The 72,089-nt window shown below is 40.4% G+C and overlaps 1 protein-coding gene across 2 annotated transcripts; it reads left to right on the top strand.

Annotated features, from left to right (window-relative positions):
• Positions 1–55,226: 55,226 nt before the first annotated feature.
• Zswim2 (zinc finger SWIM-type containing 2) lies at positions 55,227–71,761 on the top strand. 2 transcript variants are annotated; one of them, XM_048426257.3, is made up of 9 exons: positions 55,227–55,430; positions 56,564–56,640; positions 58,276–58,316; positions 63,355–63,565; positions 65,012–65,263; positions 66,953–67,037; positions 68,823–68,932; positions 69,806–69,959; positions 70,850–71,761. In XM_048426257.3, exons 1-9 carry the CDS (start codon positions 55,266–55,268, stop codon positions 71,636–71,638), a joined length of 1,884 nt encoding a protein of 627 aa, XP_048282214.3. In that variant the 5' UTR covers positions 55,227–55,265; the 3' UTR covers positions 71,639–71,761. The 2 variants fall into 2 exon arrangements, with proteins under 2 accessions (XP_048282214.3, XP_085537024.2); XM_085680898.2 differs by lacking the exon at positions 69,806–69,959 and having other exon boundaries at positions 70,850–71,061.
• The last annotated feature ends 328 nt before the right edge of the window (positions 71,762–72,089 follow it).

Below are 72,089 nucleotides of genomic sequence, written 5' to 3'. Positions count from 1 at the left end.
AGTCCATGACTGTAAGTGCTGAAACATTAGCTGAGAGGATTAAAACCATTGAATGTGAAAATTGGACTTTATCAAAAGGGTATGATAGATTAATTGACAGGATTTCCATACAAGAAGGCACAGTACATGCCATGAGGATTATGTCCAAGGAGGATATGGTATCTCTAATGGACAAGTTCCACGCCTTAGAATTATCAATGAAGGTGATAGTGTCCAGGGAGGAAATGGTGTCTCTGACGGACAAGCTCCATACATTAGAATGAAGGCTTTGGAGCATAATACTGTACAGGAGATTCAGGATTTACAGAAGGCAATGGTGAGCAGATTTAATAAGATTGAGGAAATCATAGACTCTTATGAACAAGGAGCAAAAGGTAAAAAGGCAACATTTACCTCCGAAAACTCTGAGTCTACACAGAGTTATACCTGCCTTTCCAGTAATAACATCAGAAAAGATAACTGGCTCCAAAAACCCTAAGGTCATTAAAGAACATACATGGGAGTCTATACGTATGAATGATCTGAAAGAATTTAAACAAGCAATTGTGAATTATGGACTACATTCGTCCTTTGTTAGAGAGATGTTAAAATCCTGGGCTCTCAGCAGCAGGGCAACTCCTCAAGATTGGAATCAGCTGACCTCAGCTGTCCTGGAGAACGGACCTTTATGGCATTTCAAATGCCTATTCAAGCAAGAGGCCAGACTTTTACAACAACAAGAATCAGCAAAAGGAATTGAGGTTTCTCTAGATCAAATTCTAGGTGAAGGACTTTACTCTGATCCTCAGGAACAAGCTCTTTATGATGAAAATATTTTATCCATATGTGCCACAGCAGCTCTAAGGGCCTGGGACAGGGTTCAAGACTCAGGTCAGAGAGTAGAATCATGTATCAGGGTAAAACAGGGTCAGAGAGAATCCTTTAGTGACTTTTTACAAAGACTAACTAAGGCTGTACAAATAGGGATACCTGATCCAGAAGCAAGAAGTATAGTAATTGAGTCTTTGGCTTATGAGAATGCCAATGTAGAATGCAAAAGGATCCTGGGGCCTTTAAAGATCAGATCAGCGCCTTTGGATGAATGGGTTTTACATACAATGAATGTTGATACATTTGATTATGGCAATGAAATATGAGTGTAAGAAGCAATTTCCAAAGGTAAAAGGAGACATCAGATTACAAAATGCTTTCATTGTGGCAAAATGGGGCACATGAAAATGGACTGCAGACAATGGAATTCCAGGGATAATGCCTCTTCTAAGAATAACAGGAATAGGAGGACTCAGCCTTCATGTTTATGTAGGAGATGTGGAAAGGGCAGGCATTGGACGAATGAGTGTAGATCAACAAGAGATAAACAGGGCAACCCGTTGCCATCGGAAAGCTCAATGGGGGTCTCGCGAAGGCCCCCATGGCAAATGTGGTCCAGTCATTTCCGATCACTGTAGAGAACATATCTCTTCAGGGAAATTAGAATGCCCCATGCCTGCTGTTAAAAGCAATAATGGCCTGAAGGATGAGTTAAATGTGGTGAATGAATCAAGAAATCTAAGAGGACAAAGTAAATGAATTTTCTGGCAGACTTCTATAAATGAACAAAGACCAAAGCTAAGAGTGTGTGTAAATGGCAAATTTATTACTGGCTTACTGGACACAGGTGCTGATGTAAGTATCATTACTCCAGAATCTTGGCATCTGCATTGGCCTCTTCAGGAGGTAGATATTTAGTTCCTAGGAATTGGAACTCTATCTCGAGTAAGACAAAGCATGAGATGGGTCAATTGTATAGGTCCAGATGGACAAATAGGAAAACTAAGGCCATATGTAGCCAATATTGCAGTGAATTTATGGGGCCGTGACCTATTGCAGCAATGGAATACCCAAATTAACATTCCTGCTGCTTCTAGAGCCTATATTCCTGAGGAAAATACTACAAGATATTACAGATGGCAGAAACCAGCCATTAGAACTATACAAGAACACAACACAATTGATGGCCCTTCAGAGGTACCAACAGCCATGCCTCTACAATGGTTGACTGAGAAACCAATATGGACTAAACAATGGCCTTTAGCTGAGGAAAAGTTACAGGCTTTAGAACAGCTGGTACAAGAGCAATTAGATGCTGGACATATAGAAGAATCTACCAGCCCTTGGAATTCTCCTGTATTTGTTGTTAAGAAAAAATCTGGTAGATGGAGAATAGTGGCAGATCTTAGAGCTATCAACAAGGTCATTCAACCAATGGGCCCTCTGCAATCTGGAATTCCTCTGCCCTCCCTGTTACCAAAGGGATGGCCTCTTATAGTTATTGATCTGAAAGATTGTTTCTTCACTATACCTTTACAAGAAAAAGATAGAGAAAAGTTTGCCTTCACAGTGCCTACTTATAATAACTCTCAGCCTGCAAGGAGGTACCAGTGGACCGTCCTCCCATAGGGAATGTTAAACTCTCCCACCCTGTGCCAATATTTTGTAAGCCAACCACTAAAAATTATACGCAAATGATTTCCTAAGTCCATAATATTCCACTATATGGATGACATCCTGATCTCTGATCAAAACAAAGATACCTTAGAAAGGCTGTTTGAAGAAGTAAAAATAGTGTTACCTAAATGGGGATTGCAAATTGCTCCTGAAAAAATTCAGAGAGAAGATTCTGTTAATTATTTAGGTTATAAAATAAGTTTACAAAGAATTAAGACACAAAAGGCACAAATCAGGAGAGACCAGTTACAAACTCTTAATGACTTTCAAAAATTATTAGGAGACATCTCCAGTCTATGACCGGCTGTTGGGATAACACCTGATCTAATAATTCATTTAAACAAAACCTTGGATGGTGATAAAGACTTAAACAGTTTCAGAGAATTAACAGCTGAATCAGAAAAAGAACTGACAATGGTTGAAGAAAAATTACAGGAGGCTCATATGGACAGGGTAAATCCAAAGCTTAGTTGTATTCTTGTTATATTGCCTTCCAGAATTTCTCCTACAGGAATTTTGATGCAAAGAGACGATATTATCTTGGAATGGATCTTTTTTGCCACACAAACCAAGTAAAAAATTAAAAACGTATGTGGAAAAAGTCTCTGAATTGATTATAAAAGGAAAATTGAGACTTCATCAATTAGCAGGTATAGACCCAGCAGAAATTATAGTGCCTTTCACTGCTGATGAGATAAAAAAAAGTTGTGGGAAGACAATGAACCATGGCAAAGAGCTTGTGCTAATTTTTTGGGAGAAATCAATAACAATTACCCAAAAAGCAAGAGACTTAATTTTATAAAGAGGACTTCTTGGATCCTTCCTCGAATTGTCCGTGATGCTCCAATAACTGGAGCCTGTACATTTTATACTGATGCTAATAAATCAGGAAAAGCAGGTTACAAATCAGAAGAATTGAGTAAAGTGGAACAAAGTCCTTATGATTCTGTCCAGAAGGCAGAATTATATGCCATTTTTATGGTACTTAGGGATTGTAAAGAACCTCTTAATATAATTACTGACTCACAATATGCAGAAAGAGTTATCTTGCATATTGAAACTGCTGAATTTATACCTGATGATACAGCACTGACCTCATTGTTTATCCAGGTACAAGACATGATCAGGAACAGGCTTTGCTCTATGTATATAACACACATCTGATCCCATACAGGTCTGCCAGGTCCTCTAACACAAGGTAATGCAGATATTGATCACTTATTGATTGGTAGTGTGCTGCAGGCATCTGAATTTCATTAAAAACATCATGTCAATAGCAAAGGCTTGAAAAAAGAGTTTTCCATTACATGGCAACAAGCTAAGGAGATTGTAAAGAAATGCCCTACTTGCTCCTTTTATAACCAAACACCATTGCCTGCAGGGACTAATCCAAAGGGTATTAAAAGGAATGAAATTTGGCAGATGGATGTGTTTCACTTTCCAGAATTTGGCAAATTAAAATATGTAATCACACTATTGACACATACTCGGGTTTCCAATGGGGAACTGCTTTAAGCTCATAAAAAGCTGATTCAGTAATCACTCATTTATTAGAAGTTATGGCCATCATGGGTATACCTACACAGATAAAGACGGATAATGGTCCAGCTTATGTTTCTAGGAAAATGAAACGATTTTTTGCTTATTATAATATTAAGCATGTTACAGGTATACCATACAACCCTACAGGTCAAGCAGTTATAGAAAGATCAAATCGAATTATAAAAGATATGTTGAACAAACAGAAAGGGGTGGAAAATACCCGCAGGAATAGGTTACATAATGCTTTATTAACCTTGAATTTTCTCAGCGCTAATGAGAAGGGGACAACAGCTGCAGAAAGACATTGGATATTGGAAAAGTCTGCTGAATTAAATCAGCCAATTTATTTCAGGGATGTGCTGACCTCACAGTGGAAGCCAGGAGATGTGCTGCATTGGGGAAGGAGTTTTGCTCTTGTTTCCACAGGAGAGGAAAAATTGTGGATACCATCTAAATTAATAAAGGTTCGGTTTGAAGAGGAGAAGCTTCTTGGAAGAGATAAATGATAACTCACTTACAAGGATAATAATTACACCAAAGGTAAGAGAAATATAAAGGTTGGGGGCAGGGTTCTCTTCTTGTCTCCACAGGAGAAGACTCATTTTCAAAGGATCCAAGGGACCCTGGATAATTGAATATAGAAACCGCCTACGACCAAAAGAGGATCAACAATGGATCCAAATAGTTTAGGTAAGTATTACTATTTTTTAATATGTACTAATGTGCATTTATTTATAAATATGTAGAGCTGGTTTTGGAGTTGGACAATGGCTCAGTCCCTCTTCATTTCCAAGCCTGTTGATAAGAGATATCCCAGAGTTTCTGTCTCATGTCAAGAGCCAAGATACGGGACAGAATAACTACAATTGATTAATTTTCTTTGCCTTTCCCCACATCTGTTTCTATCTTTATTAATATATAAATAAAGATAATATATATATATTTATGTTTGTATATGTCTTCGTAGATAATGTTTAACTTTCCCATAACAAACAATAAATTTTCTTGCAGTAATCTTTAAAGCTTCTAGGATGAAGATGGGGCCCCACAACACCAACTCCACCTGGTTACTATGATGTCATAATGTTGATAGCGCTATTTTTTAGACCTGCTTTTTGGTACCAGCTACACAAAACAGTTCCGGATGATGCACAATATTTGACAACACTCTGGCCAGACCTCCTCAACTTATTCAGAGACTATTTACAGCTCTCTCACACCAAATGTTTATATGGGAATTTTACCATCAATTATTTTCACAGGACCCCCCTAAGAGAAACGTCGCCCCCGTGACAGCTGGAAGCAATTTTAGAGGACGACGTCCCCTCTCCCAGTAGAATTTGCCCTTAGGTTTAAGGACATCATTTAGGGATTGGTTATAATTGATATAGGGATGAGGGAATGGGGGAGGTATTTTATAAACTCAGGGGTGTTTATCAAAAAAAAAGGGGGGGACTGATTGGTGATGGGATAATAATATATTGGTATTTATGAGTTATTGTTTTTAGAAAATTGTATTGGTGTTGATTTTTGTACATTGATATATTGAATATTGTATGTATGTTTCTACCTCTCTTTGTATTGATATATATACATATATTTACATACCTTTGATTAAGATATTTATGCAATTTGATTGGAATAATAATAATATATTGGTATTTGTGAGTTATTGGTTTTAGAAAATTGTATCGGTGTTGATTTTTGTACATTGATATATTGAATGTTGGATGTGAGTATGTTTCTACCTCTAGTTGTATTAATATATATACATATATTTACATTCCTACCTCTGATTAAGATATTTATGTACATTGTTTACATTTGGAGGTCATTGTCCTCACTCATTGCACAGTTGTTCATTCTCTTAGTCTTCAAGTTAGATAGATAGAAATCAATAGTCATATATGTTTATTATATTTATATTTAGGCTAATCAGGTTATTTAGGTGCATAGAGATTATACTTAGTATAGATAGTATAATCTTCAACCTCTTCGAAGAGCTGTGGAAAATGGCCTTTAATCTAACTCATAGTTCTATAGTAGTGAGACACAATCGCTCCTGGCATCACCGCTCTACTTCCGAGAGAACGTTGAGCATCAAAGACACTCCACCTGGAGCTTGTCTTCTTCCTGGCAGAACTGGCCTTTGGGCAAAGAAAAAGCCCATACCTCAACCACTGACAGAATTACAGAATATCCGTAAATGGATAAAAGCAGGATTGTCTTATCTTGCCAAGACAGGGTGAGAGAGTCCTAAAAGGTTTCTTGCCTTTGAAAAATGGCATGTCAGTTACATCAGGCCTTAGCCAAAGTTGGTTGACTCAACATTGCATACAAGACTTTGGGTGATTGCCCAGGTATTCAGTTGTCTCTTCCATTCGTTGCACATTTCGGAAGTTTCCCGCCTGTACTTCCGGGCTGCTTGAGTAAAATTATTTTCCTTCTCAGATCTTTGATGGAGTTGAAGATTAGACAGTTGTAGTTACCATCTACATTATTTAGACTCCCTGAGATGGAATGTTTAGCAGAACTTTTGTTATAGGTTTCTTGCTTAACATTGTTTGTTGTTTGTAACTTTATATTTATTATTTGCTTCTATTGTATATAGTTGTATTTGGTTTGGTTCTGTCTTATTTTAGAAAAAAGGGGGAGATAATAGGGGAGTTCAGCCAATCATATTCTGTTTTCGGGGCAATCCGCTCTCAGGCAAAAGCCTGCCTATAAACCTAGCAAGCGCGCTCCACTAGCTCTTCTTTTTCGCCTGGCTCCTGCGTCCAGATGGATCGTTTGGATTCTGGTGTAAGCTGTTGTAAGTCTTACTTCTGTTTATTAAAGCTGTATATTTTGTATCAAGATAGTCTGGGGACTTTTCTTTACCAATCGCCCTGCAGCTTCACTGTTTCTCTTGCAGCTTGTAGGATTCCCTGCTGAGAACAGGGCCATCTTTCCTGAAAGTTCAGTTTGGAATTTGGGGCTCATAGTTTTAACATTCTGTTTGTCCTAGCTAGACAGTAGCCACCAGTACTTTCTACAGCAGCTTCCCGTTGGATTTGGCATGAGTTGGTCCCTAGCATTTTCCTAGGAAAAATCCCAACCCATTAGCTTACTTAATTGACTGCAGTTCTTCACTTTTAAAGATTTTTACCGCCTGGATCCCCTTAATGTTTCTAGACTGATTTTGAATTTATGAAAATCATGGTGTTCACTGGTTAAGATGTGACATCATTCTTTTAGAATCAAGTTTGAGCATGACTTCCTTATCATTTTGTAAAAAGGAAGAGTTAACTAGAAAATTCATAATAAGACCACAGTAACCATACTATCTTCATAGTCTAACAATTGACTTAGTCAATGTTTGTATATTTTTTTTTTATTTTAGGCTGGTTAAGAATATCCATTCTTATTTGGATCTAGGGAGTTAAGTCCAGTGTTCCAATATGTGTCTCTGTCTTTATCTCCATCCAACGCCAGATGAAGGTTCTATGGTGATATGCAAAATATTCATCAGTATGGTTATGGGCCAAGGCCAGTTCAGGCACCCTCTCCTCTGCTGCCCAGGGAAGAATCTGGGGATCTCTTCTTGGGCCTGAGAACCCCTCCAGAAACAAGTCTCTTGCCAACCCTAAAATGGCTCCCTTAGTTGAGATATATACTTGCCTACTCCCATATCCATCCTTCCTCCCCCCATCTCTTTCCCCCATGCCATCCCCAATCCTCCCCCTCTCCCTTCTCTCTAACCATCTCTCCTTACTTCCACCCCCCCACACACCCCCATGCACCGAAGTTTGCCTTGCAATCTTGACTACTTCCTATATCCAGGAGGATAACTATATGATTTTCTTCAGGTTCACCTTCTTATTTAGCTTCTCTAGGATCACGAATTATAGGCTCAAAGACCTTTAACTATGGCTAGGGGAGGAGAGGGAGTGGGGGGAATGGGAGGGTATGGGGAGGAGGGGAGGAAGTGGAAATTTTTATAAACAAACAAAAAATAATAAAAAAAAGTTAGAAAAAAATAAAAAATAAAAGAATATCCATTCTTTTGCTGGAGATATAGCCCATTTAGTAGAGTACATGCTTAGCATGCTAGAGGCCTTGGTTTGATCTCCAACACTGCATTAAAAAAAAGGATGGTCAGAATCAACTAACATGGGCTCCTAAGGGCCCACAGAGATGGAACCATGGAGCCTGTATGGGACTGACATAGGCTCTCAGTATATGTGTAAAAGTTGTGTTGCATGTTCTTGTGGGAGTCCTAATAGTGGGAGCAGGGGCTGCCTCTGACTCTTTACCTGCTCTGGAGACTCTTTTCCTCATAGTGGGTTCTCTTGTCCAGCCTTCATATGATGAAATGTTCTTAGTCTTACTGCAACTTAATATGCCATGTTCAGTTGATAACCATGGGAGGCCTGCCATTTTCTGGAGAGAAATGGAATAGGAGTGGGTGGAGGATAGAGAAGAGGTGGGGAGGATTGGGAGGAGAGGAGGGAAGGGAAACTGTGGTTGGGATGTAAATTATCATCATCATCATTATAAAGAAAATGAACAAACCAAAAATAAGTGTGGTGGCATATGCTTGCAATCTCCACATGTAGTTGGCAGGAATATCAGTAGCTCAGGGTAATTCATGAACATATGCTCTTTGAGATCAGTTCAAGTTCTAGCCTGTCATAAAAAAGAATGTATGGATATATACTCTTAAGGGGTTGTGAATTTATCTCAGTCTGTGGTTCAGTGCTTGCCTAGCAGGAAAAATGCCTCATATTTGGTTCTTTATACATAAGAGAGAGAGAGAGAGAGAGAGAGAGAGAGAGAGAGAGAGAGAGAGAATACCTCCACCCAAAAAAAGAACATGCATCATTTACTCTGTAGAGCTGAGGAAATACAAGTGAATTCATTTAAAACAAATTGGAATGAATGAAAACTATTTGTGTAATTAAGATTGCATTTTTATTTGGAGTCTGTCACATATATGCTATTATTACTTGTTATTTGGTAGCTGGCTCAAAGTTACTCCACATCAAGGTCCTTGTGATTTTGCAGTCACTCAACAGGAAATCATGTGCTTAAAGAATTGTTCTCTTTGCCATTAATGTAGGGATGTGTCCTCTGGGAACAGCCCAGGAGTGTAACTGGCCCTACACAATTAGTGGAAAAAGATAAGACAAGAAATGTTTTTGTTAATAAAACATTTTTATACTAATAATTTAGATCAAAATAACTCGAGTTATTTCTGCCTTATGTCAAAATCATATAAAGAGATTGAAAGGTTTTTTTTTATTCAAGAAGGGTCCATATTCAGCTATTACCCCAAAGTGAACTTTAATGCTGTCAGAAATGAATTATTGTTCTATAATTGACATGTTCATGGTATTTTAAGAGTCACTGTTAACAGTGAAAATGTAGCCTGGGTTTGGAGTTGAGTAACTGCCTCCACATATCTTTGTCAATATATTCAGTAAGTATAAATAACTAAGAAATTATTGTTAGTCCTTCAAATAGACCACAGGACAGTCACCATGGTTCTTTCTAGTATTTATGAAAGGCTCATTCTTGAGAGTACTTAATCCAAATCTCTGCTTCCTGAATGTGAATGGATATTACATCACTGTGATATGTGCTTAGATTGTCCAGCATGAGTGTTCAACCTGCTGCTGGATGAAAGATGCAACCTCGTTGGACTGAAGATAGCTAACATGCACCCAACACCAAATCACAAACTTCTTTAAAACATGAACATTTGCATTCTTTTGGTAGCACAGTTGCAGGTTCTTTAGTGTGAACTGTTTAGATAACAAAGTGTTGTAATGTCAAAGATTGAACACACCTGAAGGACTTCCCCAGAACTTGAGCTGCAGGAAAGAGGCCTTCTTATTGGCATTTCGTTTTTATTTTAATAAATAAAGTTTGCCTGAGGATCAGAAAAGTAAAACAGGCACACTGGCCAGTCTTACAGACCACATAAAAACAACACACACTCTCAATTCCAGTAGTTACACTAGCTTGCCATAGAAACCAGGTGGTAGTGGTGTACACCCTCGATCCCAGAACTAGACAGGATTATAAAATGGGAAGAGACAACTCTCAGGCACAGTCTCTCATTCTGAGGTTTCCTGGAGGCAGGATCATCATTTTTGGGCTGAGGTTAGGGTAAGAGCCAGTGGCTGGCTGTTTTGCTTTTCTGACCTTCAGGTTGAGCCCCAATATCTGTCTCTGAGTTTTTATTAATCGTGTTTCAGCCTTCCAGATCCTATCAATCAGAAGCAAAGAGGCTGTTTGTGATTCACCTACTAATGTATACACTCTTTTTCTGAAATTGGAAAAAAAAAAGGAATTCGTGAATATTCTTTTGCCTTTATTGTTTTCTACAGTTCATGAGAGAATGTCTGCTGTATCTCTGGTATACATGTCTGAGAGACGAAGAAAGGACTTGATAAACATTGATTTACATAAAATTACATTACACATTTGAGAAACCAATGGCTAGAGGGGGGAAATAGCTTGCCTAATGTAGAGTAGCTAGCTTCATTAATGCGTAAGCCAAAATGGGCTGTCAAACAGAAGTGAGTCGTACTGTGTCCAGCCCTGTCTGCACCATCAAATTGTGGAGACACCAGCAGGAAAATGACAGTTACTCCAGTAACTGATCACAAATATGTAATGTATAGATTCAGAACTTCATGTTTGTATGTTCTTGTATATGAAAGTGGTTCTTACTCTACACCCATCAATCATCCTCGCTGTAGCCTTTGATTACCTCAGCCACTAAGGAGAGCTAATTCAGAGTCAGCTGTGTTACTGTTTTTTCAGGGTTGCAGACAGAAGGAGCCACTCAAGGTGGAGGGCTGAACAATTGTGATGGCAAAGTACAGGATGGATGCATGTTCGGCTAGAGTGACGGGGAGCACACACAGAAGGAAGCAGAAGAGTTGACAGAGATTTCTGTCTCGCCTGGTCCCACGGCCATTCAGTCCCAAAGAAACATGCAGAGGCCTACATGAATTATAAACTCACTGACCTATTAGCTCAGGCTTCTTATTAACTCTTATATCCTGCATTAACCCATAATTATTATCTGTGTTATCCACATGGTTTGATATTTTTTATCAGCAAGGCATTCTCATCTTGTGTACTCTGTGTCTGGGTGATGACTGCAGACTGAGCCTTTCCTCTTTCCAGAATTCTCCTGTTCTGGTCACCCCTTCTATACTTCCTTTCTAGCTACTGGCCAATTGGTGTTTTATTAAACCAATACAAGTGACAAATCTTTACAGGGTACAAGATAATTGTTCCATAGCACAGAAGCCATTCCAACAGCTTCTATGTCTGAACACTTACTTCCAACAGGTGTCATTCTTTTTTCCCACCTTTTTCTATTTTTATTTTTTTAAAAGAAAACAATCTTTTTTTTTCATTTTACAGACCAATCTCAGTTCCCACTCCCTTCCCTCCTCCCATTCTTTCCACCTTCTCCCCCATCCTACCCCACCCATCCTCTCTTCAGGGATAATAAGGCACATTGCTTTGAGGAAGGTTCAAGACCCTCTCTACTATATCTAGGCTGAGCAAGGAATCCATTCAAAGAGAATAGGTTCCCCAAAAGCCACTGCCAGTGGCCCCACAGTCTGCTCTAGCCATACAACTGTCACCCACATTCAGAGGGTCTAGTTTGGTCCTATGCTGGTTCCTTCCCTGTCCAACAGGAGTTGGTGAGCTCCCATTAGTTCAGGAACACTGTCTCAGTGGGTGTGCCCGTCATGAACTTGACTTCTTTGCTTGTATTCTTACACCTCCCACTCTTCAACCGGACTTTGGGAGCTCAGGACACTGCTCTGCTGTGGATCTCTGCCTCTGTTTCCATCAGTTGCTGGATAAAGGTTCTATAGTGATGTTTAAGATATTCCACAGTCTGACTACAGGGCAAGGCCATCCTCAGGATTCAGGCATCCTCTTCACTATTGCTTAGGGTTTTATCTGGGGTCATCCTTATGGATTCCTGGGAATTTCTCTACTGCCAGGTTTCTTGCCAGCCCCATAATGGCTCCTTTAATCAAACTGATGCTTTCCTAGCTCTCCATTTCTGTCATTCCCCATCTCTACTATCCCGTTCTCTCAAGTTCTACTCCCCCTCCCATTCTCCCCTCCTTCTCCCTTCTGCCCTCTCTTCTTCCCCTACTCCCATGCTCCCAGTTTTGTTAGATCTTGTCTAATTCCCCATCCCAGGGAGATCTATATATGTTTCTTGTGGAGGGCCGCAACCACATTCTCCATTACAGGATGGTGCTGGCATCCGGTTTTACCGCCAGGTGAACAAGATAATGAGCATGTAATTGGTAATTTTCCACTGCTGCGTCCCCGCCTACTCCCGAGGCGTCATCTGGGTTGATGGGCAGCAGATCAATCCAGGAGTGACACGTCCGAAGCGAGGACTGTTTCCTATATAAGGGATGGGTTCCCCTCATTCTGGGTTTCCACTTTGGAAGCTTATGCTCTCTCTCTCAAGACGCATTAAAGCTTTTCTGCAGAAGGATCCTAAGTGTGCCGCGTCGTTCTTGCTGGTGAGACGGTAGCACGGGACATCTGGTGCTGAAATCCCCAGACGCCGGGAGACCCTGACCACTGCTCGCACCGCCGGAGACCCCTTGGACACAAGGAGGATTCAGAACTGCAGGTCTGTATGCTCAGAGAGGTATGACTATTCCTGGACTTTTTGATTTTGGGCTTGACTGGTCTCCGCCTTGGGAAGGTTTCATAGAGGCCTTGGTACTTCTTTTAGCAGTTCTCTTGGGATCACTTTGGAATTGCTTAGAAGATAAATCCTGCCAGGTGGTTGTTGCAGAAGGGGAGGAAGTCCAGGATAGCATATCAGAAACTGAGCGCAGTGAGAGGTTGGGGGCATGCAAGAAAAGGACAGTCCCAGATAAGGAAAAAGGACCCCCCGGTGGTTCTAAGAAAATAAGAATGGGGGAGAAGACTGACCTACAAGGTCAAAAGCTTTCTGATACCAACAACAAGAAAAAAGGAAAGAGTAAATATGTACAGATGTATATTATGTTGTTTGTGTTGTCTTTTGTGTACTGGACAGGAGAAAGATATTTGAACTTAGGAACTGCTAAGAAAGGTATTTTGAATTTAAAATATGGGCCTAAGGACTTGATGTTTTGGAAAAGAGGTTCTGTTTTCGTCTCCACAGAAAATGAGAGCCTAAGGATTTACTTGAGATTTATATGGTTTGAATCACTGAGACCTCCTGAAATGTTGTAGTAAATACCCCTAAGAATGCAACGTCTCCGTTCAGCAGGAAGTAGCCAGACAGACTGACAATGCCCAAATTCCCTAAAAGATTGTTTAAGATTGTTTAAGTGGGGTCCTTTCAATGATTGCAGAGCAGCAAGTCTGCTTCCCTGAGTTTCGCTCCACTCCGTGCACCAGTATGGACCTAAAACGAATGCAGCTGGGGCTAGAAGGCAGCTGGAGCAGAGCTTTGCTAGGTGGCTGTGGTAAAAGGCACATTGCCCCAGCCCAGTCGGTGCCTTGCCTGGTGGATGCCACAGCAATGCAGTGTGCCTGGAACTGTGAGGGGCTCTGAGGCTGGAGTGGCTCCGGTTCCACTTGGCTAAGCTGAACTGTGCTGACTTCAGGCAGGACTGGTCGTAATTATCATAATAAAAGCGCAATTAAGGTTTAGACACAGTAAACAGGCAGTACCGTATTACCTCTATTCATCTCAGGCCCAAGATATAATAAGAATGGGCCATAGGCCAGAAAAGGGCTTGGGTTGCTCCAAGCAAGAAATACGGGAGCCAATAAATCCTAAACCTAATATCAACAAACAGGGCCTGGGTTTTTTCTAGGCGCCACTCGGGCAGCACGGCCCATACCATGGAAAACAGAGACCCCAGTATGGGTTCTCCAGTGGCCACTTACCTCTGAAAAAATTAAAAGCAGTAAATCAGCTAGTTAATGAGCAATTGGTTCTGGGACACATAGAACCATCCATCTCTCCGTGGAATATCTACTTAAACAAAAAGGGGGAATAATGAAGGAGTTGCCCCTGACGCCAAAAATGGCCATTGCCATGGCTCTGTTCACTATAAATTTTTTAAATTTGGATGACAATGGCCAGAATGCGGCAACACGACATTGTTCAGATCCACAGCGGCCCAAAGATTTGGTTAAATGGAAAGATGTGCTTTCTAATGAATGGAAAGGCCTGGATCCCATTCTTTTGAGATCCAGGGGAGCTGTTTGTGTGTTCCCACAGGATCAAGAAAGCCCATTCTGGGTGACAGAGAGACTGACCCAAACGGTGAAGAGTGACCCACAACATGCGGACTCGCCTGAAGATTTGGCTTCTGTTCCTCCTGCCATTTTGCAGATGGATGACAACGGTTATGATGGAGCAGCGATGGGGCATACTCTCAGCCTTCCCGAAGCCGACACCAGTCAGCCATAGAGTGGCGGTGTTTCCTCGGTTTTTTACAACCAGTAAGACTCTGGGGCTTCCCTACCTTCCTAGAGATGATTTATAAGCTTAGCTGAAGGATTCCAGTCCTGGGTTGTGTCCTTCATCTCCTACTTCAAAGAATGGGTGGGGGTGGGAATGTTTGGAGCAGCCCTATGCTGTGGAATAGTGTTTCTCCTCTGGATGGTCTGCCGACTCAAATCCCAAAGCTGTAGGGACAAAGTGGTTATTACACAAGCGCTGGCTGCCCTGGAACAGGGAGCCTCTACTGATGTATGGTTATCTATGTTGAAGCAGTAAGGTTTATGTCAACCAGCTCCTGCACCCCTAGGACAGTGGTCCATTGCACAGGGTGGAGTGCTTGGCTTAGCTAGCCCTGAAGGTTGTCGAGCTGAAGAGCATCGCACAGAGAATGGCCCTTTCTGAGAGATATGTCGCCCTGCATAAGGGTTTCCTGCTGTATATTCCCTTTCCCAGAAAAATGGCAGAGGGCAGGTTGGATAAGTTCCAGGTGTAATGAACCTAGGGGCAGATTCCATGCAAGCCCATTATAATGTTTCCACTTTGGGAAGTGCGACCTCTATCTTTGCCTTCTGAGGGAGTTGCCTTTCTGCAAAAAAGTAAAAAAGGGGGAGATGTGGAGGGCCGCAACCACATTCTCCATTACAGGATGGCGCTGGCATCCAGTTTCACCGCCAGGTGAACAAGATAATGTGCATGTAATTGGTAATTTTCCACTGCTGCGTCCCCGCCTACTCCCGAGGCGTCATCTGGGTTGATGGGCAGCAGACCAATCCAGGAGTGACACGTCCGAAGCGAGGACTGTTTCCTATATAAGGGATGGGTTCCCCTCATTCTGGGTCTCCGCTTTGGAAGCTTATGCTCTCTCTCTCAAGACGCATTAAAACTTTTCTGCAGAAGGATCCTAAGTGTGCTGCGTCGTTCTTGCTGGCGAGACGGTAGCACGGGACAGTTTCTCTTAGCATTCTCCTTGTTACTTAGTTTCTCTAGGGTCATGGACTATAGGCTCATTATCATTTGCTTTACAGCTGGTATCCACTTATGAGTGAGTACACACCATGTTCATCTTTCTGGGTCTGGGTTACCTCACTCAGGATGTTTTCTAGTTCCATCCATTTTCATGCAAATTTTAAGATGTCATTTTTTTTAACCACTGCTTAGTACTCTATTGTGTGAATATACCACATTTTCTTCATCTATTCTTCAGTTGAGGGGCATCTAGGTTGTTTCCAGTTTCTGGCTATTACAAATAATGCTACTATGAACATAGTTGAACAAATGTCCTTGTAGTATAATTGAGTATGCTTTGGGAATACACCCAAGAGTGGTATTGCTATGTTCTGAGGTAGATTGATTCCCAACTTTCTGAGAAACTGCAACATTAATTTCCAGACTTGTGCAAGTTTGCACTCCCACCAGCAATGAAATAGTGTTTCTTTTACTCCACATCCTATCCAACAAAAGCTATCATTGGTGTTTTGTTTTGTCCCCGATTTCATTTCCAATTTTGCTAATTTGGATATTCTCTCTTTGCCTTTTGGTTGGTTTGAATATAGGTTTGTCTATTTTGTTGATTTTCTTGAAGAACCAGCTCTTTGTCTCATTGATTTTTGGTATTGTTTTCTTTGTTTCTGTTTTGTTGATTTCAGCTCTCAATTTGATTATTTCCTGCCATCTAGTCCTCCTGGGTGAGTTTGCTTCTTTTTGCTCTAGAGTTTTCAGGCGTTCTGTTAACTCATTAGATTTTTTTCCAGCTTCTTTATGGATTCATTTAGTGCTTGACCTTTTCTCTTAACACTGCTTTCATTGTATCCCATAAATTTGGGTATGTTGTGAGGTCATTTTCATTGAATTTTAGGAAGTCTTTAATTTCTTCCTTAATCCATTGATGACTCAGGTGACCATTGTTTAATTTCTATGTGTTTGTGGGCTTTCTGAAATTAGTGTTGCTGTTGAATTCTAACTTTAAGCCATGGTTATTCAATAAGATACATGGGGTTATTTCAACTTCTTTGTGTCTGTTGAGGTTTGCTATATTACCTACTATGTTGTCAATTTTTGAGAATGCTCCATGAGGTGCTGAGAAAAAGGTATATTCTCTAATGTTTGGATGGAATGTTCTTTAGATATCTATTAAGTCCATTTGAGTCATAATATCTGTTAGTTCCCTTATTTCTTTATTAATTTTCTGTCTACAGACCTGTCTAGTGGTGAGAGTGGGGTGTTGAAGTCTCCCATTCTTAGTGTGTGGGGTTTAATGTGTGATTTAAGCTTTAAAGGTGTTTCTTTTACATATGAGGGTTCCCTTGTATTTGGGGTCATAGATGTTCATTATTGAGTTTCTTCTTGATGGATTTTTTTTCCTGTGACAAATATGAAATGTCTTTTGTCTCTTTTGACTGATTTTAGTTTGAAGTAGTCTATTTTCTTAGATATTGGGATAGCTACACCAGCTTGTTTCTTAGGTTCATTTGATTGAAAAAGTTTTCCCAACCCTTTACTCTGAGGCAACGTCTGTCTTTGAGGTTGAGGTTTGTTTCTAATATGCAGCAGAAGGATGGATTCTGTTTTTTAATCCAATCTTCTAACCTCTATCTTTTTACAGATGCTTTGGGTCTATTTATATTAATGGATATTAATGACTAGTGATTGCTAGTTCTTGTTATTTTAGTTTTCATTGTTGGTGATATTATTGTGTGTGTGTGTTTTTCCTTCTTTGGAATTTGCTGCTGTGCATCTATTGTACATGTTTTTGTGGATGTAGCTAACTTCCTTGGATTGGAGATTTCCTTCTAGTACTTTGTGCAGGACTGGATTTGTGGCTAGGTATTGGTTAAATTTAGTTTTGTCATAGAATATCTTGTTCTGTCCTTCTATGGTAATTGAAAGTTTTGCTGGGTATAGTAGTCTGGGCTGGTATCCGTGGTCTCTTAATGTCTGCATAACGCTTGACCAGGACCTTCTGGCTTTCCTTCTTTCCATCAAGAAGTCAGATTTAATTTTGTTGGATCTACCTTTATATGTTACTTTGCCTTTTCCTTTGCAGCTCTTAATAAACTTTCTTTATTCTGTAGGTTAAGTGTTTTGATGATTATGTGGCAAGGGGACTTTTTTGGTCCAGTCTATTTGAGAGTATGTAAGCTTCTTGATCTTCATATGTATATCTTTCTTTAGGTTGGGAAAGTTTTTTTCCATGATTGTGTTGAATTTGTTTTCTGTGCTTTTGAGTTGGACTTCTTCTCCTTCTTCTAGCCCTATTATTCTTAGGTTTGGTCTTTCCATGATGTACCATATTTCCTGGATATTTTCTGATAAGCTTTAGTTAGATTTAATGTTTACTTTGTTCAATGAGTCTATTTCCTCTATTGTATCTTCAGTGCTTGAGATTATCTCATCTCTTGTATTCTGCTGTTTATGCTTGCATTTGTGGTTCCTGAATGTTTTCCCATAATTTCTATTTCTAGAATTCCCTTGGTTTGTGTTTTTTTATTGTCTATTTTGGTTTTCAAGTCTTGAATTATTTCTTTCATCTGTTTGATTGCTTATTCTTGATTTTCTTTAAGGGATTTGTTGATTTCTTCTGATTTTTTTTTGTTTGTCTTTTCCTTCATTTCTTTGAGGGAATTTTTCATTTCCTCTTTAAACGCCTCAGACATTCCTGTAAAGTTATTTTTAGGTCATTTTTTTCATCTATATTGTGGTGTTCAAGTCTTGCTGTTGTAGAGCCATTAGTTTTTGTTGGTGTTGTGTTGCTTTTTGTGACATTGAATGTATTCTTACCTTGCCTACCCATCTTTTTCTCTGTTTGGTGTAGTTGTTGTTGTGTCTTTGTTGACTTTGCTGATCAATCTTCCAGGCGCCAAGACTTGGATGGTTGTTCCTCATGATACAATTGTGGCCACAATTATAGTCACCCCAGTGGTCACTTAGTGTTCCCAGAGGTCATTTGGTGCTCCCCAGACTTGCTCTGTAATCCCAGAGGTCGTTCAGTCCTGCTCCCACAGTAGTTGCTTGCTTGGGCCTGTTCCCACTGAGGTCGATGACTCATGTGTGTTCCTGCAGAGGTTGCTCAGGCCTGCTCCAGTGGAGGCTGCTGGCTCTGGCCTGCTCCTGCATACGGTCCCTGCTTTGGCCTGGATCCCATGGAGGTCTTTGTCTCTGGCCTGTTCTCTTGGCAGTTGGTTCCTTGAACCTGCTGCTGTGGAGGATTTGGGGCAGAGTTTGACTTGTAGCTTACAAGATCCAGTTGATGGGATGGAGTTCTAGAGTCAACTACCTGCCCGGCTACTGAGTTTGCCTACTGAAGGGCTAGAGAAGCTGAGACAGGTGGGGGAGGGGCCTGGGGTTTTGTATGGAAGGCATAGAGAATGGGGCGCCCTGCTGGGTGCATGGTCACTCACCTCTTGGTATAGTTGCAGCCTGTGTTTCAGGGTTCTTCTGAGGGCACGGAGAATGGGAGTGTTTATTGCAGGTGCCATTCTAAGCACTTTGCACCTCCAATGTCATAATGGTGTTATTTGGAGGTAAATTTTGACATTTTTTCACTTGGGCAAAATCAAATGTAGTTAAAATAAAAATGTAGTTAAAATAAAATGTAGTTAAAATAAAATAAAATAAAGCTTTTTAAAGTCACATAGCTCAAAACAGATGGGATAACAAATTTATTTTGGACTTTGATTGTTAAATCTAAACTCATTGCTCCTAAAAGTAAGAGAAGTAGCCAGGACTGAGGGCTGTCAGTATTTGGGCTTGGTTATCTAGTAGAGTATAATTTTTGTACTTGTAGTTTCTATGTGATTTACCGTAGAATCTCTGTACCTTTTTGTATGAATTAAATTTGTTCCTTAAATAAAATAGAGCTTTTAATTAAATGTTGAGATATTGGTACCAAGAGTAGGGACTGCAGAAGGGTTTTATGCCAGCTTATTGAAGCTACTTCCACAGATGGATGTTGAGTAGCTGACAGGGTAGCACTTTGTTAGAGATTAAACAGATGCTTGATGTGGGAAAATGAAAAAACATGTGGAGAATGGAGATCTAAAAGTACAATCATGTGTAAATCCAGAAATATGGGGTCAGTGCTAGATTTATGCTCAGAATTTTAAGGCTATTCTAGAACCAGGAGTTGGGAGTGGGTTGTCAGTTGTTGGGAGTTCCCATACAAAATGTACTGCTTTCTAATTGATTGCTTGTTAGACATCAAAATATGTTGAGTTTCATGACATATTTTATCTGCATTTTATCTGACTCCAAGAAAACTAGACAGTTCACACAAATGTTCCAAAAGTTAGTTTCCTAATTATGTCATTGGCTTATGACTAAATTGTAAAAGGAGCAGTGGCCCTCCTTTTCATCCCACCCGGCTCCCGCATGGCTAGCTTAGCCCCAGAAATAATAACAAGGAAACTGTATTCATTTAAACACTGCCTGGCCCATTAGTTCTAGCCTCTTATTGGCTAATTCTCACATCTTGATGAACACATTTCTAATAATCTGTGTAGCACCATGATGTGGTGGCTTACCGGGAAAGATTCAGCATGTCTGACCTGGCCTGGCGGCTGACTCCATGGTGTCTGCCTGACTGCTTCTTTCTCCCAGCATCCTGTTTTGACTACTCCGCCTATCTAAGCTGCTGCCCTATCAAAAGTCAAGGCAGTTTCTTTATTAACCAATGAAAGTAACACATAGACATATGACCCTCCTACATCACTAAATGTTCCAAGTGACATATGACTATGGAACTAACCACTGCATCTTGTGTTCACCTTCTCCAGGACACACCAATTCTTGTTGGAAGGTGGCTTTCAGAGTGCTTCCATGTTGCATGACCCAAACTTTGAACCCATTGAGTAACAGCTCTGTTTTTACCTCTGGTCCCCTGTCCTTACAAATGCTTTCCACATTGACAGATTTCACTTCTCTGAGAACCTCATGTAAATGGAATTATGCAGTGTGGGTCCTGAGATAAGTATATTTTATTTGGCACAATCTCCCTAAGATTTGTCTGTGAGATTGCATATACCAGATTTCCCTTCTTTGTAGAACTGAATATACTATTCTTTTATGCTGGCCCCACAGTGTGAGTCAGGGAGACTTCCTTCTTTTCAAAATTGCTTAGGGTTTTAGGGGTTTGCATATGGTCAGCAGTGAAATCATCAGACTTTGAGCTTTTCTTTGACAGGTTTTTAAAATTTTTTTAAAGATGTTATGATGAAAATCCTAAATTGATAATTAGAGCTTTTTCTAGCATTACTTTCTCTTCCCCTTTTATTAAACACAAATTATTTCTTGTACAACATAGTCTACATACAGTACTCCTCCTAGTTTCCCCCAATCTCCTCTGTCATCTGGATCTACTCCCTTTCTGTGTCTCATTGGAAAAGAACAAACTTTTAAGAGATAACAATGAATCGTAACAAAATATAATAAGATAAAATAAAAAAATCATATTGAAGTTGGACAAGACAAGTCAAAGAAAAACAAAAGAGCCCCAAGAGAAGGCACAAGAATCACAGACCCACTCTGCACATTAGGAGTCTTATTAAAGTCCTAAACTGAAAGCTTCGTACAAATGCAGAGGGCCTAGAGCAGACCATGGTAGGCCTTCTGATAGCTGCTCTGGTCTTTGGGAATTCATCTGTGCCGAACGCTCAGCTGATTTAGAGAGCTTTGATCTCCTGGTGTCCTCCATGTCCTTTGTCTCCCCTGCTCCTTCTGCCTCATCTTCCATGGGGTTCCCTGAACTCTAAGGGATGGGGCTTGATGGAGACGTCTCATTTAGGGTTGTGGGTTCCCAGGTATTCTGTGTGTTGTATGGATGTGGGTCTCTGTATTTTTTCCCATCTGCTGCAGGAGGAAGTTTCTCTGATATTGGTTGAATAAAGTACCCATAATCTATGAGTATAACAGAATATCATTAGAAGTCTTCTTATTGTTAACTTTTTAAAAAAACAGTAGTATTTGACTTTGTTCTATGTCTCTGGGCATCTTGTCTCTGGTTATTGGTTACCAAATCAGTGTCAGACATGGGTTCAATCTCATGGAGTAGGGCTTATGTCAAATCAAACATCAGTTGGTTGGTTATTCACACAAGGTTTGTGCCGCCATAGTCCTAGCATATTTTGGAAGCAGGACAGATTGTAGACAAAAGGTTTGATAGTTGGGCTGGTGTTCACCTTTACCTTTTGGTAGACTGCAGAGATTGTTTCCATGTTATGGACACTAGAACGTGCGGGTGAAAATTCTATGCAAGCACTAGCTCAGTCTTTCTATGCACAGTGAATTGTGTGGGTTCTGTCCTCACCAATGGGGACTTGCTGTCAGTTTGTGGCGAGCAACCTATTGTCTTGTCAACAGCCTGGGTTTGGGGGATGTCCATGGGATCTTTTTTGGTTAACAACTCAATTGAGTGAAACCCAGTCCTGATACTGGAAGCTTTGTTTGGTGATAAGAGATGACCAGTTGGGTTTCAATCTCCCTCATTGTTTGAAGACTTCAGTAGAATTGACTTCGAATATTACAGGAGGACAGGCAATGTTTTGTAACAGATTTAATATCTTTGTTGGTGACCTGTCTTTTAAGGATGCTGTGTCTATAAAGAAACCGTTTCTTCCAGGTTATTCGTGGGTTTACCACATTGTTTTTCACAGTAGTCATTATTCCCTAGAAATGTTGGTACCAGTTGACTGCTGTGCACACTTCTCATTTTATTATTTGACTCCTTTATCTTTTCTTCTAGTTTATCTAAAGATTTGTTGACTTAATTTTTCAAAATGTCAATTTTTAATATCGTTTTTTCTATTCTATTAATTCTACCTCAAATCTTATCTATCATCTATCATCCATCTATCTATCTACATACCTATTTATCATCATCTATCTATCTATCTATCTATCTATCTATCTATCTATCTATTCATCTCACTCTTTCCTAGTTTCCTAGTTTGGGATCTAATTTGTTCATTTTATGATTTTTTTTCATTTTACGAACTCATCGATATAGGCAGGTATTGCTGTAAACTTCCACTTTAGTACTGTTTCGTTGTGTGTGTGTGTGTTATAAATATTCCTAGTCTCTATTTTTGTTTTCAACTGTTTTAAAGTATTTTCTAACTTTCGATGTCTTACTCATTCTATTGTATATATAATTTCATATATCTGTGAATTTTCTATTTTCCTTCTGTTATTGATATCTAGTTTCATTCCATTGTAGCTGGAAATGATTTTGGCATAATTTCAATCTCGTTTTACTTCATTCAGAAATTGTCATGTATGTCCTATCTTGGAGAATGGTCCAAGTTGCAAAGATTGGATGGTCTAGTAGAGTTGTGTGGCCTGTTCATATATATGTACACACACATACACACACACACACTAGCAGCATTTGGTTTGTGCTGGTTTTCATTCTTCTCTTTGTCTTCTTCTGCCAGTGCGGAAGGCGAGGCATCTAAGTCTTGCACTACTGTGCTGTTGTTTGTCTCTCCCTACAGTTCCATCATGGTGGTTCATGTGCTCATGTGCTGTTGATGCTGGCACACATTCTTGCAACTACTACATCTTCCTAAGGGGGTGACCCTGTTGTTATTCCAAACACCCTTCTTTGTCTCCTTTGACAGTTTTTGACTTGTCTGTTTTGTCTGATGTAAGTTTGACTATTTTTATTCTCCTTTGGTTTCTGTGTGCCTAGGATCATTTTCATGTGTTCCCTCCTCCCTCTCTTTGACTGGTGCTTGGCCTGGTGCTTGGTTGTAGATCTCTGCAGCTGGTTCCATATATTACTGGATGAAGACTCTGTAAAGACTGTTAGGGTAGTCACCAATCTGATTACAAAGGAAGGTCAGATCAGGCACCCTCTCCACTATTGCTAGGAGTCATTCTTGTGGATTCCTGGGAGTTTTCCCATCACCAGATTTCTTCTTAACATCATAATGACTCTCTCTATGGAGAGATCTTTTTCATTGTTTTCCCACTCTGTCCCTCCTCCAACTTGACCTTCCTGTTCCCTCACATTCTCATCCCCTATCCTCTCCCTTTCACTCCCCCAGTTGCCCCCAGTTTACCCAGTAGATCTCATCTAATTCCCCTTCCCAGGGCAATCGTGAGTCCCTCTTAGGGTGCTCCTTGTTCCCTAGCTTCTCTGGGGTCATGGACTATCTGGTTATCCTCTGCTTTATATCTAGTACCCACTTATGAGTGAGTATATACCATGTCTGCCTTTCTGGGTCTGGGTAACCTCACTCAGGATGGTCTTTTCTAGTTCCATTTATTTGCCTGCAAATTTCATGATGTCATTGTTTTTTACCACTGAGTAATACTCCATTGTATGTATTACCATTTCCTCTAAATCCATTCTTCAGTTGAGGAGCATCGAGGTTGTTTTCAGGTTCTGGCTATTACAAATAATGTTGATATGAACATGGTTGAGCAAGTGTCCTTGTGGTAATAGCATCTTTTTGTGTTTTAGCTTTATCCCAGAATTTAAAAATCCTTCATATACCCTGGACACCACATTACGGGATCCTGCATTTGGTAAATAGTTACCTCTCTACCTTTTATGTGTTACGTGCTTTCTTATCATTCTTCATCTTTCTATCTCCACAGGAAGGACCACATTTTACCAAGCAGATCTGAGGCAGTGCATGTGCTCAGCTTTCGTTTGTCTCCTTCAGTTCTGAAAGATCATTCTGTAGACCCAGCATTGGCTGCTGGTCCCCCCCACCACCACCACTTGTTTATATCTTCACATGCCCTGTTGCTCTGCAGAGAAATGTCCTGACAGTCTGAGCTCTCACTTCATGTGATACGCTGCTTTCCCCTTTATCTTTGGATTCTCCACTTAGACTGTGTGTGACTTGGTGTGAACCTGTTGGTGTCACCTTAATGTAGGTGCATGGGACTTACTGAAGTTGAATACTCATTCTTTCCCCTAGATTTGAAAAGGTTTCAGCCATTAAAAATAAACAAAGAGAACTTCATGCTAGTTTTTTTCTCCTTCTTCTTCTATAATCTTAATACTGCATATATTGTCCACATGATGGACTTTCATAACCTCTGTAGGCTGTAGGTCTCCTTTACTTTTTGTTTTTTTTCTTTTCTCCACTGACAGGATCATTTAAAATGGTTCATCCTGAATTTGCTTGTGTGTATTTTTTTTGGTTGTTGTTATTTGTTTGCTTATTTTTAAAGTGTTTTATTTGCTGCTGAAATTCTTTAGAAAATTTCATATTCACTTACTACATTCTGCAGCTCCAATTAAAAAACCGAACCATTCTTTCTGTTAAAATTCCCATTTGTCAATGAATAATTTTCTTCATTTCGTGAAGAATCTTTGTGTGTGTGCACACATGTGTGTGTATGCATGTCTGTGTGTTTCACTCACGTGCCACAGTACCTGTGTGAAGCATCAAGAACAATTTTCAGGGATAGGTTCTCTTCTTACACCACAGATTCAGGGCAGCAAACTCAGAGAGTCAGGCTTGCAGGACATGGCGATTACTTTCACCTGCCAAGCATGTTTCCAGCCTTCACCGAGCAACCTTATAAAGCTGTTTGAATTGTTTGTTAGTGATTGAAATTCTTAAATTCCTTTATGTTGCATTTCTGGGTATTTATAATATCTATAGTTTTGGTCAGCCATTTACCCTTTTTATTCATATTCCTTATAATTTTGCATTGGCTTATGTTCATTTGAAAATACAACAACTTTACAAGATTTTATGGAAGGCTTTTAGATTGGCTAGAGATTTTGAAGCTCTCTGTACTCAGAATTTGTTCATGTGTGTTGCTCACTAGAGTTATCTGCCTGTTTGTCTTAGATGTCCTTCTAAGGTGTAACCTTCTCTCTTGCCTTGGTTGACTTTACCACAGGTCCCTTCAGGAAGTAACTTGCTACCCAACTCTGTTGTTCTTAGTGGCTTTAGGTCTCTAGAACATGCAGGGTCTTTCTACCATCTTGCATCAGGCTTGATAGAAATTCATCTCTTTTCCAAGCTAGAACACCTTTGTCCCGCCATAAAGTCCTCTAGGCCTCTATCTGTCTGGGTCCTTGAGAACAGTAGCTCATCAGCTCCTGCCCTTTGCTTTCAGTGGGCTCTAAGTATCCAGGCTATGCCAGGCCCCCTGAATATTTGCTCAGCGGGAGAGACATACCAGCCCCTCACAAAGTAGACCACCAAGTTGGAACAAATTTCCTACTCTTTTGTTCCTCTCATGAGGGAAAGTCTTTGCATTCCGTTGGCCTCTGTTTGCTATATTAGGCATCCTCTGAAGGAACCAGCATGTCTCCCCAGAGTCTGTTTGGTTTCTAATTCTCTAACTTCCTAGATTTTAACAGAGAATCCTTAAAGAGTTCTATCCAAGTTTAAACTTGAAACACAAATCCTTATTCAGTTACCTGTGTCTCTGTGAGATTGGAATCAAAAGACTCATGTGTATATGTCCACTTAACAAACATCAACCCCTTCTAAGACTGCAATTCTCTGCCCAAATCCTTTTAAATTTGACTTGTTTAAAGAGTATAGATAGAACTCAGAACACTCACGGAAGCACTCAGTTTCCATCCTGAGCTGCAGATCTCGGAACTCTCGCGGAAGCAGTCAATCTCTGTCCTGAGCTGCAGAACTGCATCAAGAGTTCTGCTGTTGCCTGGTTTCAACTCAGGTACAAAGAACCTCTGCAATTATTTATCCCATTTTTCTCAAAATAATTTTAAGAACTTCTTAAAAAGGGAGGCACAATTTACCTCCCCCAAATGAGCTACAAATGATGCTGGAGGTTTGTGTATTGTTATTGAGATTATCCTAGATTACACGGTGTGCAATGGTGACCCTGGAGACAAAATCAGCTGTCTTGTTTTCTTTGTCTAGTTCAATGTTTGTTAAAAAAAAAAAAAGAATTTTAAATTCATCATTAATACTTCAAGAATTGTGTTGTCTTGTACAAAAACCTATATTTTGGCCTTGTGCTGATAAGATGAAAATCTGTAGGAGTGGATTGGAACTGTCTAAGGTAAGTAGCAGCCGTTTGAAAACCAGCAGAAGCCTGGAGAGATGGTTCAGCAGTTAAAGGAGCTTGTTTCTCTTCAGAGAAAGATTCCCAGCACCAGTATGGCTGCTCACAATTGTTGGTAGCTCCAAGGACCCAAGACCCTCTTTTGACTTGCACTAGCACCATGCACACATGTGGTGCACAGACATACACACAGGCTAAACACCCTTCACACACACACACACACGCACAGAGAGAGAGAGAGAGAGAGAGAGAGAGAGAGAGAGAGAGAGAGAGAGAGAGAGAGAGACCGAACCCTACTTTTTAAAGTTTGTAAAATTTTCCCTAGTCATTGACCTTACTTAATGAAGTGCAGATTTAGTTTCCAATAATCATGAGAATATTGTTTTGGAGAGAGTAATTTACGGCCTGGGATGCCTTCCTTGCTGCTTTCTGCGGTTTACCTTAGGAGGGTCGCATTGTCTGGAAGGACTGGTATTTGCAGGAACAATTGTCTACTGCTGCGACACAGAAGATTAGCCCTGACAGCTTTCTAAATTATATGCTTCCTACTGAGGTGGCCTCCTCAACTCACTTCCTCTAATGATATCTGGTGAGCATCTGATAAGCTTTATTGTACTTCTCTCGGGTCAAAGGGCACTGTCTTCCCCCCCACTCCGGCAGCCGACAACAAAGCCTGGCATGCCTTATCATCGTGGCGCAGGAAGCCGCAGCCGGCTGTGTTCGCTGAGCACAAATACAGGAAAAGTGTGCACAGGTCCAGAGCCGGCAGAGCTGTGCTGGGAGAACATTCTGCTAATAATATTGCACACAGAATGGAGATGGGCGATCGGAGGTCAGCATCGAGAACCTAGAAATCTGTAGACGTGGAGGAAATGTGAATGCCGTATCCTTCTCTCTCTAGAACGATGATAAGAAGACAAGATCTCCTGAGTAAATTGGTAGCATGGGGACCCTGGGAGAGGGTTGAAAGGGAAGGGGGGAGGCAGGGAGGGGAGCAGAGAAAAATGTAGAGCTCAATAAAAATCTATTAAAAAATAAAAAACACAAAAATAACAAAAAATTAAAAACAGTGATGTTAGAACATGCTAAGATGCCTCCAAAAAACGCAGTTAGAATGTTCTTAATAAATTGTGCCCTTTAATTGTGTATGATAAAAACCACTTCTCTCAACTATAATAAGGGGATTTCCATGCTGTGGTTTTGCTTTTGTCATTGACTCAAAAAGACTTTAAAAAACTTGCCTTTTTAAACTGAACAGCTTGCTTTGCTTGGGGCTACACGTTTCCGTAAGGTCAGTCATCTTGTTCAAAGCGGTCATTTGGGCTGTGGTAGGTATATTCCACAGTCCACTATCAATATAGCTTTAAAACTTGTTGAAGTCTGAATGAAAATTTTCAAATCCTTTCCACTGAAAAGATTAAAAATGGCTTGGCTGTCATTCATTAAGAATGTCAAAAGGGCTGAAGAGATGGCTTGGTGGTTAGGAGCACTGATTGCTCTTCCAGAGGTCCTGAGTTCAATTCCCAGCAACCACATGGTGGCTCACAACCATCTGTAAGGAGATCTGGCGCCCTTTTCTGGTCTGCAGGCATGCATGCAAATAGAACACTGTATACGTAATAATAAATATTTCTTTAAAAAGAATGTCACCTACCTTCTTTATTTGTAATTGGAGTTTCTAGTTGGAGCTCACGTGTTAGGCTACACTGGCTAGGAAGCAAGTCCCAGGGATCTTCCAGGGGCTGAGTCCACCATAGCCTGCATGTTTATGTGAGTCCCAGGACTGAACTCAGACCTTCATGTTGGCAAATCAAGCCCTTTACCAAAGGTGCTAATCTGTCAGATCCTTGAAGAGCACCTTCCTGTTTGGCTACGTGACGTTCTCACCTGGGCTAAATATAGTCTCCCCGTGTCTAATTGTATGGGAAGACTGCCTCTTTTGTAGTGGGCTGGACAGGTTTTTTTTTTCTTTCTTTCTTTTTTTTCTTTTCTCTTTTCTTTTTTTTTCTTCTCAACCTGACACAAGCCAAGGACATCTGGGAAAAGAGAACTTCAATTGAGAAAATACCTCCACCTGATTGGCACGTGGGGAAGTCTGTGGGGAATTTTCTGGATTAATGATGGACATGGGCAATCCAGCCACTGTGGGTGGAGTCACCCTGAGGATGTGGTCCTTGTTTGTGTAGAGAACATAGTTGGACAAGCCATGGGAGCAAGCCAGTAAGTCACATTTGTTCATGGTTTCTTCTTTGGTTCCTGCCTCCAGGTTCCCGCCTTGAATACCTGCCCTGACGTCCTTTGATGACTGACTATAAACACTAAGAGGAAAGAAGCTTTTTCCTTCCCAATTTGATTCAGTCGGTGTTTTACCAAGGCAATAGAAACCCAAGACATCATTTCCCATTAGGGCCCAAATAGAACGATCACAGTCACACATTGATTATGGTCTCTGACATGATGCATCAAATATCTTAGAGCCCATTTTATCTCCATCAGTGAGTGATTGCCCTCATCTCAGGAACATTATTATGTACCCCATGGTACCAAGAAAGGAAGTGTGGTCTTTATTTTCTTCTTCTCCTTCTCCTCCTCCTCCTCCTTCTTCTTCTTCCCCCTTCTCCTCCTCTTTCTTCTCTCTCCTCCTCTTCTTCCTCCTCCTCTTCCTCTTCTCCCTTCTCTTCCTCCTTCTTTCTATTTTAGCCCCCATTCTGTTTGTGATCTTGGGCTCAGGGTCTCATGTATACTGATCAAGTGCCCTGCCCTAGGCTCACAAGCAACCTTCTCTCTTCTCTACCTGCTGCTTGTTTCTTTCCACTTATCTTTCTCCCTTATCTTTATTCATTTAAAGGTGAAGACTTCCTAACTGCTTTTTTTAAGTATTTGAAGCTATTCATATATGTACATATATGAATATGTGTGTGTGTGTCACAGGAAAAAATATGAAACAAAACATAGACATAAAGCCATCCTCATTAATTTTATTATGACTAAATTTATGGTGACCTCAGGGTTTTATCATTCCCCAGTGCAGGTAAAATCAATATTTTCTTATTTAAGGCCATATTTATAAGAGTTTTCCATGGACTAAGTATAGTTTAATGCTTTTTCCCAGCTAATTAATTTTTTGAAAAAACCTAATAGAAGAGAGAAGCCTGTTGTTCCAGTTTGATTAACAATAAACCATTTTTTACATGGGCAAAGTACATGCGGAACAATCAAAAGACCGGCTGTTCCTTAATCCATTTAGCTTTACTTTGGGCTGATACCGCACAAGCAACAAAAAGTCTTTGCTGCATCCAGATGTTACAAAGCTGCTGACTGACCCAGGAGAGTCATTTGGTGGCTAGCACGGCCCTCCTCCTGGCCTTGCAGAGATCAAGGGAAGCCCTTTGGCCTGTCTAGAGCCAGATTGAGGGTGTCTACGGCTAGCCGTAGAGCACTTTGGCAAACATGTTGGGAATTGTGCAATCACGCTGTTTCTTTTCCCCAGCTTTTTCCTCTCAAGATCACAAGCTGAAAATTGGGCCATGCAGCTGTGTGTGGGTGGAGCGCTTATACTGGAGCTCTTGGTTTGTGGGTGCAGGTCAAGGGCACAAACTTTCTTCTTCCCGCCCCAACCCTGGGAAACTCAAGGAGCAATCTCTTGAGATGAGCTGGTAACTTGCTGTGCTTACCCGGATGTTAAAAAAAGGCTTTGCTTTTTGCAGGCACCATGTGTGTGCAGCTAGCAGTAGCCAGACAGTGGCAAAAATCTTCCAGGAGCTTGCAGGATCCTCACAACCAACAAAAACAGAAACACCTATCTTTTGTTTCGAAAATGCACCTCAAACTTCCTGTCAGTTTAGTGTTCCACAGATGTTTTATTAATCAGAGCACTGGGTGTCATGAACGCACAGTCGTCCTCCCGTGTAATTCCTTAAGAGCACATCTGAAGCCCCCATTGCACCTAGCTAGTTTTCTGTGGACTGTAGGGTAGAGGCTTCAGCACTCAAAGGACCTGATCCTCTCGCAAGCTCAGAGAACAATTTGTTAGACAGTATTTGTTAGAGTCAGCAGAAACATTAGTCCGTGTTCTTGTGGATCCAAAGACATTACATTTCATTATTGCTCAGTCCACTGTGAGTCACCTCCGCCTCCTCCTCTTCCTCTCCTTCTCCCTCAGTCTCCCTTGAGGAAGAGATCTCACAGAGATCAGAAGTCTCACACACTCTGATGCATTGCACTCTAAAGCCTTCTACCAGACGGAGCAGAGTAACGGCAACAAGAATCCTAAAACAACAGGAATTGTGAGGCCATTTATGAAGTTATTGAGGATATAGGTTTCCATAGACTGTTTTGAAAACTTTAAACCAAATGTTAGATAATTTATCAGTTAGTCCATTAGCTTATTCTTGTTACTGAAAAATTAATGCCACTACTATGTTTTCAGACTGGGGCATAAAACTTCATTCCATTAGTGATATCTTCTGATTTGAAAACAGTTTCGATTTGGAAATCTGTTCAAACCCAAAGAAAAAAATATGAAGTGACATATTCAACCAAAGAGATTTAGTTAGATTTTAAGACTATCAATGGGGTATGACTATAACTCAATTTACTAAGCACATGCGTTTTTTTTACAAACTAATTAAATCTTTAGTGAGCAATATTTACATTAAAATTCATTGCTCAGTTCCATGCTCAGGCCTGGAAGTGCTTCAGAAAACTAGCATTGGGGGTGGGGCCTGCAGAGATTGCTCAGTTGGTGAAAGCCTGCTGCATGGGCACTATTCTAAGTTTGGATCTCTAGTGTCCACACAAAATCAGACGTGATGCTCTGTGTTTGCAACCTCAGGGCTACAGTTCAGGTGGAGGGAGATGGTAGGGTCTCTGAAGCTCATTGGTTAGCCCGATTAGCTCTATCCATGAACCACAGGTTCAAGGAGAGATCTTAAAACATAAGGTGGAGAGCGATCAAGGAATCCACCTGATGTCTTCTGATCTCCCTGTGTACATGCACACACATGCACATACATTCACACACAGATGTGGACATGCCCACAGAAGCACATATTATAGAGCGCACACACACACACACACACACACACACAATAGTGGTTTCGGAAAACCACTGTAATCCTCCTCAAAGCTCTTGGAGATGTACAAATATTCTCCGTAAGCAAGTCTAATGTAACCTACAAACAAAGCTGAGGTTTTAATGTAGGGTTTCCCTTGGACAGGTTTTTCCTAGTCTAACAGCATCTGCCAAGGGATTAGGTAGTTATTAATATGAAAAAGAAAAGTAAAAAAAATCAAAAGTGCAAATTCGTTAGGAGAGGACGGACTCCTCTAGACACGGCATCCTACTTGGTCCACAGCATGAGAATGCATGTAGAAGCCACAGAGAAAACATTGGTGGAGTAATTTACAGGTCATGGTTTAGAATGTATTTGCTTCTTGAGCCTCTGTATTCCCCTAGTCATTGCTAGACCTCCTTACTCCCCAGGGAAAGGTGAGTGCGCTATCTGCCCATTCCTGTAGCCTCACAATGCAGGATGCCCCACGACTCAACAGGGAGTCGAGGCAAGCAGGAACTCAGTTTATTACTGTGAGCGTCAGCTTATATAACTTAAGTGACATCCTGTGATGTGGGGTATCTCCATCCAATGAGAGGCAGCCAAACCCTCCCTCTGACTGGAGGGGGGGCGTCTACCTAATTTTTGCTGTCTCATCCTCACTCAAACTTGAGCCAGGCGTTTTTTTCTGTCCGACAGGCCTCGAGGTACAGGCATTCAGATGATTTTGGCCCAACAGTATTAAATCAGAATGAGTCTCACTTTTTCTAATAATAATTCTTTTGAAATTTTTCTTAGCATGCTGATTTTTCTTTTCTGTGTGTCTGTCCATGTGAATGGAGACAGATCGTGATCGCGAAGAACAGCAGCTAGTTAAGATGTCTTATGAGTCGAGTTTCGCTGAGGGGCTCTCTCTACTGACGTCTTAAAAGAAAGCTGCTGAGGACATGTGGCCACTAACAAACGGCCGGCCTTGCCGTCCACGAGGAACTGCTGGCAGCACAATTCTTCATTTCCCAACTCTATGATGAGATAATCCAGCGCTGTGTGACCTTGGGTGGGAGCTGAGCTGCGAGGGATGGTGACACTGAAGGAAACTGAGATTCAAACAATGAGAGAGTCTTGCATATGCTTCATGACGAAGAGATAACTGATCCAGTGACCAGGAGCAAGAACATTTCCAGCAGGACAGATAGTTTAATACACGTCGGTCACCAGATTGGTCCCAGGTAAATGCCTACAGAAACTACCAAGCACTGACAGCACGGGGTAAATGTGGAAGTTACCCAGCTTTAGGTTGTTATGGAGAAATTAGGTTCTCAGCAGAGTGACTTTTTTGTAAGCAATAAAGAATGAAATTATTCTTACATAAAATAATGTACAGTCCCTTTTAGTACACATTAAAATACTAAGTAAATCATTACCAAGCATGAAGAGATTTGAATTTCTTTTAGATAATCTCTTTTTTCTTTATTGTAATTTGTTGTTCAAATTAATGGATTTCACTGTGACTTTCAGTGTGTGTGTGTGTGTGTGTGTCTTGATAGTATTCAGCTGTCCTCCTCATTTTCTCCCCTCCTCTGAGCTCCTTTCCCTAAGTTTCTGTCCTCTATTTTAAGGTGTGTTTCTCCTCTTTCTGCCCTTTTCTCTCTCTCTCTCTCCCTCTCTGATCCTCTTTCTCTTCTTCTCCACATACGAGAGAAACATATCACATATCGTGATTGACTCCAGTTGCACCCGCTGTTGCTGCAGGTGACATAGTCTTGTTTCTACAGCTGATAAACATCCCATTGTGCAGCAGACATACATCTTAGACCTTTCATCTCCGGGTGTGCACCTGGAATGGTTCGACATCACAATTATTGTGAATAGTGCAGGGTAGAGAAGTTCTCCTTTCAACAAAGAGCACACGGTTTAGAAGCAAATTTGCTGAGGATCTGCTCTATGCCAGCTCACATGGCATGTGGGGCATTTCTACCCACAACACCTCTGATAGACATTTCTGTGTATATGTCATAAATCTGAATATTAAAAACCAGTTAGAAGTCACACAGCTTTACAGGATCCTATAAGTATTAGAAGGGGCGATTCTCTGCAAAAAGGAAACAAAAATAAACTATTGCTATATTCAATAGCATGTATAATACCCAAAAACGCCATGCTATGTCAAACAAACCAGCCATGAAGACCACTGGCTATGTAAGGCAAGTTAGGACATTCAGAGAAGGCAAATCTAGAGGTCTTGTTATCTGATAACGCGGTGGGTTTGCGGAAGGAGACTGAGTCAATGAGACGTGGAGAAGAATATTTCGAATTATCTGAAACAACAACCAAGCTTTCTCTTGCTGAGTTCAGCAGCAGCAGCAGCATGTTACGGGTCCCTCTTTCTCCGCGGTACCCTCCCTGTATTGATTTTGAAACCCTATCTTGGAATCTAGAATAAAGTCTTTTGCTTAAAGACCCTCCTAGAAAAGTGGCCTCTTTCTGGAAAATCACGTCAGCAGAGACCAGATAGTTTAGAAGACACCCAGGTGCTCCAGAGAGCTCCTGGAATAATCTTAGCGTTTGTGTCGGCCAAAATCTGTTTCCCATGGCCAACAGCAACGTGCGGAGCCAAAGCTGGACAGAGAACGGTTCCCTGGCTGTGCTTTCTGTACAGAGTATCCAGAATCCCATGTGCCTGTGGAGGATGGCTAATTACTACAAAATGGTGATCTAATGCGCATAATAGCCGTCGTATTTCAGTTAGAAACCCTTCAGAAATGTTAGTCTTACATAATTTTACTGCGTGGAAGCTTCTTGCATAAGACACTGTATTTTAGTTCTAAGTTCTGAGCCTTTTCATGCTGCTTCAATTATATTAATATTCTAGATCAAGAAAGTAGAATACTAAGTGATTTCTTATAATGCAGTCATCCCACTGCTTGCTGGTGTTGACATGGATATTTCCATTTTGGTGTAAAGAATGCCTCCTCGCTGGCACCCAAGACACTCCGGGATGAACTCTAGGTGTATTTCTAGAGGAGCATAGCCGCTGGTCAAGTGTTTATATGAAAACCGTGTTGGCTCGCTGAGAAATGAACGAAGTAGTCACTGAAATCAGATCATGGCTGCATGGAACGTGCATGTCTCTGCAACGTGGAAGTATTTGTTTTCTTGTTTCGTTTGTTTTCAGTTTTTATTTTTAAAAGCTAATAACACGCCAGGTAGCCACAATAATGAATCTAAACACAACCAAACTCGTCTCCCCTTTCCAATCTCCAAACTCTTAAATGTTCAATTTGTAGATTTTTTTTTCTTTGTTGCTTTATCCAGAGACATTGAAATGTTAGAGGAAAACTGGCGATATAATAATGGAGAAATAATGAGACCAAAATAATCTGAGTGGAATTTTTATTTTAAGGAGTTTTTGAGACATTTGAATGAGTATTTGTCTTTATTGAAACAATGGACAATCTCCATGCCGACTTCCACCGCTTAAGTAGTGATTTGCCACAGGTGTCCACTGTTCTCTAAATGCAGTTAATCTCGGGAGGTCAGAGAGAGCACTCAGCGGGTGCTCTGACTTTAAACACGTGCAGCAGCTCCGTGACCAACCTGCTTCCCTCGTGAAAACTCCACATGAAACCCAGAGATACACAGTGGTTCTGCTGAGTAACCGAACGTAAACTCTCAAAACCAAGCATTTCTATTAAAATAACTTGTTTGGCACATCATTAGGGCTGTGCTATTATTAGTTTTAGCAAACAGATGTCTTCCTGGATAAAATCCAAGCCAGGATTTTTTTTTTTTTTTTGGCAAGTGTGTAACACGTTAAATAAAACGTTTTCCAGAACTTACTTTTTACCAAAAAAAAAAAAGTTACAAAGAGATTAAAGAGGCATTTTTGCAGACAAAACAATGTCAGAAAAGTATTTAGCTTACTAACGTTACAAAAGCCGTTAATATTTATGTTCATGCTTTTGATCTAAAAAATACAATAAAAGTCATTTTAAATCAAAAAAAGAGCTGCAATCTTGAAATTCCATTGGACTCAAATCTTTTATATACCCCCTTGTAACAGATATCATTATAATTTTATTCTTTATAAAAAACAAGATAGAAAATAGCAACTTTTCTTAAGTGAGACAAGCTATTTATAATCACTTAATAGCATGACAAACAAAAAACTGGTAAATACATGTTAACAGTTTAGCATGTTTTCCAAAGTAAAGGTAATTTTTATCATCTACTCATTAAATGTTTATGAAACGACAAGAAGCGTGGCGACTGCTATAGGTTCCTCCTTCTTCGTTTTGATAAGAGTGTTCCTAAATTTGCATCAATACATGATTACCCAAATAAATGTCATTTTTCTTATGGTTTCAGTAAAATGCTGCAGGTTCTGGAGTGGCAGCAGCAGGCAGCGGGTCCTAAAACCGTGGCAGGCCACAAAGGCAGCCAGTCCCAGGCAGGGAGCCCCCAAGTGGCCTGAGGGTCATGAGGGCCAGTGGGTCCTAGGCAGGGAGCTGTGTGGTGGGTGAGAGGCCCAGACGGATAGGCACACCATGCAGAGTGAGGTTGGATATTTATTTAGAGGGTTATGGAAGGTAAGGGGAAAGGGAAGAAGGGGAGAAGGGGAAAAAGCAAGAAGAGGCAGAGAGAGGGAGAGAAGGGGGAGTGGGGAGAAGGGAGCTAGGAGCAAAGGAAGGGACTCAGGCTGGAAGCTTAAGATCAACTTTCCTCTACAGACATGGGCAGGAGTGGGCAGGGCTTATCTCTTAAAGGGACAGAAAAGACCATTGCAATACTCATCAGCCATACTGAAGCAACTCATTTGTGTGCCAGGGGCTTTGCTAAAACCTGTGACTTGGTCCAGATGTCACCCTTAGCTGGTACCCTAGAAGTCTTACCCCAACGTTGGCTTTTAGAAGTACTTTCAGCTTGGTCGCTACTGCAGGCTGGTCTGGAACTCTGGCCTGCACTTCTGTCTCAGCCTCGCAAGTACTGGGGTGACAAGACTTGACCATTGTGAACTCAGTGCTTTGGGCCTTCTCCTCCTCCTTCCTTGGCACTGGCCACAGAGGTGGCCTTCTGCATGGCATCAGACCTTCAGCTCTGACTATTTGGCAAGTTCCTGGAGAGCAAAGTGTCCATCTCTGGCTGCTTAAACAGGTGTAAGAGACACCAGACATTTCCATACCACAAACACCAGACAGGAGCAAAGAGACCAGCTACGGTAGGATGTGACCAGCACCCAGCTTTCTCAGGATCCCCCCCACCCACCAATATGGTGCCCACAAATAAGCAGGAAGAAGTCTTGAGAATCTTTCATTCCAATTCCTTTAACCTGTGGTGCCTAAACTCCTGCCTTTTTATTATAAAAAGAGATGGGAATGTAGTGGTCTGCTCTCTCTCTTTAAGAGACAAGCCACACCTACTCCCTCCCCTCCCACCACCACCGAGGCAGATGGATCTTCCTTTGGCTTTGAGTCTGAGTCCCTTCCTTTCCATCTCTCTCCCAAAGAGGTAGCTGCTGCTGTGGCTCCTCTCCTCCCCTACCTCTAGTTCTCTCTCTCTCTCTCTCTCTCTCTCTCTTTTCTTGTCCCTCTTCTCCCCTCTCCCCTTCCCTTCCATAACTCACTAAATAAATATCCAACCTCACTTTGCATGGTGAGCCTATCTGTCTGAGTCTCTCACCCACCATGTGGCTCCCTGCCTAGGCCCCACTCGCCCTCATGGCCCATGGCCCACTCAGGGGCTTTCTGCCTGGGATCCACTGCCCCTGGTGGCCCGTGAGTCCCTTGGGGAATGGTGCCTTTTTAATTTTGCCATAACAATCTCAACAACAGCCATGTGACCACACTAGAGCCTATGGAATACAAAAGAAAAGATGGGGGCATATTCCAGATCATTTCTTTAAATGGAATCAGGAAGACCCTCCTTTTCTTTCCTCCCCCAGGACTCCTGCAATGAGCCAGTTCACCTTTACAGATGGGAATAGCAAAGTAGCAGGAACTTTAAATCCTGATGGACCTGAAAGAAAAGCATTTAAATCCCTTAAACTGCTGACCTACTTCTAGAGAGTTCCTACGGAGACAGGATAATCCCAGACACTGAGCATTTTATTGTCTTTTTTTAGTCTCTTCTTCATCTATTTGAGACCACATTGCTTTGCGTATTAGTCAATGGGGAAGGATTTTTAACCCATGTAGTTTAGCTACAAACACCTCTATCACCAGTAGCTTTGATTTTGAAGGGTGCTTTCCATAATTCATGCTGAACCTTAATTCCCATAACCATAGTAGTAAAAGGCACAGGCCTTGGGAGGTGTCTATGTCATTAACTCCACTCTTGTGAGTAGGATTGTCATCTGATAAAGAAATTCAAGGTAGAAGGAATCACTACTTACTTTCCTCTCTTCTGAGAAATGAGCAAACACATTCCTCCCTTCCAGGTGAAATAGAAAATAAGAACTATTTAGGAAGCATAGATAAAGAACAGTTCTTACCAGATGGCAAACCTGCCAATACTTGATCTTGGACTTCTCAGTTTCCAGAACCATGAGATGTGTTGCTATCATTTCTAACTTAAACCCTTCTGTAGTCATTGTATGGCAGAACCAATAAACTCATACACTAAGTTTTTCCTCAGAAATAAAAAGAATCATACTGTGTCAACTTAGCAACTCGTGTGTGTGTGTGTGTGTGTGTGTGCTACTTAGCATCAAATCCAATTCCCTAACATATTTCATATAGAAGATTCTACCACTAAAGTACACCCCAGCCCTAGCCACTCTACTAAAATAACTGTGAATTATGATCACTTAGTGAGAAAATACTAAAGTAAAAGTAGTTCTTCAACATCTTCCCCATGTTTTCAAGGACAACGTCTGAAGATTGTTGTTAATCTTCTTGTGTTATAGGATCTTTCAGGCCTACTCCAAAGGCTAAACCCCTGACAATTTTATCTCTGTCATAACATGTCACATTAGCTCTTTTTGTTTGTTAGCATCTATATTGTTGTTCAAAGAAACACTTTTCTATTATACAAGGTTTAATTCCAGTATATAGAAATGTAATAATAATATTAATTTGAATTATAATTTTTATTTTCAACAATAAATGAAAACTATCAAATGAAATAATCCTCACTAAAAGTTATCCAGATGAGCTGAGGACATATTTCAGGTTGGCAAAGAGCTTGCCTACTGCCCAAGCCCCTGGGTTTCATCACCAGCTCTGTATAAACACGCATGTTGGTACACACATGTAATCCAAAAGACTGTGGCCCTGAAAGTAGGAGGACAAGAATTTCAAGGTCATTCTCAGCTATATGCCAAGTTTTAGGTCAGTCTAAGTTACCTAACACTCTGTTTCAGAAATGACAACAACAATTAGCTAAACTCGTTCTGCTAAGTGAAGACTTGGGAATCTGTCTACCCACTTCAGTCACTGCCAATTCATTCCACAGAAAACATTGAGGAGCCTAGGCCATTCAAAGTTCTCAGCAAAGATAATGATACATTGAGGAAACCAAACAAGCAGCTATCCCCCAAGAGACTTGCACTGAGATCTACTAACACTGCAATAATACATTAGCAGGGTTCTCTAGGATCCATCCATCACATGGATTGGGATGACTTCCCACGAGTGTTCATTCCTGCAGGAAAACTAGTTGTGGATAGTTGACCTCTCCAGACAGCTGGCATCATCTGAGGACTCATCCTTCCCACATCCTGAGAATTCTCAGTTCCTGAACACACTGATTCCATTCTGTCCCGATCTGACCACTTCAGCACAGTGGTCTTGCTTCTTCTATGGTCTCGTTCTCATAACTCTCAACTCATCGAACTGCTTAGCTCTTTCTTAGCACTTCCCCTGGCACTCTGTGGGGTTCTTTTTCTCTTTTGTTTTGTAATTTCTTTTGTGTAACAATTAATAGGTCTTATAGTGGACGAGAGTGTATGGCATAAATTTAATGACTAGGTTAGATGTGGTAATGCTTGTTCTGTGAGTTAAATCCAGCCTAGACTAAACTGACAACTCCAAGCCAGTCAGGTCTACACAGTGAAACTCTTTAAAAAGCAAAACAGGTGAACAAATTATTATTTTCTTGTTTTTATGCAACTGAGAAAAGTGAGTAACAGTGTAAGAAGGGACAGATGAAATACAAAGTTTGGGTTTGTTTTCCAATATAATTTAACTACTGACCTCTGTTCACTACCAATATAATTTAACTTCTGACCTCTGTGCAGGTTGTAAGCCAAGAATTACAATTACATTATGGAAAGTAAATTATAATGACCTGTCAGTTCCTTCAACTGTTTTGAAAGCAAATAATTAGAAAACCCCTTTCTCGGTTACTTTTCTGCTGTTGTTTCTGTGACCGTTTGTGGCATGGAGGGTGTGGTGTCAGGAGTCTGAAGTGGTTGCCAGACTGCAGCTGCAGTCAGGAAGGTAATATGGGAGTAAACGCTAGACTTCTGGCTTTGTCTGGAACTGCAGCCTATAGGATGGTGCTGCCCATCCTCAGGTCTTCCCTGTTCAGTTAAAACACTCTAGAGAGACCCATGCAGACAGGCCCAGAGCTGTCTCCTGCGTGTTTCTAAACCCATCAGGCTGACAGTAGATTACCCATCACAATGCCTAATTTCACCTTCAGAAAGACTTACATTGGGAAACTTGGAGGCATTCGCTTCATTCTGATCACGATGACTTTTCTTTCCATTGATGTCCGTGGAGTAGATTGTGTCAGTATATTGTTCTGAATCACGATGACAAAAATACCATAATTTGCCATAATTTGCATAATACGAGAACAGATTTATTTGGCTTATAGGTTCAGAGGCTCAGGTCGATAAGTTGTCTGGCTCTCTTGTGTTCGGTCCTGTGATAAGGTGTGACATCGCTGTGGATAGCACATGGTGGGAAAAAGCTCCTCACCTCATGGCGCTCATAAACCTCAAAGGACGGAGGAGACACTGAGGTTCCAGTTTCCCCTGTGGAACTATGTCCCGCGTTTCCCTCCACCTGCTGTAAATAGTATCATCCCTCTCTGGAAACCAAGCCTCTCGCTCCTGTGCCTTCAAGAACGGAAGATCCAAACTGTAGGAAATTGAAATCCAAACAGAAGATCCAAACTATAAGAAATATAAAATCCAACTTTGCACCATCAAACAATAGAACTGTAACTGCAAATCTAAGGGTGGGGAAAAAACAAAAAGTTTTAACTTGAGTTCTCAGGCTGATTCATTTTAGGAAGGAGTGTGTATGGAAGTTGAGAAACTGGATCCTCAGACTTCTTATGTTGCTGAAACCTGTGCATTTGGTAAAATCTTTCTGGACCTCAGCAAGACACATATGTAGATATGAAAATTGCTGATCCCATTAAATCCCTGTTAGAACCACCTTTTTCCTCTGCTCCCTCTCCTTTACTACCCAGAATCCAACAAGTCCTAATACACAGTGGATATTCACCAGTTTCACTTCCTCAGCTCTTTGTGTTCCCTTGACTCTACAGAACCTGTTCATGTATGTATCTCTGACAGCTTCCTAGTTCAAAATCCATTCATACATTTATCCCATAAGGAGAGACTTCTTTGTGTTATAAGATGCTGGGGACCATTCTTCTTTTCTTGAAATCATCTACTCGATGGCTACTGCTTCGTTTCTTTTGTATCTGTTTGCTAAGACCTTTTGTTTCACTTCTAAAATGTTCTTTTTGCAAGATGTCTGCTCTTATCCCCATTCCCTCCTCCTTGAACAAACACTGGGATTGTGGTGTTTAATCTTCATTGCCACCTCGGCTGTATTTAGAATCACCTAATACAATTCTGAGTGTATCTGTGGGGGTTTCTAGAAGGTTTACCTGGGGCAGGCAGCTCCCAATCATTTCATCCACTTCATTCACTGTCTTTCTTACTTAGAGTTTCTATTGCTGTGGAGAGATACCATGGCCCCAGTAACTCTTCCAAAGGAAAGCATATCACTGGGGCTGGCTTACAGTTCAGAGCGTTAGTACATTGTCATCATGAGAAGGAGCATGGTGGCGTGCTGGCAGACGTGGTGCTGGAGAAGGTGCTAAGAGTTCCACATCTGGATCTGCAGACAGCTGTGGGAGAGAGCGAGCCACTGGGCCTGCCCTAAACTTTTGGAACTTTAAAGCCCACCCCCATAGTGACGCACTTCCTCCAACAAAGTCGCCACGTGCTGTAATCCTTGTGAATAAAGGCACTCTGTATGAGCCATTGTCATATAAACCGTCACACGCACCATTTCCACCTCAGACTTCCCTATACCACCTCAAAATCCCCAAATCTTGATTTACTGTCTTCCCTGCCAAATTTGTACCTCCTGAAGTCTCAACTGATTATGAATGTTACCATTAAGGCTTCTAAATTAGAAAATACCGAAAGTTTTTCTCAATTCCTCAAATTTCTACTTCCATAAGTAGTCAAGTTTTACTAGCATTTGAATAAAACTTTTCTTTTCAGGGGCCTTTGCTTCATCCTTTCAGCAAATATTTATTTTCCCCAATCTATGAATTAATTTAATAACCTCAAATTGTTATAATTTGTGTTGGTGGCTTTATATTAAATATTGGCTTTTATTATGTTATTATTATTGTGGACATGTTGAATAAAAATTCTTTTATTATAGAAACACAGGGTAACAGAGTTGATTTTTCCCACAATTTCAAGACAATTTAAGGGAAAAATTGTAAGACCATACCTAAGAATCATTGATTATTTAAAATACCTGACAAAAATAAGAATATCTTGGCCTGACACTTTTATCTCAAAACTTTACAAAATATTGACTACATTAAAAACAAATTTTATGTCATTTTAATGTCCTGTTATTTAAAAAAATATTTAGGCATGCATTTTTTTTATTTAAAATATAGTGAGACCTGGGTATGGTAGTGCATACTTCTAATCTCAGCAATTGAGAGGCATAGACAGGTGGACTTCTGTGAATTTAAGGCTAGTCTGGTCTATATCGTGAGCTCAAAGGCAGTCAGAGCTGCATAGTGAGACCCTATCTCAAAAACAATTGTAGTAAGAGCTATACTAAACAAAACATCAAAGCTCTTACACATGAAGAAGGTGAAAATATACAATGAAGGATTTTCACACATATCCAGACACCAACTTTAGGCATGTTTTCTGTACTTCAAAAAGATGAAGTTTACATTCGGATAAGTCAGGGTCAAGACAACACAAAGTTAACACAAATGATGTTACTTTAGTAGCCAGTGGGGGAAAAGTTAAAAATATCTCACTTATACAATGTGTCTTCTAAGGAGCAAGAATCCCAGTCTCCACAGCACTAAGCTACTCAGTTATGACCTTTAGGGCACATTTATAAACGGGGCAGCAGAAAGAGGAAACGCTTTATATTTGATCTTCCCTTAGTTCAAATGTCTTTCATAACCTCCTGAAGAGGAAAGCCACCAACTAAGAGCCCTGAGCACAGAGACAGGAAGTGCACACATGACTGTCTTTCCTGTGCTGTGTGAAGTCGCTTTCTTTTCCAGTTCCCTTGTTAGGAATCAGCACCAAACTTTAATTAATTTAAACAGCTGACGCTAATTAGAATGGCTTTAAAAAGTAGGCAAAGAATGATTACTGCCCTGCACAAGATAATTACACTGTGGAGTTTCCGTTTCGTGCCTCATCATTCAGGAGATGAGTAAAAGCTGCTTCCAGACAAGAAAGGACCTGCCTAGCCAACCCAGTGCGGTGCTCTACTGACACCTAGTGGAGTCCCAATGCTGCCAAGGAATCTTTGTTTTCACCCTTCACCCTACACAATCACAAAAACACACTCACATCCGCACATAAGTATCTGCAAGACAGCATCACTGCCCATTTGACTCGAATTACTTGAAAGAAATTGAAAACAGAGCCCATTGGATTTTAAACAATACCTCATCAAATTCCGTGCAAATGAAAATTAATATTAGCCTACTTAAAAAAAAACAATCACCAAAATTAAAAACTCATTTGTTAAGACAAAATGATCCCTCCTTTTCCATATACTGCCATTCATGACAATTAATTTAGCTGTGCTTTGTTTTCATGCCTGTGCCCTATAATGATTCCTTAAATTGTCTCATTTCCTTCCCACAAGTAACTTGAGGACTTAACTTTTCCTTTTCGGCCTTGAGTTCTCATGAAAGAATCGCATCATACCTTTGGTACGTGGTCACCGATGAACATATCCTGCACATATCAATAGCATTCAGAGAATGCGATATGGTAAGCTGTAATCCCATTTGGTATCTTCCAATAACACTTCTTATCGATCTATTGTTGAGGACATCGTCTGTTTCCCTCTGAGCCCAGTTCTCTGGATAAGAGTCTAGAGTAAAACTTCAATGGCAATATTTTAGGGAGAGTCGTATGTGTGTGGAATCCCAGGAGAAGAGAAGCGAAGAAAGGGGAGGAGGAATGAAGGAGAACGCGAGAGAACATGAGAGCATGCATTAATGAGCTGATTTTTGGCATAAAGCAAAGCTGGCGCTCCGTGCAGCAGGGCCATATTCAGTACCGTCTTTTGGGACAAACAGGAGTGGGGCATTAAAGCCCACAACCTTTTCAGCTGTGCCCCAAATTAGTGCTGAAAGGTGAGCTTCCTGTCTACTAATAAATAACAGGTCAGCGGGGAAAACAAGAATCCAGGGACATGTGGCCAGATGTAAAATAAGGCCCCATGAGGTTGGGCTCATGTGACGTCTGTCAATCATAGTGCTACTGGGTTGAAACTATGAACCAAAGATCACCAGAAGAGTTGTAGCCAACACAGGCCATCCGGGGCCCCAGGCTGGGGCAGGAAGGAGCCGCTATGATGCACAGGTGGTGGTGGAGAAATAGGAAAGAAGTGGAGTGGTTCGTGCACCGTGAAGAAACGGGGAACTGAAGACAAGGTTGCTGTGAGGAATAGGCGGATATGGGTGCCTATGCTGCCAGGCTGCCGCCTGGGGCCACGTAATGTCCGGGTCTGAGCTGCCACTGAGGGCCGTGTCTGGGTCTGTGACCCTACTGAAGCAGGGGTCTGTGTTGATGACTGTGGTTCGTGTTACCACCCAAGGCCATGGGATAACTGCTACCATCACCAGCCACTGCAATGGGAGAATTTTCCCCGCCCCTTACATGCACATAGTAGAACTAGCCTGATAGTGTGGGTACAGGAGAGGTGGCCCTGGCCCTCACCCGAGTGGGATGGTCCCAGTGGAGGCACAGACCGATCAGCTCAGCTACCACCCAGGCCCACATCCTGGGCTTCGTGTTGGCCCACTCCAGCGTCTACTCTGTTCATGAGCTACTGGAGCGTGTGCAGGGACTGGTCCTGTGGAACCAGAGCTTCGGGATCTCCAGGACTCAGGGCAACAGCAGGATACTCAAGAGGAGTTTCACTGAGGGTCCTGTATTGATGGTGTACCAGAAACAACAGGCCTTGAACCAGACCCACAACTCATTGCAAGGAATGTTTGCAAGTAAAGCTATTTGGATCCAAAAGTGTACCCTGTGAGACATCACAGCTCCCAAGGCCACTATGGCAAAGACTGTATGATGGAGAGGTGGGAAAGGCAGAAGAGAGAAATGTTCTTCACTGTTGTTTTTGTTCTGGGTTGTACATGCTTTGCTATTGTTGTCTTTGGTGAACATGGAAGGTGAACATGGAAGGATTGAGAAACCTGTGGAATTGGGGTCCATGATGTGAAATTCCCAAAAAATCAAACAGTTTTTTGTTTCTCAAAAAGAAAATAGTTGCATCTAAGACCTTCTCTGGTTTAACTTTCTGTCTCTATTACTGATTGAACAGGAAGCTCTGAGACTATCTTAAACAGTGAACAGCTCGATACTTTGGACACATCCTCTTTTCTACCAATATGTTCTTGAAAACAACAAGTGGTGGTGGTTCACACCTTTAATCAATCACAGTGTTTGGGCGTCACACACTTTTAATCCCAGCACTAGGGAGGTGGAGACAGGAGTAATCTAGCTGGGCAGAGAGGGAAATATAAAGGAGAAGAAAAAGGAACTCAGCAGAGTGTGGAGTCTGAGGATTCATGAAGACAGGATCTCACCCTTTTGATCTGAAGATTTGGCAGAGCTAGCCTCACACCGCTCTGGCCATCACATGGCTCTCCTCTGCTGTGGGACAATGGTCTGGACCCTGTCACCTGTATTTTAAATAAACGCTTGTTGGCCAGTAGCCAGGCAAGAAGCATAGGCGGGGCAATGAGAATTCTGGGAAAAGGGAAGTTTCCATCTACAGTCTTCACCCAGACATAGAGAAAACCAGACACAGAGCAAGCAAGATGTGATTGCCCCGCAGAAAAAGGTACCAAACCATATGGTTAAGATAGACAAGAATTATGGGCTAATATAAGTTATGAGAGTTAATGAGAAGCCTGAGCTAATAGGGCAAACAGTTTATATTTAGTGTAGGCCTCTGTGTGTTTATTTGGGACTATACAGATGTGGGACCAGGTGAGACAGAAACCTTGGTCAACACTCTTCAGCTGGTGACTTCTGGAGTGGGTGCAGGTGGAGAAATACTTATCTTTTCTTAGGGTCCTGGACACTAGAAATTTGATGATGCTCCAATGAATATATAAATCACACAAAATGGACTTGTTTGTTTGCTTTGGGGAAGGGAGGTCCTGGGGGAAGGGAGAAGGGACAGACTTTGGAAGACTGGGAGGTGAGGCAGAATTGGAGCACATGATATGAGATTCCCAAATAATCAGTAAAAAAGAAAAAGGCAAGGAAAGAAATTATCCATCTCCTCCTCATGATTTCCTATCTTCCTTAAGCATTTTCATAACAATCCAAATTAATGCACAAATGAACCGAAATAGAACAGGGATCTTTTCCTTTTGTTTACACACCTTTCCAATATTCTTTTGGACTCTATCAAGCTTTCTTCTGGAAACCAGGGATCTTAATTATAAACAACTTGCAAGCAATCTAAGTTGTGATTTTAATGCTTGTGTTCCTCCTTTCTTTAAGAAATGCTGTATAAGCTTAACATAAGGCAAGCCACACATGATGGACAAGCTGCATGTGGCCGGCAAGCTGTGTGTGGCAAAAACATGTTTTTCCTTAGAGGCATATAATAAACAATCTGCAGTACTTATTCCTGTCTTCTACCCCTGGGAGGAGCAAGAAAATACATTCTGAGAACACTCCTGCGTTTGGAAGAAATGGAAGACACAGGACACTTGACTTCTTGGAGTTTTCTCACATGCACTCAGTAATCTTCTCATATGACTCCATTCTTTGACTGTGATTGGACAAGGCTGTGTGGCTGTGGTGAAGGAAAGCTGGTTCCATAACCTGGGCTAGGAAATGGAGAGAGGACAATGCGGCACCAAGATAGCCCTAAGGCCATGGCCATAAGGGCCTACTTCTTTTCTTGAGCCCCACTTCTATGGTTTTATCTCTTCCCAAGAGCCTTTCCACTCTTTCAATCAGGTTTATAATATATGAACTGTGAGGGGCAGGTTGTTTTCGATCTAAACTGTAGGGTTTAGGATTAGACATAACTTTCCTTGAAAGTGTGGGTTTTTCTTTGTCTTATAGTTTCATAGGTATTTATGACAAAAAAAGAAACCAAAGAACCCAAACACATTTTTACTTCAGAACATGTAATCTCCCTTATCCTTTCTCTATTTATGCAACCATATCTCTCAGTTTCCTCCTTTTCTTCTTCATCTTTCCCTTAACACACACACACACACACACACACACACACACAAACCACACACACAGAGTCAGCTGTCTGTCCATCCTTAGAATTATGAAGCTCCTCATTCAGTCTTGATACTGAGCACTCAGGACCCTTATGTAAAGTACACAGAGTTCCTGCCTAATTCTAGTAATGTACTCAAGAGACTTCTCTGGGTTTGGTTGATGCCCAGCCTAAACACACTCAACAATGGAACTACACACTTTTCCTGTTACATTTGAAAATAATTTTTTTGTTTGCTTAATATTTCCCTTTTCCATTCTAACAAGGCTTTTGTTTTGCTTTTTGTTTTGTGGGGGGTTTGGTTTTGTTTGTTTTTGAGACAGGGTTTCTCTGTGTAGATCCAGATGTCTTGGAGTTCACTCTGTAGACCAAGCTGGCCTTGAACTCACAGAGATTCACCTGAATTTGCTTCCCAAGTGCTGGGATTTAATGTGTACACCACCAGTGCCTGAACATTCTAACAAGTTTGGTTTTGTCTTGTTTTAGATTTTGCTATCTATATCTATCTATCTATCTATCTATCTATCTATCTATCTATCTATCTATCTATCTATCTATCTTGTGTATATGAATGATCTATGTGCATGTATGCCTTTATGCCAGAAGAGTGCATCAGATCACTATATATGATTGTGAACCACCATGTGGTTGCTGGGAATTGAACTCAGGACCTCTGGAAGAGGAGCCAGTGCTCTTAACCAATGAGCCATCTCTCTAGACCTCTAACAAGTTTTTAAAATACACTTCTTTACTATTTTCATTCCCTTCTCTTCTCTCTGAAAAGCACTGAAAAATGCTTCTATTAATTAGATATAAGATCTCATGTATGCCTTCACAATGTTTCTATTTGAATTCTCTCTGTTTCTTCTTGTGTTGAGTGATTATGGTTGGGTTTTGTTTCTCTTGGCTTATTTGGGGAGATTTCCTGAGCTCTCACAATCCTCTTGAGTCATCTTTAAACATCTAAAGTTCTTTGACATCCTCACATTTCTGGTGCTCTGGTTTTATAGGTTCAGTCCACGTCTTTCTGCAGGACGTTACGGCACAGTTCACTCTTTCACCTCTGCGGAATGGCTCTTCCAAGATTTTGGCTTCCAGGTATGTAATCTCTTCTATGTGCAATTTCTTGGTTTCTGGCTTATATTTTCTCTAGTTGTGGTGTAGATTAAGGCACTGAAATCCAGGCTCTGTGTAGCAAACAGTTTAGCAACTATTTGTTTGATTACAACACCACCGCCTGAGTTTGTACATCGGACCCTGTGACAGAAAGCCCTCCTGTTTTCTCTCTCTAGTAAAAATAAATCTCTGCTAATGTTCTTGGCCTGACACAGTTGCCTAGATGTCAAAGTAAGGAAGGTGCAGCTTCAATCAACTTTACATTTTTGGAATATGATCCTGCAGTACCCTCTAATGGACAGAGATGACTGACCGCATAAATCCATTGACTCTTCCAGAATTCTTCAACCTAAGCAGGATTGGTCCTTTTGTTTCCAGTACACATTCAGTTGAGGACTTTCATGAGTCTGCCACAGTGCCCACTGCTCCTCAGTCATTGCGATTGTTTCAGGATTGTGTTGTCTTTGTCTCTATTCTAACTCCCCTTGTGCCTGTAGGCATGAGCCATTCAAAACATTCTTTCCCTACAACCCAACAATGTTGTAAAGACTGCTTAATCCTATTCTTATTTTTAATCATGAAAAAACAACTTTATATCTCTAACCAGCTAATAAATGCTTTTTGACATCTGAGTCATCGACCAGGAAAGCCAAAACATAATAAAGATGTTGGTGTATGCATTTATTAATGCAGTGCAAACAAAGATAATATGTGGAGAGTTTAGCTATACATCTTCTCAACTAATTATCTTGCAAACATCCAAAATTCAAATTTATAGTTCCAAAGATGTAAGTTTTCATTGGTGAGTTAGAACTGAGCGCTGGGTCGAGCGTCTTTAGAAATGCTCCCCATTTCTAACAAGTTCCCACAGAGCTAGTGTCTGTCTGTTCCTGGTTCCATGAACCGGAATCCACTCTTGTAACATCCAAGACTAGAGGATTCCCACATTGTGGGTAGAAATGGAGACAAACCACAAAACAACTTCTCCCATTTTGAGGATAAACACCAAATGTAGAAGAAGTCACCAAAATGCATGATTTAATGTTTCTAAAAGACAACATGGGGGAAAAGGCATCAGTGTCAAAGTCAACCAAAGGTTCTCATTCTGATTAAAAGCTTGTCTTTCAATGTCTTGGATTTGTGGCTGCCAGATTTTCTTAGCCTCTCAGTCTCCTTACCCACGTCGGTCTCTGGGTAATTTGTTAGTACTGCCTCTCCCAGATGGTGCTGCCATTGGCATTGAAACACACAGCCTGGTCCTGATAACTCTCCCAAAGGCAAAACTGAAGCTCTGAGTTTGTGGTCTAAGGACAGTGATATAATGAAGTCCCTTGTTACCGCTTCAGCGACATACACCACGGAGGTATGATGTCCAGTCCTCAGGTTCTTCACATGTGGTGGAGATTTTTTTCCATGGGGCAGGGGAACAACTCCCCTGAGTGCCTCACAGACCAAAGTCTGATTCTGTTGTTCTCCTAGACAGCTTGAAAATTAACTCATAAATTATAATAAATTTCTTTATACCTAAAACTATTGGAAGTGATTATGCTGCTCAACCTAATCCTGGCAAATAAGTGAGAACCATTCCTTGCTCAAGTAAGCGTTGCCCCTTTACCCATCAGCTCTTTCCTGTCAAACTCTTCCAACTGTTGGTGGAAACTATTTATTTGTCGGTATTGTAAACGCATAATTCTTTATTGATTCTTTGAAAATTTCACATCATGTACTCCAATTTGCCCACCTCCCAGTCCCTCTATTTCTTTCCCTCACCCTCGCAGTATGCCAGTCCTAAAATTAATTAAAAACAAAACAAAATGAACAAAAAAAAACCCCACTTCGCTCTTGCATCTTTCCAACAGCTCTTCATTGTTCCTAGTGGCCTCAGGAGCTGCGGTGAGCCATGCAGGGCACTCCCTCTGTCCAATCGACCCCACCCGCAAAATGTCAGTCACAATGAGTCATTGGTGTGGTTCAAGACCTCTGGTTACTGGTACATGGTCACACTGGACCCTCATGGAAACTCCTCTCAGATACCCTATTGGTATCCTCCCCCACCCCATCACAGAGATCCTGCAGTTATCATTCTGCAGGACCGGTCCTTTCCTGCACTCCAGCAGGTCAGAGATGGGGCAACTGTTAGGGTGAGCCAACCCAAGGCTCAGAATGCGGGTCTGGGTGGTAGCTGAACGGGTTGGTCTGAGCCATTGAGACTACCATCTCAGATGAAGGGGCAGAGCCAGCTCTCCTAGTTCCGTGGCAGCTTGGACCGAGCCCAGTGTGGCTAATTGGCATGGCCCATTTCATTTTGTTGGTGGTGTTTTCTACTTTTGTGAAATAAATTATGAGAAACCTAGTGGTCTAAAACAATATTACCTGCTCACAGACCTCTAGGTCAGAAGTCCAGGCAGACTCAACTAGGTCCTTATGTGTCACGCAAAACAGAATTCAATTTGCCAACCAAGCTACGCTTTCATTTGGAAGTTCTGAGTTAGAATCTGCTTTCCACCCCATTTAGTTTGATGGCGGGTAAATCCAGTTTTCTCAATGTTGTTGGTTTAATGGCTCTCATTTCCTTGATCTCTGTCAGTCAAAAGCTAATCTTCCAGGTCTGAGATGATTCTGACTTTAAATTGTTTAGAACATTCTAGTAGGCCACCACAAGTCATCTCCCTTTCAAATAACCCAGTCACCTGATTAGTGCATCTCACTGCATCTGCAATACCTTCTTTGCTATCTGAAAGCACATAATCACAAGAGAAAAAATTATATGAGGGCAACAGTCATTAGGGTTACTCTTAGATTTCTGTGTATTTCAGTCATCTCTTGCTGTGTTCATAATTTAACGTTGAAGTTTATTTTTTATTATCTTATATTTTTCAATTGGAAAGAAACTGGTATTAGTCATCAATCTTTTTGTTATTTTATATTTACTTATTATTTAATGTGTATGGGTATTTTGCTTACATGTACATTTGTACACCACATGCATGCCTGGTGTTCTGGAGACCAGAAGAGGATATCCCATGCCCTGTACCTTGAGTGATAAACAGTTAAGAACTGCCACATAGGTAGTGGAACCCAGGTTCTGTTCCCATGGGTGCTGGGGTTGGAACCTGGTCCTCGAGAAGAGACAGCGCTCTTAAGTGCTGATCCACATCTCCAGCCCCTCAGTCTGGCAACTTGAATTAAAAGTCCTAATAGTAAAGCGAGTTTCAATTTTATTTCTCTTATATCTTGATTGTGAAGCATGGGAATAGATTTTCTTTATAAATGACTCAATCACCTTTGCTAGCCTCCATTTTCCTTGATTGCAACAAAAAGAAAAATCTTTGCTAAATGTAATTTGGTGTGAATTAACAGTTCAACATTCTTAGCTAAATAATATCTATTGTCAAAGAGAACTGTGCTGGGTGGGGTTAAATAGGCACATAAGACTTCATGAAATGCTGTTGCAATAAGGAAAGAGATGAAACTCAATTTCACTGAGATAAGAAGAGGAATTTTTGAGCATCCGGATGAGCTAGTGGAAAAGGTTCGCTGTGTGAGAATAGGGCAGTTAGTCACTGTGACTCTGCCATTGTATTTATTGCTTGACATTTTACTAAATTGGAATTACATTGCCACAGAGGGTGGGGTTTAGGAATCCTCTCTTTCTTGGTAATTCTTTAACAAAGGGGTGGTGCTCATATTCTTCAGGAGAATTTTACTGGGTTTTGATACCATCAAAAGGCTATAAGAATGCTTGCATCTCAGAGAAGTGAGAATTTTCCTTTGGAAATTTGGTGAAGTACTGTTGTACAGCAAGGCAAGTCAGGGATTTGAAGTGAGCGGGGGAAATGGTCTCAGGTTTAGTTGATTTGAATGGAGTGCTAAGACCATCTTAGACAATAAGGAGAAAAGGTTTAGCATTTATTTTTACTCCATTCTAGTTTCATTCTGTTGCTGTGATTAAATTACCCAGACAACAGCAACAAAGAGAAAGCCTATCCTTGCCCAGAATTCCAGGTTAGAGCCCATCATAGCAGGGACTTAAAGTCACACCACATCGACAATCAAGGAAAGGGAAATAAACGCTTGCCTGCTCACTCAGCTTGGCTTTTTCCACTCTTATATAATTCAGGGTCCGGCCCATGAAACTTCACTGCCAATACTGAGAATGGATCTTCCCACATCAATTAACACAATTAAGAAAAGAACCCTCACTGGCATTATCCACAGGCCAACCTTATCCAGAAAATTCCTTACGGGCGCTCTCGTTCTGGTGATTCTAGGTTGTGTCAAGCTGACAGTTACGACAGACTATCACATACTCTTCTCTCCATTTTCCCCCAAGAAGGTAGAAAGGGCATGAAGAAGAAAACATAAACTCTTATATTCTCTGTATGCCTTTAATCATTCTAAGCAGGCCTAGTCAGGATTACTATTACTGTAGTGAGACATCATGACCAAAGCCTGGGGAGGAAAGGGCTATTTGGTTTACACTTCCACAGCACTCTTCAGCATTGAAGGACAGGAACTCAAACAGGGCAGGAACCTAGAGGCAGGAGCTGATGCAGAGGCCATGGAAGGATGCGGCTTACTGTCTTGCTCTCCATGGTAAGTTCAGTTTGCTTTCTTCTGGAACACAGGACCACCAGCCCAGGGATGGCACCACCCACCATGGGCTGGGCCCTGCTCCATCGATCACTAATTAAGAAAATGCCCTTCATCTGAATCTTATGGAGGCATTTTTTTCCATGTTTGAGGTTCACTGCTTTCAGAAGACTCTAGCTTGCGTCAAGTTTATACAAAACCAGACAGGACAGAAGTCAAGCATTCTATTCATTTGTCGTTCTTCTCTCAATACCTCAGGATATTCCTGCTGTTAGACAAAGCAAAACCTGAAGATTTCTTGTAGACTTCCTAGCTCCATTCCTGAAGTATTTTCCCACACACCCCAGTCCCAGGAGTGCTCAGTCATCCCCAGTCTATCCCAATGTTCTCACTCACAGCCTAATTAAATACAACCATATTATGATTAGAATCCGACTTCCCCCTCGGACTTAAATACTCTTCTTCCTTCTATACTAACACTGCAAGTCTAGCTTTTCCACATCTCAGGTTGGAGATGCAGTATTAACTAACACCTGCCTTCTACTGTCAGTTGCATTAATAACTCGCTTATTAAACAAATTTATCAGTTCGTGACGCTCTATCCATTTTCCTGGGGGAAATATGCCTTGGCATATAACATGGAGGATAATAATGTAAATTCAAGAATAAATTTTAATTCTCCAAGTTGAAGCATTTGTAAAAACCATTACTCTGTCATCAAAATTTCAAAAGATGAAGACAGCATATGGGACATCAGGGGACTCTAATCTGTTTTTAAAGTTTTAACTGTCAGCTAGAAAAACAAATGTCATCCAGCTAGACTACAGTTCTGCTTAGCAATCTGTACTTTCCCTTTTTAACTCCCATGAGAACATGAATAGTGTTACTTTTACTATGGAATTAAGGAACTATAGTCAATTTATATAATTTATAGCTTAAGTATGTGACATTTTGAAAATGCTACTTATCACATAGGAAGAAAATATCATTCTAAATAAAATGCAATAGCTTAAATATTTATTAATGTTTGACTTCTAAATTCTTAAATACCTGTGTGCATACACACACAACCAGGCACACGGAGGGTGGTCGGTGAAGAACGACTCCATAAAATGTCTTCAAGATGAAGCCTGATTCATTTTGTTACATAGAAAATAGGAATTGGCATCCATCAATTCTGAGTTTTTAAATTATAAATACTATTATATAAAATGAATTTACAATTTGTCTTGTTCTCTTAAAAAAAAATCCCTGAAGGTGTTTTCTGACTACCTCTTGTCAAGCTGCCCTAACCACCATCTTTACACTGGGGTGGGATTTTGCCATTTTCTTTTCGGGTTGTCGACATGATCTAGGGGTGGTTTCCTCCCCGGGGAATATAGGATCGATGCCTTTCTTATTCCTGTAACCCAGCCACCACGCAGAGATCTCTCCTGCTATCAATGTCTTCCAGAGAATCCAGCAATGTGTCTTCCCGTTCAGTAACCATGATTCAAACTGTTGACTAATACTTTAGGATAGTTCGCAATTAAAAAGATAGAAATAAAGTTTAGAAATAATTTTTGGATTTTCAAATAATTTGTAAACCTTTTATAGCTAGAAAATAAAATCTAACTCCTTAAAAATAGAGCTTTGTAATTTTGAATATCAAATATTCAACCCCAGTGTGCGGCTGAAATTCCTCCTAGCTTTAAGTAGACACAGCACACCACACACACACACACACACACACACCACCACCACCACCACCACCACACCCAGCTGAACTGCCTGAAGCTACCCTACTTTCTCCATCTTCCCTCAGCCACTTACTCAGTGTATTCTGTTGGGAGCCCCTGGAAGACGTTGACGGAATTCCGAACACCAGCCGTCATGCTGAGTTTTTTGTTGTTACTGTTGTTCATTTTTGGTTTTTTGTATTATGGATGAGAAATCCAGAGCGAATACTGTAACTGGTCTGCGACTGCCCTAACTTACGACTCTCACCAGTTCTGCGTGTGAGCCAATCAGCAAAAAAGACTAAGGGGTTTGCACATGTGCCTGTCACCACCCGGGCTTTGAAAGTCTGCGAGGGGACTTCTGGAATCTCTCCAGGCCTAACTATAGCGAGGCCCTCTGGGGCGCCTAGAACAGAGCTACCGTCACCACGGCAACTGCGCTGCACGCTGTTGCCATAGAGACCCGAGGCGCCCCAGAAAGCCTAGCTCAGAGGCGCCTGGACCACCCAGGATGCTTCGCGGAGGCTGTAAAGCCTCCGAAAGGCGAAGACACTTGAATGGTAGCCTCAGCTGGCAGCAAGACCAGGCGCTGAGTAGCAGTATCTATCTCCTGCGACAGATCGGCCCCACCGGCTTTCTACTGAGGGAGGAGGAGCCAGAAAAGGGGAATTTCCGAGTAACGACCGTACCCCCATCTTCCCTGGGTCTTGGGGGTGGGGAGGAGGGAAGCCCGCTTCATAACCCTACACAGACATGGACCTCAGTGAGGACTCAGCCCCACAAGGGCTCCCCTGACTTTATGAACGTTACAAAAGGAAACAGTATCTACCAGAAAAGATTCTTTCTTGATAGTTAACTGATAGTCGAAATGTGTCCAACTCCTGTAAGATGGACTTTGAACTTTAGTATTAAAAACAAATAAAGGAGAGGGTGATACGAATATTTGGTTTGTGGGATGTGTATTCCTGGACGCCTTCTTAGCGGTCACCAGCCCTGTAAGTCAAAGGAAAACCCATTAAAATCAGGCTCTCTAGAATAGTCTCTAGCTGAAATCGTTTTCTTTTTACTTGTTTTTAAAGCTGTAGCAGTTCATTAGAGGATAGTTTAAATGATACTTTGAAAAATGTGTGAGTTAAAAATAATTCCATTTCATTTTGCTGAAAGAGAAGAGATCCTATTTCCATGTCCTCTTGTCTGTCAGGATGACCCACTGAGCACTTGTCAGGTGCTTTAGAAATATAAACTTACTGCCTCGTAGCTGAGTACTGGATACAGTTGGTCACTCTGTACTTTGTTCAAAGCATGCTCTTTTACTTTGCCGATTACATAATTTATTGTGTTTAACGAGCAGTTAAAGACTGTATAGTCTTGAAGAAAATTAATCCTCTCTCATGAAAGAAAAGTTCAGATAACCCCCCCAAAAAAAACTCAGCGTGAACAAACCTTCTTCCAAAAGGCAAATGCCTTTAACTCTGTCCCTTAAAAAAACAATAGTTTGGGGTAAATGCTTTTAATTTTATATTTAATTTCACCTAAGTACAGAAGATCTTTTTTTTAAAGAAATGTGTTAATCCATAGTGCCAGTTGCTTGCAAAGGTAAAGAATACGGAAGTGGGAAACCAGCCTAGATTGTGAAGAAAGAATATTTCTCAAAAGGTCCTAGCCAATCACAGATTCAGTTCAGAATCACTAAACCAAATTAGTTCTTTAAATGTTTTTAATTTAATTACTTTTATCAGCTTAGTTTTGCCATAACTCTAAAAAATTAACTTGTTTTTAAAATTTTTCTGTCTTACTTTTCTTTTAAAGGTTTTGCTAGGAAACCCTCATGAATGTAACTGCCCCACATCTCTGAAGAGGGGGGAACTGTGTAAGCATATTTGCTGGTGAGTGACAGTTAGCAACAGTCTTTCACAAGGAAACACATTTTATCATTTTCCATGGTTTGAATGCAGCAAGAATAAAGAAGTTTGATATTGGAAGATTAACAGTTAAAATAGCCATAATTTATCAATGTGTTTCTTAGTATTCCAAGAATTCCATTTTAATCTGAAAAGTGGGTAAGTCAATAGAGAATCATTTAATAATATATAAAGTAGGAAAGTATTGATATATGTTATGTGCTCCAGTGTGAAATCCAGTGATCAAATCCATGGTTACTCTTGAGATGTTACTTCCTTCAACAACTTCCTGTCTCCTAAAATACATTATCATGAAAATAGTGTTGTTTTCAGGATGTCAGGTTTCAGACAACTTTCACCTTTAATATAAACATTTTGGGATAAAAATGAGGACTCTAATTGAGGGTTACCTCTCAAACCTGAAGCTTCTACAGTGTGAGGAAAACCTATGTGTTGGGTAATTATCTTCCACATGCGGAAGACAATCTTATCAATTAGGAGAGCCTGCTTAAGTCTGCTTTGTCTTCCTAAAATTCACGTCAACAAATCAATAAAGACACCATTTAAAAATTTTTTTTTAAGTTTTAAATTTTAGTGTGTGTGTGTGTGTGTGTGTGTGTGTGTGTGTGTGTGTGTGTGTGTGACTGGCCTGGCTAGATGTATGTATATGCACCATATGTATGCCTGGTGCCCACAGAGGTCTGAAGAGGGTGTTGGATCCCTTGAAACTAAAGTTACAGATGGTTGTGAACCTTCATGTGGATGGGGAGAATTGAACCCAGGTCTTCTCAGAGAACAAGTGCCCTAATCGTGGAGCCATCTCAGCAGTCCCAGTAGATACATTCTCGTCATTTATTATCTGTCAGCCACTGTGTGTCTTGCTTTCTAATGACTTTTCTTACCAGGTTTGGGACAGATCCATCGAACTTCTACTAACACAGGTTATTGGTTGTATCTGAAAGATAAAGATATTGTACTTTCAAATGTACAGTGTGTCACTCTAACACTTACAATAGGTGTCTCCAATATTATTTTATGATAAGGCAGGGTATGGTCATTCTTTTCTGATTTTAATATACTATAATATATATATATATATCGTTTCATGTAATATTCTAACCATAAACTAAATGCAAATATTATCCAAGTATATAGTGTATAAAATATTAATGTAATTAATGAAGCACAATTGCTGTATTTTTTAAAAGTGTATGTTTTCCCCTTCTTCAAAGGTCACAGTTTTAGTTAGAGTTGAAAGTTTTCTACTATACACTAAAATTGTAAACATACAAAAACCAATCCCTTGGTGCTCTCAGGGAAGTTAGAGAAAGCATTGTGACTACCTGGACTTCGTCACTACAGTTTGAAGGACTGTGTCTTGAGAGATAAGTGCATCACTCTGACCAAACATTTTAGCACAGACATAATTCACTTGTCAGTTTGAATATTAACTCACTTTAAAACACAACTATGACTGACATAAAATTAAGTTTAAGTTTATTCACAACATTTTTGCATTTGCAAATCAAATAATTCTTTTTGCAGTCTATATGTTTAAACAATATGTCTTGAGATTATATAAAATAAATGTTTTAATTTCTTTCTACTCATGAATATTAGGGTGTTGCTGAAAAAATTCAAGCTTCCAAGGAATCACGAATGTAAGTTTCTGGCTTTTATTTTCTAATCCTTTACTAATTTAAAATTAACAAAAATAGGAACTTTTTATTTAAACATATTCTAAACTCAAATGCTTATTTTCCTAAAGAATCTGTTAACTACCTCTCCCCAAAGTTTTTACACTTCAAGAAGTTGAAACAGTTTCTTCCTAAACAAAAATCAAATTTTATATATCACATTCAAACTCAGATTCTTAAATAAAAACAAGGATGAGAAATGCAGAGATGACTCATTGGGTAGAATTATTCGTAGTGCAAGCCGGCAGACCTGAGTGTAATCCCTGCCCCACATGGTGGAAGGAAGGACACATCTCCTGAAATATCCTCTGAATGCCATGTGTACAAAGTGGTTCACACTCCCCTGAAGGTGCATGCATACATTAATAATGAAAGTACATAAAAAAGACATGATATATTTCAAATAGATATGTATCTTCAAAGACTTCAAAGACCTACAGAATATTACATTTAAAATGTTTTAATAACTTAGAATTCTTTTGATGTGAGACACATCTGCTCCTGGCAGCACTGGTCTACTCCCACACTGATGACTGGGCACCTAAGACACTCCATATGGAGTTTGTTTTCCTTTTGGAAGAATTATCTAGTTGGGCAAGAAACTGCCCTTGCCTCAACTGTTCTTCAATCTGAACAAGTTGTTCAATCTGGACAAGCAGGATATAAAATAACTGCCAAACTTTTCCAAGACAGGGTAGGATAGTTCTTCAAATTTTCCTGCTTCTGAAAAGGGTCTTTTAGATATTCTAGACATATAAGCCAAAGTTGGATGTCCAATGTTAGAGAGAGACCTTGAGTGACTGACCAGGCAGCAACCTGTTTCTGTCATTCCTTATACTGTTTGGAAGTCACTTGCCTGCACTTCCTACTTACTCAGGTAATATTACTTTCCTTCTTAGGTCTTTGATGAAGTTGAAGACTGGATAATTATAACTATAGCTTTTCTTATTTATGGTAAAAGTTAAATTAGATGTAAAACTTTAACTCACCAAGATAAAATAGTTAAATATTTTCTCTATTTTTTCAACTACAAATAAGACTAGATATTGTAACTGTAGTTCTTTATGATAACTGCTTATTGTATGTAATATTACTATGCTAAAGTTAAAATCTTCATTTTTGATTAGATAGAAAGGAGGAAATGCTTTGAGATAATCTTTCTATACGCTGTGAATATGTATTCTTCTTATTGATTAATAATAAAAGCTGTTTGACCAATAGCCAGGCAGGATGAGATTAGACAGAACAATCAAACTGAGAACTCAGATGAGGAGGGCAGAACTGAGATAGATGCCAGCCAACTTCTTAACAAACAGGACATATAGAAAATGAGATAACAAGAACTAGGCCCTCTGAATGTGGGTGACAGTTGCGTAGCTTGGGTGGTTTGTGGGGCCACTGGCAGGGGGACAAGGATTTATCCCTAGTGCATGAACTGACTTTTTGGAGCCCATACCCTATGGTGGGATACCTTACTCAGCCTAGATACGGGGGTGGGGGGCGCCTTGGTCCTGCCTCAATGTGATGTGATAGACTTGGTTGACTCCGTTTGTGAGGCCTTACCCTCTCTGAGGAGTGGATGTGAGATGAGGTGGGAGAAGGTGGGAAGATCGGGAGTACGGGAGGGAGGGGAACTGGGATTGATATGTAAAAGAAAAAAAGATTGTTTTAAAAAAGAAAATAAAAGGAAATAAGGTAACAAGCTTTGAGCCATGTTGCAAAACATAGATAGAACTGGGTTAATTTAAATGTAAGAGTAAACTAGTAATAAGCCTGAACTATTGGTCAAACATTAATAGTTAATATAATCCTTTGAGTGATTGTCCAGAAGTAACTGTGGGATAGGGCAGAACAGAGAAACCTCTGTTTACAGTATATGTGTTAGACACATATTATGAATTTATTCCCATGAACTGGATAATTCTAATAATTCATGTTTGCCTTTTTGCTTCTAAAAAGAAGAAGTCATTGTTATCTATCAATACATAAAGTATAAAATTATTTAGATTATATATTAATTTTAAAATTTTATACTTCCTAATAAAATAAATATTTTGAACATTGAACCTGTTTCTCACAAAAATATGTTTCTAATCAAACTTAAATATATCATCTCGTGGTTTCTAATGATTGCAATGATATATGAAGTTATCTATCCTTTTATTAAATTACTTATAGATAAATAAAACTACATTTAAAAGTAACTTTCAAATTACCACCATAATTTTATGCAGAATTTTATTTTTATGTTGTTTTTACAATTTTATATATGTATATATAAACATAAACACATATATATACAGAAACCTGCTTATTTAGAATTATGTATTCTGTTTTTACCACACAGTTTTTATTACTTTCCATCTTCAATTCTATGTATTTGTCATAAGTTCACCCAATGACTAGTGTTCCACTGAAAATGCTATATCAGAATTACCCTCCTATTATTCAATGTTTGTTTCATTTCTACTTTTCATATTCTTTCAAATGAAATTTCCTTGTTTCAGTTTTTTAGCCTAACATCATTAATTTTTACTAGTCATGTTAAAAAATTTTTATTTGCTTCTCACGCAAAGTGCTCTTTTAAGTACCTTCTACCAAGTTACAATGAGTTCAGAAGTATATCAATATTTTTCTGTGTTATTGGGTTCATGTTTAATGGAGCTTAAAGATACTAATTATATATTTAAGTCTCTACTACAAATAAAGATATGTAGAAACATTTTGACGTGTTAATATTACTGTAATTTTAGGACAGCACAGACTAAATCATACAAAATGAAAAGAATAGCAGCTGCAAATTCAAAGTCATTTATTCATGTCTACTATCATCCCTTCCCACATGTCAGACGTTCCTGTGCAGAAATCCAAAACGCTCCAAATAACTTTTTAAATATACAAAATTTAAGTTAAGCAGAATTGTCTCCCTTCCCACATGTCAGACGTTCCTGTGCAGAAACCCAAAGTGTTCCAAATAACTTTCTAAATATACAAAATGTGTGCTTCCATTCATTTTTATTTTAAATAGGTTTAGTTTGATGTTTCTGCCTTATTTTTGGTTTAATTCACTTGAAAGAAAGATGAAAGAATTTTTTTCTCAGTTGTTTACTGAAGCAGCTGTGGTGATGCAGAGACAATTAATTCCAACCAAACATGTCCTCCGACCTGCACCAACACCGCCACACGTGGATGCCGTGATAACGAAAACAACAGAAGAGCCAGCAAAAGAAACCTGAAAGACTGTTACCATTGCAAAGAAAATATGATTCTGAAAGGATTAAAACAGCGCACATAAAAAGACAAAAGAGGCGTAATAGTACAAAGAGGCCATGTGTTTTAGGGGAAAAAAGTCACAGAGACAACATAAGGAACACATTGCGAAGTGTAATCTCTGAAATGTTTTGAAAGAATTTTCCGTTTCAGTCCAATAAGCAGTCAAAGATGATTTGTACGTAAAGAAGCCCAGTTAGCAAACGGCCACGGGGGTAGCCTGGCAAATTTCACTAGAATCGGAAAAGAAATGAGTTAAAATAAGGGAGGAGCTCACACTAAATAAAACGCAATAAATATGCAAACGTTCTTCTGTTCGCCTCGTGTTCACGAGACCATAGGAACAATGAATTAGTCGTATTTTATTGGTGTGGTGGGTTGAGGCTGTTGGACAGGCTAGCTGCCTAGTTCTTGGAGAACACTCTTGTTGGTCTCATACATTACCTCTTCCATACACTCTCAAGTGCTTCTGCTGTTTTCTAATTTATGCTCCCCCACACAGAAGAGTTCCCGGGCAGCTTCTTTCATGAAATCCGTTTTAAAGAGAGCAGATGTTGCTGTTTCTCTATGTCAAATAATCCTCCTCCAAGCACTGGGTAATTAAAGTTTGATTTCCTCCCACAGTCCTCCAGCACCTGCCCCATCACCTCAGATCAGAAACAAAGGTTTCTTTACTGAAACAAAAGCACCATTTTTTGCTATTCCTTTGTGGTATTTAATTAGAAAGGGGTCTTTCCAGGAAAACAGAGCTTTCACACTCCTGCATACAATATTTAGCTTATATGTATGTAAAATATACCAAATAAACGGAACTTGGGGGAGTAACAACTAGAAATTAAATTGTGCTTTGTTAGAGAAAAAGGGCCAGCAGGAGAAGGAGCCACGGATGGAGAGAAGGAATCTCGGGTTCTAAGATCAAAACTATATACAAACAGTTGATTGTAAGAACAGCAGGCTGGGAAAAATTCAGGGCTCCCCTGGGTGCAGGCAGTACTGTGTCTAGGAGGCTGTCCTGCAGAACACTGTCCGGGTCTGACATGAACCTGTGAGCAAAGCACTCCTCTAGGGCTACAGAACTAAGACAGGAAAACAGGCACAACTGCTCCACCCCTCTATTATCCACTGCTTTAACAAACACAGCCTTGCCTACCTATTGGCATGCTCCTTTTCTCCTTTATGCATTCTTATTACTGTTTGTTTTAATTTATTTAAATGTGCATGTGCTTGTGTGTCTGTGTGTCTGCCCCATGTGGGGTGTTTACTAAGCCAGAGGAGGGTATTGGAATCCCTGGGGCAGCAATGGCAAGGGTTCTGGGGATGGAACCTCTGCCCTCTGCAAGTGCACTACGTCTTCTTAATCAACGAGTCATTTCTCCGGCTCTTATTTTAATACTGTTGCATGCTGATGAGGGATTTGTTTACAGGCATATGAAAAGACCAAAATGTCACCCTGATGCCAAAAGCGGGGTTAACATTATCACGTCGCAAGCCTGTGATAACACGTCCTGCAGTATTTTTAGTAGCAAGCGTAGGAGGGGGCAATCGAATTGTTTTTATAAATTACTCTTTTCTAACGATTCTTTTTCTTTATAAATAGAAGGTGAAGAAGTGGTCACTGTATAATCCAACCAGTACTATCCTGGTATTTGAAAGAACATAATGCACCCTGCTATTACGTCTTCACATTTCCTTTCTTGCCATCGAACTCTAAGGCTTTGGTATTTCTTGCTAGCTGCCTTCCAGCTGGGTCTTACAGAAGGAGAAATAAATGACTTGCTACGGGGGATCCACCAGGTTCAAACTCCCAAGCATGGAGCAAGGGATGAGAGCACCCACGTGGAAGAAGAAGGCTGCCTCAAACAGAAGGACATCAGTGCCGAGGACATCTGCCCTATTTGTCAAGAGGTGCTGCTGGAGAAGAGACTCCCAGTCACCTTCTGCAGGTGACAGATTTAACACTGGATCCGAAAGTCTTACGACAATTCTAGTCTAATGTTCTTTTTAAAAAAGATTTTTATTTTTTTATTATGTACACAGTGTTCTGTTTGCATGTATGCCTGCAGGCCAGAAGAGGGCACCAGATCTCAATACAGATGGTTGTGAGCCACCATGTGGGCCCTGGGAATTGAACTCAGGACCTTAGGAAGAGCAACAACCAGAGTTCTTAACCGCTGAGCCATCTCTCCGGCCCTGTGGTCTAATATTCTTATGAGCTTCCTTTATGAGACTCCTTGAGAGACAAAATAAGAGCTTCCTCTCTGTCTAATTCCTATTTTCTCTGTGTTCTTTTGTTCCCTCATATGTGGCTTATGAGATGTCCTGTTTAAATATGTCTAGGGCACGTTGTAAGGGTGAAAATTAGAAGTATCACTCCACAGCTATTCAGCCCTCTGCTCTAAGTAATGAAGAATAGGAAGGCTTTTCTGTTTGTTTTCTAAGACCTTCAAGGTTTATTTATTGATTGATTATTGACTGATTTGGGAAGGTGGGACATACCTGCCTTGGCATGTATGTAGGTCAGAGGCCAACTTGTGGAGGTCTATTTTCTCTACCACCCTGCATGTTCCAGTGATGTAAACTCGGATTGCTGAGCACTAAGTGCCGTTACTTGGCCCTCTCACCAGCTCTTGTGTTTTTTTTACAGAGGGAGGAAATGATATGACTGCAACAATATTTTCTGGATATAAAGATGATTTTACTTTGAAGTCATAAATGCTCTTTTCAATTTTTAAGAAATTCTATCTTGTAACTTAAATTGTTCAATTTTTACTTAGTAGAAGTCCTCGCCGGGAGAATCTCCTTCGTACTATTTTCCAAGGCTCTCATAAGTTAGATTTTAAAAATCGAAACAACCATTTGCTGCTGGAATTCGTTTCATTCAGTTTTCTTTTCTACACTTGACCAATAGTTGACTCCTATTTTGCACATTTCTGTGTGGTTGCTTCCATCGAGTATGGAAAACCTGCTAACTACTTCCCCAATATATCTTCTCCCAGCAGAGATTGCTCAAGTATTTAAGATGCTGCATGACTTCTCAAAAAAGCAAAAGAGAGAAAGGGAGGGTAGGACTCCACCCTGTATTTAAGGAATTGTCCTGTTAACTTTCCTTTGTGTTAAAGCTATACTCGTTCTGACCTTATGAATAAAACATAATTTTATGATGGAAATCTTTTACCATTTCCTTTAAATGGGGAAAAAGGTATATTTGGATTTTTGATAAAGATGGGAAATTATATTTTTGTCTATTTGTAATCCAGCTATACCTAGAAATCAGTTCAAAGTGCATTTGTATAAGGAATAAAGATGGTCTCAGGGAGATTTTTAATTGAAATAAACATGTTTAACAAATACATACAATGAGCAATAAACTTGAATTTTATTTCTGATAGATTTGGCTGCGGCAATAATGCTCACATAAAATGCATGAAGATCTTAGCCAGTTATCAAGATACGGGGTCGAACAGCTCCATGTTAAAATGCCCGCTGTGCAGGGAAGGGTTTGCACCGTTAAAAGTCATCTTGGAGGAATTCAAAAACTCTAACAAACTTATGACGACCTCTGAGAAAGAACGACTAGACAAACACCTCGGAATTCCCTGCAACAACTGTAAACAGCTGCCGATCGAGGGGAGGTGCTACAAGTAAGTCTCGGGCTGCTCTGTAACTCTGAGCCAAAGGGCGCACTAAGTTGCCCTCTTCTGCTATAGCGACCACAGCTTGTTTGGGATTTCATTTTCGTTCCCTCACTTCCGCCAGAGCCTTGGCTTTGCGTTTTCCTACGGTTTGGCCAAGAAGCAGCATCTTCTCATGGCTTGCCTATGGATTTGTCTAACAACTCCCAGTTTCTCATTCTTCCATCACAAACAAAAGCCGCATCGGTGACGTTTGTGGCTCCATCTTCCCCTCTTGTCTTCCAGCATCAAACATTCCACTCAGCCCCCAAAGCTAGTTCTGCTCTATATAAGCAGCAGCTTCCTCTTCGTTAGGGTATCAATATGCGGCTGGTTCCACTGGTTCCCCTTTTAGGTTAGTTCGTGAAACATCACATGTGTGTTAAACTGCAGAGTTACTTGGGTTTTTATCCTAGTCTACTCTGATGAATCAAGAGATTTACAGCATTGCTGGTTTGTGATGTTCATTACTAAGGATCTACGCATATGAATAGTAATAAGAAATAAATTAACACTGCATCTTCTGCAATGTCTGAGCGTATATTTTTTTTTTATTTCACGAGGAAATAACCTCCTAAACGTTAGAATATTTGAATTTAAAAGTGAACCTGTTTGGCTCATGCTCACAATCTTTTTTGTGTATTTTGTGGCAAATAAACTAAGAGTCTATGTGATAAAATTCCTAATAAAAAACATTAATAGCATAAGATTGAAAATGGGCTTCTGTAAAAAGTTACATTTTCAAATTATATTAGTAGTTTTTGTTGAGACCTCATACATTTATCGTTCTGTGGGGAGGAAAAAGAGTACAAGTCTGTGATCCAAGAGCACTGCCAAGTGTAACCCTACCCTTCAGGAAACAGCTGGAAAGCAGGTTGCATAGACAGGTGACAAGCCACACGTCTGTGGGCTGCGGTCGCATTTCTAGTCTGTGAAGAAATCACTGGGGCCTAAACTCTGGTCTAGGAAAGCAGCGGGGAAAGGACATGGAGGAGACAAAACAGTAGTAGTCTCCAAGGGTACCCACAGGTTTATCACGGACCTGAATGTCTCCAAGTGTACCCAAAGGTTTACTGCAGAACCTGAATGTCTCCAAGTGCATCCACAGGTTTACCGCAGAACCTGAATGTCTGCTTACATGTTGAAGGGAGTGAGGTTGCAAGAGGGTTAAGGGTTTTTTTTATTATTATTAATGGACCTTTAACTAAGATGACTCCAATATGGATAAACCCAGTATAAGCACAAGGGATCTTGAAAGTTGAGGAGACCAGGGGAAGCGACTTGGAAATATGGTTATGGAAGAAAGGCAGATAGTGATGTTAATCAGGAACGATGGAGGAAGGACCACAAGCTAGGACGCAGTACAGCCAAGGAAACAGATGTTCCTTTAAAGCCTCGAAAAGTGGCACAGCCAGGCCAACACCTGATTTTTATCCTTTTGAGACCCATCAAGCTTCCATTCTACAGAACTCTCTGATAACTAATGTCTGTTATTTAAGCTAACAAATTTATAGGAAATTCTACAGAAGCAATAGGAAACTAATTCACAATGTGACCAGAGTGGGCTTTGCCATGTGTGGGGCATGCACGGGAAGAGGAGTCAGCACCGTGGCAGTGACTGGACTTTTCTCTCCTGTGTTTTCACGTGTTGTGTTTCAGGTGCACCGAGTGTGTGGAGTACCACTTGTGCCAGGAATGCTTCGACAGCTGCTGCCATCTTGCCCACACCTTTGCATTCCGTGAGGTAAGGGGCCCTCCTTTAACTGAACGTGGCATTCCTCACGCTGTATAGATAAGTAAATCCAAGAGCACGAAAAGCAGATGACACTTTGGAATGAACTAATTGATTTTTAATTTAAGAATTAGTTTTAGAGCCAGGTAATCGTTGCGCATGTCTTTAATCCCAGCACTTGGGAGGCAGAGGCAGGTGGATCTCTGTGAGTTCGAGGCCAGCCTGGTCTACAAGAGCTAGTTCCAGGACAGGCTCCAAAGCAACACAGAGAAACCCTGCTTCAAAACAACAACAACAACAACAACAACAATAAATTACTTTCAGAATTCTCCTATGAGTGTGCACAAAGCAACCATTTTCATACTGATGCTTTATAGAATCTGTCACAATAACAAGCACCGTGTATCACAAAGAAATCTTGAGAAAAGGCACTGTAACCCTCAGCCTGAAAATGAGTGATAGAGCCTCTAGCTTGTGGGCAGTCTTATCATAACATTTCTGACAACTGTCATGGTTTTCTATTAAAAATTTCTTGCTGGGCGGTGGTGGTGCGCGCCTTTAATCCCGGCACTTGGGAGGCAGAGGCAAAAGGATCTCTGTGAGGTCAAGGCCAGCCTGGTCTACAAGAGCAAGTTCCAGAACAAGCTCCAAAACTACAGAAAACTCTGTCTTGAAAAAAACAAAAAACAAGCAAACAAACAAAAAATCATGACCATAGTAATAATCCATAGAACTTTTGGCATCCTTTGAACTGCACATTTTAAAAGTATCTCCTGAAACCTGTCATCTCAGCCCTCAGGAGGCTAAGGCAGGGCAGTCACATGTGTGAGGCTAGTCTGAGCTACTTAGTGAAACCTAGCATAATATATATGTATATATATATATATATACATACATATATATATATGTATATGTATATATGTGTGTGTAATATTACATATATACATGTATATCATGATGCTGAATAATGCTACTTTTTTCTTGTCATGAAAATAAAATACCTATTATTATAAATACTATTTTTTACATTAAGAAGAACTGGACAAGCTAAGCATGATATCTCAGAGGTAAAGGTAGTTGCTGTCAAGCCTAGTGATCCAAGTTTAATCCCTGGGACCTACATGGTGGACAGAGAGGATCTCTTCCTGTAATTTCACATCTGTCTTCAATACAAGTGACATCACATGCACACGCACCCCACAGAGAGAGAGTTAGGGGAGAAAGAGAGATGGTGGAGACAGAGAGAACACTAAACAAAATGAGGAAGATGGGAGGAAGAGAGGTAGTGACTTTGAGCGTGGCGGTACACGCCTATAATTCCAGCTACTCAGAAGGCTGACGATTGCAAACATGGAAACAATCTGGACAATTTAGGAAATCTTACCTCTTCTGGAGGACCCACATGGTGACTCAGAAAACTCCCAGAATTCCAGTTATAAGGGACCCAATGTCCTCCTCTGTCCTCTGTAGGCACCAGGTACATATGTGGTAAATAGATATACATGTAGGCAAAGCAGTCATACACATAAAATAAGTAACTCTTTTAAATTAAAAATAAATTACTGAATTCAAAGTAGAGTGTGTGGTTTAGTGTTCTGTTTTCAACCTCTTAGTGTTGAAAAGAAGAAGGTCATTCTAGCAACCTCGTGGTAGGACATGAGGTCTACTAGTAATCTATAATTTTGTGATAAAATGGATATTCTTAAAATGAGCATTTTACAATATTGTATTATCTATATGCAACCTTTATTACTTAATGAGAAAACATTTTATGACCTTTTTCCACACCTGTTTCAGAAGAGAAACCAAAGATGGAGATCAGCAGATAAAAGGTCAGATGTTGTAAAATATTTAGATATTAAAAATGATGGAGAAACGAATACAGCATACCTTCAAGAGACGCAAGGGTGAGAATCAGCCAACATCACACCTGCCTGTGGTACAGGACTTTGGAATAGTTTTTCATTTGAATTGGTTATATATGTTCCTTGGTTTCTTATTTGTTTAGTAATTACATATGTATTCCAAGTAACACTTCACATCCTTGGAAGAACAAGGGTCTCGAGTCAGCCTGCTTGAGTCTCGTCCTGGCTGAGCACATGCCGTCAGCCGACTTTGGGCATACAAACATCATTCTCTAATCTTTGAAACAGGAATGGTTTTCTACCACCATGGTCATATATCTGAAGAATGGAAAGCATTAACTTTTCTGTCGACTATATGAATGTCATCCAACACAGCTCCTTGACCTGAGCTTTTGTTTTTAAACACCATTTTGTCCGTTTTACCACTTGCTACTGGCACTGAATACCTACCTTTATGTACTTTTAAGTTGCGCTGTTACTCTAAAAATATTGGGGTTAGCATGTATTTTATCACACGCCATCTACCAATTGACATCAATACCCTTGAGTATTTGGGCTGACTGTTGGCGTACTTCACCAGCATGCACGCAAATCAGTTTGTGTTTTCTAAACACATGTGTAACTATTTGCTCAAAGTGAAGTAATTTCAGCAAACGACCCTCAGATTTTTGTCCTTTTATTGACTTTAATGTATAAACAAGCATCTCATTAGTATTTCTGTTTGATGTGACTAAATTAAAATGTGTTCCTTATGAAGTTGGCTCTACCAAACTCTGTAGGACAGACTTATTATCTGTGACTCAAGAGAACCTGGGGTTCCATTGTATTACGCGTGTGGAAAAACTCTGCTTTCACTCACATTCTCATCTATAATCACACGTGGGCGCTCAGGTCTCTCTGTTTACCTTTATTTAGTCAGTTTTGCACACCAAAACATGTCGTAAAAGCGCTGCCTCTCCTGATGATTACAAAGAACAGTAAGCTGCTTGCTCCAGGGTACCAGTGTCGACTTTGCTTGAAGTCATTTTGTCTTGGCCAATATACAAGACTTCTGCCGTGTTCTCACAAGGTAAAAGCCATGTCCTTCTATTTGACTTTTCCTCAAGGGCCGTTTCCCATGAATGAGGTGGCAGGAGACGTTTCCCCTTTTGTTTCTCGGCTGTGCTCTGTGACACTGGCTGACTCAAATAGCACGTGCGGACAAGATGCCACAGAGAACATCGCTTGCCCCTCGCGACAAGTTCACACCGGAGAGGACTTGCTTCCTCACACACTGTCTAGTTAGGATACATGGCATTTTAACTTCATTCTTTTACGTACTTTTATTACATGTAACATAAAGAAACCTACAGAATCCTAGAGTTGTGCCATGTGTTTTTACAGTTCTCTAGATGAAATAAAAATGCCTTAATTGAAAATTATTCATAAAGACTCTTTAGAATCAAAGTCCAATGTCACTCCTCAACCATACTTAATAATTATATTTTTTCTTAATAATCATATTTTTTTCTGAAATAACATTTCTTTAAATAAACATGTTGAGTTTTAAAGTCACATTTAAACCGATAGTGTCTTTTTAATAACCCAAAATGTCGATTATTTTACATCTCATGATTTTTAGACTTATTTTCAATTCTAGTTTGTTATAACCTTTTAATTTTTAAATGTTTTCTATCATTAGAAGTGATTAGCATGAAAACAATACCTTGAACAACGAGTTTCTAACCAAGTTATGAAGGTGATCTATTCAAAGGGCTCAGCATTTACTGCGGAAAATGAAAATCAGTCAGTGTAGGTACTGTATTTACAAATGAACTTCTTCAAGATATTTTCATAAAACTTGATATGTAGAATTCCCTTCCTCTCTGCTCAATAGTCTCAATATACAACCAGACAGGAAATTTTCATATAAGTAGTGTTGCTGTAGCTCTGATTAACCTGCAACCTTTTTGTCTCAAGTTTCACAGGAAATGTATTGACAATTGGTTATTTCACAAGTGCAACGCATGCCCTATTGACAGACAAGTCATCTACAACCCTCTGATCTGGAAAGGCACCGCCATGGATGGACAAACACATCAGTTGGCATCAAACAAAGACATTGTCAGCTTGCCACAACAGCAAGAGCCAAAACTCTTTATTCCTGGTACTGGGTTAGTGTTACAACAAAATAGAACTGGAATCTTACCTAGTGTTCCTCAGTGTAATTCTAAAACATTAACTACACTTCAAAATCCATCAGACAACTATCAGAATATAACAATAGATGACCTCTGCTCAGTCAAATTGGGTAACTCAGAGTCAAGAAAATTAGTCTATGGATATAAAGTTAGTCAACATTTCCCCACATATCCGCAAGATCCAGCCACTGGGTCGTTTGGGCAAATACCATCACAAACATTTCTTCCCTCCCTTGCTCATAAGAATATTATTTGTCTCACTGGACGGAAAAGCCAAGAAATCTGTGAGAAATACCACCCTGGTCAGAGTCCAAAGACAACGAAAAGCTGTGAACATGTGAACATTTCAAAGAAATCTCTCAGTCCTAAAGTAAGATCAAGTGCCTTACCTCCAGAAGACTTAAATCTTCCTGTCAACTGGGGCACAGCAAAACTGAGCTTGTCTAAAAGACACAACAATTCCACGGGGAAACTCAGACAAAGATGGAGTCGTCCACCCAGATGTCCTGCTCAGCCCCCTTTGCAAAGTGCTGCTCTGTCTTTAATAATGGAAGGAATTCAATTATGAAAAATGCATGTTTATTACAACAGAAACTTTTGAATATTTAATACACAAAATATCTTACTTGTAGAACATAAGAATTCATGTACACTCTTGACAGATGTATATAAAATACTCTATTGCCATTTTTGCCTGCTTGTCTCTGAACCCCTTACTGTGCTTCCAGAGGTCACCCTGCTACATGGAAGACTAAGCAATACGTGTTTCAATGAAAATACTCATGATGTTATGAACTGTGAATGAGTAATAGAGTTTCATACCTTATTCTATACTGATCAACTTTTTCACCAAAGAAACAGATTTTTTCCCCTGCTTTGAGTCACTGCTCAAAAAAGGCCAGAGGATAACATTGCATGCATGGTTACTTCTGGGGAACTACATAGATTTCTCATTTTTCTTTCACAAGCAATCACCTCAAACCTATACAAAAAATCCTAGAAGTGATTTTTTTATTCTT

The sequence above is a fragment of the Myodes glareolus genome, chromosome 21 (assembly GCF_982192425.1).
Source record: "Myodes glareolus chromosome 21, mMyoGla1.1, whole genome shotgun sequence".
NCBI lineage: Eukaryota > Metazoa > Chordata > Mammalia > Rodentia > Cricetidae > Myodes > Myodes glareolus.
This window is presented reverse-complemented; position numbering and strand designations above follow the sequence as displayed.

Excerpts from the sequence above, each read along its gene's own strand:
- Zswim2 (XM_048426257.3), top strand. The coding sequence starts at position 55,266 with ATGCTTCGCGGAGGCTGTAAAGCCTCCGAAAGGCGAAGACACTTGAAT. Across the intron at positions 65,264-66,952 it reads ATCGAGGGGAGGTGCTACAA|GTGCACCGAGTGTGTGGAGT; the intron begins GTAAGTCTCGGG and ends GTTGTGTTTCAG. Across the intron at positions 67,038-68,822 it reads ACACCTTTGCATTCCGTGAG|AAGAGAAACCAAAGATGGAG; the intron begins GTAAGGGGCCCT and ends CACCTGTTTCAG.